Source organism: Triticum urartu, chromosome 2A, assembly GCF_056163025.1.
Source record: "Triticum urartu cultivar PI428250 chromosome 2A, HENAU_Tu73, whole genome shotgun sequence".
NCBI lineage: Eukaryota > Viridiplantae > Streptophyta > Magnoliopsida > Poales > Poaceae > Triticum > Triticum urartu.
This window is the reverse complement of record NC_141874.1, coordinates 537627915-537700003: the sequence shown is the minus strand read 5'-3', so window position 1 is coordinate 537700003 and position 72089 is coordinate 537627915. Positions and strand designations below refer to the sequence as shown.

Genomic DNA, 72089 nt, shown 5'->3' with positions numbered 1-72089 from the left:
TATCGAGTGTTTGTGCATGTCGAAGAAGTGGTCAATCCATCAATCGAAGTCCTGCCGCCGCCGCTGGTGCCAGGGTCTGTCGATGACGTCCATTACAGGAGTCAACGTCAGACTTTCCCCGTGTTGCTCGGAATGATGGATGGCACAGGGCCTACTCCATCGCACGGTGGAAGCCATTGCTTCTTTGGGAGAAGAGGCAGGGCTGGCTGCCTGGATGTGCTCTAATTTGAGGTAACAACTGAATCTTGTCAGATACTAGTTAAATCCGAGCTATGGGTGTGAAGAAATGATATGCCAGTACATTTGATTGTGACCTATTCTAATTTTGTACCTGAACTTTTTTTAGAAAGGGTTGTACGTCAACTTAATGTGCTAGCAGAACTTATTGTGTTGTCTGTCTGCTTTCTTTGCACAACATTCAAGATATTTCCCCGTCATTGATAAAGACGATGAACTGTTATGTACGACTTTGTTGGTTTCAACATAGCCCTTCCCGTGGCGATCCACTGCTTCCATCCTGATTGTGCCGCCTATGTGAAATTTTTGTATGCAAGTTCAGTGTGCTATGATGCTCTATATGATTGTGTCAACTATATAAGTTTTTACTGAGCATCAGCAATGCATATGGCTGAAAGATGTATTTACGAGCACCCACTGATGGGTCTCTCTCTCTCACACACACGCGCGCGCGCACGCACAAGTGGGACCCGTTGAATTATTTATTTGCTCGTGACAGCTTTTAATTAGGTTCCACTGTAATCTAACTTTTTTCTTAAGTTATCAATTGAGCTCAGTGACTTCAAAAAGTTGTACAGAAGCCTTGTTTGGGCCTTTCCGGCGTCACTGAATGTGGGCTGAGTAACCATGTTAGGTTGTATTGTACTACACAAGCCTTTTTTTCAACATCAGCAATGCAACTGGGCCGACAGTTGTACACAATACCCGGGTCAACTTGTTATTCTCCGCCCCGCTAGGCTGCGAACTTTCCTAGGAGGTATGCATTAGGCTGAACAAGAAAATGGACTTTAAGAAATAATAAATGGGATGTAATTATAATAACTGGACAGTTACTATACATCAAACACGTAATTAGTTTGAAAAATGTATTATTTTTGGAATTTGAAAATTTTAATTTCATTACTTGTTGCGCGCGCAATATTTCGTTGGATTTTAACGTAATACAACTTTATTTTGAAATTATATTTAACCTGACTAGAAATTTCGGATAAAAATATTTCAGATCCCATCAAAATGTGGGAATTTTTTTGAATTCTGTTTTGAGCGGTTGTTTGAAATTATTAATCGTTGTCCTAGCTAGAAGTTGGGCTATACTTTTAACAAACTATAAATGGGCTCTAGTAAATTCCATTAGAATTAAAAAATGGGCTGTACATTCTTACAAATCGCAAATGGGCTATATGTTCTCTGCCAAATCCGAGCTGTGAGCCTACTAAGTTGACGCGTACCAAGGGCTTTGTCAACTTCGTCAATATAAACGATTCCAGCTGCAGTGATCGTACGATGTCCATCCAACGGCCGTAGTGCTTCTTCAACCTCTGGTCTTCTTGCTCTAGCCGCCCAAAGCAGCGCCGGTCGTGTCGCATGCTCCTGCCTCCCGTGGCCGGCTGTGATGCCGCGGAGGCCTCACCGCCCCGTACTACTCCCTCCGCTGGCCAAGCCATCCCTCTACTCACCCACACCCCCTGTTATTCTGTGGCGACGGCAGCCTCACACCGCAGCCGAACCAGTGAACCCTCGTACTCCTCTCCACGCGGGCTTCCACTGCTGCGTCTTCCCCGGCTCCACGTCGTCCCCTTCCTAGGCCTCGCCGTCGTCCAGACCACCGCCCTGGTGCTCTCGGCGCGGCGTGGTCAACGTGGTCAATGACCGACTTCGATCGGAAGAGTACTGTAATGGAGAGGCTGGCAGCTGGGTCCAGGCGGCCGCAAGGAAGTGCCTCCTTATTACGCGCAAAATAATTATTCCTCCACCTGACGGCAGGGACCCACCGGACGGTCCACCTTATTTCGTGAAAAAACGTTCCCCCTGACTACTGGGACCCACCAGACGGGCCAGCGTATTTCACGAAAAAAAACATTCCCCCTGCTGTCAGCTCGGACCCACCGGAAGTGCCTCCTTATTACGCACAAAAAATGAATACCCCCTGCTAGCTGGGACCCACCATGGTGGGAGGCTGACTTATGGGCCTACTAAGTTGATTGGGACGGGGGCCTTTGTCAACTTTAGTCAATATGAACGATTCTAGCTCCAGTGACCGTACGATATCCATCCAACGGCCGTAGTGCTTCTTCAACCTCTGGTCTTCTTGCTCCAGCCGCCCATAGCAGCGCCGGTCGTGCCGCAAGCTCCTGCCTCCCGTGGCCGGCTGTGCTACCGCGAAGGCCTCACCGCCCCTAATATTCCCACCGCTGGCCAGGCCCTGTGGCGACGGCAGCCTCACACCGCAGCCGAACCAGTGAACCCTCGTACTCCTCTCCGCGCGGGCTTCCACTGCCGCGTCTTCCCCGGCTCCCCGTCGTCCCGTTCCTAGGCCTCACCGTCGTCCACCGCCCTGGTGCTCTCGGCGCGGCGTGGTCAACGTGGTCAAGGTACGACTTCCATCAGACGTGGACTGTACGTGGAGAGGCTGACAGCTGGGTCCACGGCCGCAGCAAGGAAGTGCCTCCTTATTACACGGAAAATAATGATTCCTCCACCTGACAGCTGGGACCCAACGGACGGGCCACTGTATTTCGCGAAAAAAACGTTTCCCCCTGACTGCTGGGACCCACCAGCTACATCTTCGCACGCAAGGAAGTGTGTCCGGGCAAAAAAAACGATTTGCCCCCTGATTGCTGGGACCCACCAGCTACATCTTCGCAGGCAAGGAAGTGCCTGACAGTCGGGACCCACCTGGTCGAAGCGTGCGTAGCGTTGTCATTCTGGTCGCGAACGTGTACGTACATATATGTTGGTGGATGTAGAGGCGCGCACGTGTTGTAGTAGAGGCGCGTGCGTGTCGTAGTAGAGGCACGCACGTAGCATGTACACGTACATACAATGGCTAGGGTGCAAGAAAGAAAATACGGCCACGTATGTGTACATACGGGCGGGGTCTCGAATGCCTACCCGCGCATACGTACGGCCAGGGCTCGTGTACATGGCTGGGTCAGAACGGAGAAACAGCTTCGTCGTCGTGTTCATGGGGAGGCAACGGAATGCGTCGTGTTCATAGGGAGGCAACGGAATGCATCGTGTTCATCGGGAGGCAACAGAACGCGTGGGAGCCAACCGATTGGGTCGGAACGGAATGCGTGGTCGTGTTCATCGGGAGGGCTTGGATGGAACAGGCGATGGAAACGAGGCCCGGCGTACCGCACAACGGAGGAAACAGACCTCCTACGTTCGGAACGGGGTCCTGTTGATCGGGAGCGGTCTGGCGTGTCGCAAAACGGAGGAAACGGACCTCCTATGGTCGAAACGGGGGTCCTGTTGATCGGGAGGGGTGTGGCATACCACAAAATGGACGAAATGGACCTCCTACGGTCGAAACGGGGTCCTGTTGATCGGGAGGGGTGTGACGTACAGCAAAACGGACGAAACAGACTTGTGTTGGAGCGCTACGGTCGAAACGGGGGTCCTGTTCATTGGGAGGGGTGTGGCGTACCGCAAAATGAGACTCCACGGGATACTGTTCATCTCCACCGTCGACCTCCTCCAGCCTCCATGGGCTGCCGTCGACCTCCTCCAGCCTCCACGGGCTCCTGTTCATCCAGCCTCCACCGCACGCTACTCCACCGGCTACTGTTCAACCACCCCTCCACAGGCACCCCTCCACCGTCTACTATTCATCCAGCCCTCCACGCCACGGGGTCCTGTTCAACCACCCCTCCATGGGCACCCCTCCACCGTCTACTGTTCATCCAACCCTCCACCACACCACGGGGTCCTGTTCATCCAGAGGCAACGCCACCGCTCACTGTTCATCCAACCCCCCCCCCCCCCCGCAACGCTCATAGTTCATCCAATTGATCGGCTTCAGTTAGCAGCAGTAGCGAAGGAATCGCTCGACCGGGTTCAGTTAACAGCCATCGATCGATCGCTCGGGTTCAGTAACGCGTAGCCTGCAGTGCAATCGCTCGGGTTCAGTTAGAGCCCAACGCCTCGCTCGGGTTCAGTTAGAGCCAACGCCTCGCACCCATGCGCGTACATGTACGAGAGAAACGCGCATCGCTTGGCCCCCGACCTCCCACCGTAACCGGGAACTCCACGAAATTTTCCTCCCCCTCGCTTCTACCACGGGTTTTTCCGTCATGGGCGGCCCAAAGAATGTCATGCAGCTGCGTCTCTGGCCCGGCCAGGACAAAAAGCCCATTTTCTATCATGATTTTTTGTCATAGAAGTAGGAGCCCACCACGTCTATGATGATACCGGGTTTTTTCACAATTATCGTCATAGAAGTGTCATATGTATGACAAATTTTTTTTTCGTTCGGCCCAAAATGTCACGGATGTGTCTTTTTTTGTAGTGATAGCAACAACAATCTTAGAACATAGTGGATACTAGGGATCAAGCCCTAACAAAACTGACTCGATTACATGATGAATCTTATTCAACTCCTCACCGACTAGCGAGCCTACGAAGGAATTACTCACTCCCAGTGGGGAGCATCATGGAATTGGCGATGGAGAAGGGTTGGTGATGACGAAGAACGAAGTCCCCCCTCTCCAGAGCCCCAAACAGACTCCAGATCTGGTCTCCCGATGAAGAACAGGAGGTGACGGTGGCTCCGTATTGTGGATCGCGATAATTCTTTCTTCCTGATTTTTTTCTCTGGAAAAATAGGATTTTATAGCATCGGTTTCAGGGTCTACGGGGCCACTAGGTGGGGACAACCCACCTAGGCGTGCCAGGAGAGGGGGGAGCGCCCTGGTGGTTTGTGCCCACCCAGGTGCCCCTCTCCGGTAGGTCTTGGCTCCAAAAATTCTTATTTATTATATAAAAATTCCTTGCAAAGTTTCGTTCCTTTCCGAGAACTTTTATTTCCGCACAAAACAACACCATGGTAGTTCTGCTAAAAACAGCGTCAGTCCGGGGTTAGTTTCATTCAAATCATGCAAATTAGAGTCCAAAACAAGAGGAAAAGCGTTAGGAAAAGTAGATATGTTGGAGACGTATCAACTCCCCCAAGCTTAAACCTTTGCTTGTCCTCAAGCAATTCAGTTGATAAACTGAAAGTGAAAAAGAAAAACTTTTACGAACTCTTTTGCTCTTGTTTGCATAAATAAGCTTAAACAACAGCCAGGTTTTTAGCCAACATAATAACTAACCATGCCGACAAGAACTCCTAAAGATTATATTAACTCATATCAATGACATAATCAGCTAGCGAGCAATAATAAGATATCTCAAACGGCAACACGTTGTCAAAACAACCATGATATAACATGATAATAGTGGTATCTCGCTAGCCCTTTCTGAGACCGCAAAACATAAATGCAGAGCACCTCCAAAGTGCAAGCAGCGAGTAAACATTGTAATTCATGGTAGAAAAGATCCAGTCATGATGCACCCAACATTAGCTACACACAATGCATAAGTCATGACAGTTGTGCTCTCAGGTTCTAGCGCTTGTTTTAGAAGGTGATGACACAACATAAAAGTAAATAGATAGTACCTTCGTAGAGGGAAGCAGTGATCTGCAGTGGTGCCAGAGCTCATGTTTTTAAAACAGAGGTAAATGATATTTTGTAGCGACCCAATCCCAATAGATCGAAGTCTCTGTGCTTAAGTGTTATCCCTGGATCGGTATGCTAACACACACAGTACTCGAGGAATTATAACAGAGTTCGATCACACACTTATTACATCGAGGTCCTCATAAAGAGTACTTATTACAACAATATGGATAAAGGCCATCTAATAAATATAACTGCGGAAGCTTCGGAGATAAATGAGTCCATCCAACTCCAAGGCAAAACCGAGTGCAAGACAACGACCTATCACACCTTAATCCCCGTCTGAAAATTCTACAACATGAGACGTTGCAGCCGTGTAGGTCAGCACATGGAATATGCTGGCAAGATCACATTATAGAGCAATGATGAACAATAGCTATCACTACATGCATATTTAGCTGGTGGAGGCTCTAAGTTTAACATTTGCATAAAGCTAATTTTTCCCTACAACAAAGGAATAAATTTTATTTACTACCAAGTTTATGCCATTATTGAGAAGGTTCCCCCAACTCTGTCCCAAAATTACCAAGTAATATTAAAAATAACCCAACAATTTCATTAAGTAAAGTGATGAGATCAACCAATAATTCAAATACCAGATACTCAAAATGTCCATAACCGGGGACACGACAAATCATGATTTGTTTGTACACTCTGTAGAGGTTGCGCACTTTTCCCCACAAGACTCGACCGCATCCATGATCGGAAGATCGAGACATAGCCTTTTTGAAGAGGTCCCCTTAACCGATAGATAGGCCGGTACACCTACAATTCCCCTACATCTAGTAGCCCATCATGGAAAGGTTTCCCACAACTTACTTAACTATGCCAGAGCCCATAATGGCTTATGGCTGCACACGGAAATTTCTAGGCATGAATAATCTTATGATCCCTTTGATCCTGGGTGGCATTCCATAGGATGAACACACGGGTACCCCGGGATCTCCTAGGACAACACTGGATACCCCAGGTGCCCGCAACCAATTCACCCAGATGTGTATTAAAGTAGCCACCTTAAGTTTCCCTTAGCTATTATCTCTCTCAACTTGCATGATTCTCACACACCAATCCCCCGTCTACGAGCATGGCTAAGAAATATGAGCATAACGTATATTCCCGGGGTGATCAAAGGTATTAGGTTCCTACCTCATCAACTACACAGCAATAACCACATGTTCCCAATCCTACTCCTGCAATATTTAAGGGTGTAACTAATGCATAAAAACTGGGTAATAAAGGGTATGATCAAAGTGTAACTTGCCTAGCTGATGATCGGTAAACCCTAGAGATTCGTAGTAACAAGCTTTCATAGACAAACAATAGCATACATAAGCACTCAAGCATAAAATTCAAAGAAAAGATCTCGGAAAACTTCAAATACCAGAAAATAACTCTTGCGAGTAGAAATTTTTTTCAATAGTATTATAATTATGTGGATTAGTTCTTAACATAAAGTTTAGATCAAGAGCTTCAATTTGCAAAAATAATCAACTAAATCGGAGTTACAAAACTCAAGTTATGAACATAAGAAGTTCAAATTCAAATCTATTTGAAACCAAATTTTAAACTTTCAAAAATATGTTTAAGTTGGTTATCTGGACAGAGGGGATCATAATGAATAAATCGGCGTTGGTTTCGTTGGATTTGGATAAGCGAGCAAAAAGTTGTGATCATTTGAAAACCAGGGGCTAAACTGTGAAGAAAATATTTATGGATGGGTCCCTGGCCGGAAATAAACAGAAAAAGAAATTATCGAACGAACTTCCACTATGGAAAACTAACGAACGAAATCATTCGCTACAGAAGCTTAACAAACAAACGTTCACTAGGTAACTAAACCAAAACAATAAACTGGGTTTAAACGAAAACCGAACCCTAAAAAGAAAACCGGACTGGACCGGGTGGCGGTTTTACCGGTTTGGGCGACGGTTCGGGTCGATGGTGGCGAGCCGGACGATGGACGGCGGCCACGGCTCCGGCGTCGGGCGGCGGTGGCTACGTGAGACGAGGCGACGACGGCGACGACTAGCAGCGGCGGCGGCGGCTGCTGCTGCTGTTTGAGGGAGAGAGGGGGTCTGGGGCAGGGTATTTAAAGGCGGGGAGGGGACAATGTGGCTTGCGGGAGGGGCAAGGCAAGGCAAGGCGGCGGAGGCGGAGTCCAGCGCGGACGCGGGCGGGCGGCGGTGTCGCTCGTGACTCCATCCAGAGCTCGGAGGCGAGCGCGTGGCGGATTGGGCCGGCTGGACTGGGCACGGCCCAGTTCGGTCGGCCCGAGCTAATTTTTTTAAAAATATATTTTTCCAGAGAGACGAAAAAATACAAAAAAGATAATAAAAATATTTTTAAAATTTTCAGAAAAATTCACATAATTCCCTCCTAATATTTGGACTAATGTGAACATTTTTGTGGACCTAAATGCCTAAAATAAAAACAAACATTTTAGTACTAATAACAGATAAATGAACTTGCAAATAAAAATCAAATAAAATATATTTTTATTTAAAATTATTTTCTCAATATTTCTTTGCTGTTTTTTAAGAAGTCATATTATCTTCTCTCATTATTTTATTTATTTGAAATTATTGGAAACAATTATTTTGAATAAATCACTTTGATCCAATTTGCGAATTTTGAAAATTCAAAAATGGGGTTTTTGAGAAAACCTCCAACTCTCTCAATTGGTCCTGTTGCTTAAGGTTTCTAGGATCAAAATTCAAATAAAACAAATACCAAAATGCACAAATGATGAATGCATGTGAATGATCTAAATAACAACCAAATTGAAAATTGGGATGTTACAAACCTACCCCCCTTAAGATGAATTTTTCCCTCGAGATTCGGGTTGGCTAGCAAAAAGGTGTGGGTGGTCCTTTCGGAGGTCTTCTTCTCGTTCCCAGGTGGCTTCCTCCTCGGCATGGTGACTCCACTGAACTTTCCAAAACTTGATGACCTTGCTGCGAGTAACTCGGTTGGCGAACTCGAGAATCTTAACAGGTTTCTCCTCATAGGTCAGGTCACTCTCCAACTGAATTGCTCCCAGGGGCACTGTATCTCCCAGAGGAATATCGGCCATCCCTGCATGGCACTTCTTCAAATGGGAAACGTGAAACACATCATGAACTCCTGACAAACCTTTGGGTAATTCCAACTTGTAGGCAACTTCACCCATACATTCCAAGACTCTGTATGGTCCCACGAATCATGGCGCTAACTTTCCTTTGACTCCAAACCGTTTAACTCCTTGAAGTGGTGACACACGAAGATATGCTATGTCTTAACTCTCTGACATACGTCGCACACTGCCACATACTTGACGATATCCTTCTTCATACCTGTCCACCATAAACGTTCCTTCGAATCCAAATACATCTTGGTGTTGCGTGGGTCAATCAAGTAAGGAAAATCATGAGCCTCCTGAAGAATTAACTTCCTGATCTCTGGGTCATTGGGCACATAGATGCGATCCTCAAACCATAAAATTTCGTGTTCATCCTCACGAAAACCTTTGGCCTTTCCTTTACTCATTTTTTCATTTATCTCTGCAATTTCCTTATCAATCTTTTGGGCTTCTCAGATCTTTCCCAACAAAGTGGACTGAATTTCCCATGCTGCAACAAAACCTCTCAGAATTATCTCCAAGCGAAGTTCTCTGAGATCGTCGGCTAACTCCTGAGGCAATCCTCCGGTTACGAGAGTATTGACATAGCTCTTGCAGCTCAAAGCATCTGCCACAACATTAGCCTTTCCTAGGTGATAATGCAGTTTCATGTCATAATCCTTTATGAGCTCCAACCATCTCCTCTGCCTGAGGTTCAACTCCTTCTGCATGAAAATGTACTTCAAACTCTTATGCTTCGTGTAAACATCACAACGATTTCTGATAAGAAAATGTCTCCAGGTCTTGAGCGCATGCACTATGGCTGCTAACTCCAAATCATGTGTGGCATAATTCAACTCTTGAGGTCAAAGCTGCCGTGAGGCATATGAAAGAACTCTTCCTTCTTGCACAAGAACGCCTCCAAGCCCCTGTCGAGAAGCGTCGCAATATACTTGGAAATCCTTGCGTATATTCAGAAGAATTAGCACCGGGGCTGTAACCAAACGTTTCTTCAACTCCTGAAAACTGGCCTCACAATCCTCGGTCCATTTAAACTTGGTATCCTTCTTCAATAACTCTGTCATGGGCTTTGCAATCTTGGAAAAGTTCTCAATAAATCTCTGGTAATATCATGCGAGTACAAGGACACTGCGTATCTCTTATCTCTCCCACTGAGGTGGGTGCCATCCATTCAGTGACGGATTGAACCTTGGAGGGGTCTACTCCTATACCTTCTCCTGATATAACATGTCCGAGGAATCCGACTTCCTTCAAACAAAACTCACATTTGCTGAACTTGGCATATGGCTGATGTTCCCTAAGCTTCTCGAGAACCAAGCGCAAATGTTCCTTGTGTTCCTCTTCATTCTTTGAGTACACCAATATATCATCAATGAACACCACAACAAACTTATCCAAGAACTCCATGAACACCTTATTCATCATACTCATAAAGTAGGCTGGGGCGTTAGTCAAACCAAAAGACATGACCGTGTACTCATATAGCCCATACCTTGTGGTAAACACTGTCTTAGGTATATCCTGTTCTCGAATCTTCAGCTGGTGATATCCTGATCAAATATCGATCTTGGAAAAAACTATAGCTCCCTGCAGCTGGTCAAACAAATCATTGATCATCGGTAGAGGATATTTGTTCTTGATCGTCACCTCATTCAATGCATGATAATCAACAACCATTCTCAAGGATCCATCCTTCTTCTCAACTAGAAGCACTGGGGTCCCCCATGGTGATGAACTTGTTCGAATATAACCTTTCTCCAATAACTCCTTAATCTGGTTCTTAATTTCCTCCAGATCATTTGCGGGCATCCGATACGGTCTCTTGGATATTGGTCCGGTTCCTGGCAACAACTCAATCAAAATTCCATGTCTTGTTCTGGTGGCATGCCTAGTAATTCCTTCGGGAATACATCGGAATAATCCATCACAACTGGCACTTCCTCCTGAACAGCTCCCGAGAGTGAATTTACTTGAGTCCTCCTTGGCGCATGCCTAGACACATACTTGATCCGTTTTCCCTCTAGGGTGGTGAGAAGAATTGACTTACTAGCACAATCGATGTTTCCCCCATACTTTGATAGCCAATCCATGCCTAGTATTACATCCAATCCTTGTGATTCCAGAGTAATGAGATCCGTGGGAATAACATGCCTACCTATGGTCAATGGTAATTGAAAACACCCTCGGCTAGCCAAATACTCCGCTCCTGACGAGCTTACTAACATAGGTGTCACTACTGCAGGATGCTGCTAACGCGACACTACGGTCAGAGACCCTTCGAGAAACTGTGCGCAATGCAATAATCACAAATAGTGGTGTATGAAAGTTGTCAAAAAAGGTGCAAAACGTTTGCGATGGAGGATGCATCAAACACGGTTTAGATTTTAGTTGCGTGTGAGATGAAGGGCATACAGTTCAGTTCAATTAACTGTTTGCGATGAGGAGGAACAAAAGAAACAGGCAGCCAGATGAAGGCGTGTGTGATACACATCATACGGTTCACTCGGATGAACTGTTTGTGATTAGGCAACACAAAAGAAACGGGCAGCCAGATGAAGGTGTGTGCGATATACATCATACAGTTCACTCGACCGAACTATTTGTGATTAGGAAACACAAAAGAAACGGTCAACCAGATCAAGGTGTGTGCGATATACGGCATGTGGTTCACTAGGATGAACTGTTTGTGTTGACACAAGAGAACAGAAACGGTTCAACTTAACAAGACGTGTGTGTTGTGGGATGGGATTGCATGCGGTTCACTCGGCCCTTGTCGTTAGTGTGTCACCTCTGTGGCAACCATTCGCTCCCCAGGCGCCTCTTCGTGTACCGTGGAAACTGTCCACCAACTCTTTGCCTTTCCCTCTCGATTTGGAACTACTGTCGCACGCTAGCTCTTCATCCCTCCTCCATTTGCCTTCACCATTCCTTCTGCCATTGTTTGATCGTCTTCTCCATGGAGGGAACAAGCCGGAAACGACCCCGTTATTCTTGCCCCGATCTGAATGATGACGTGGTGGAGGAACTCATTGATCGGTGCGACGTCATCACCTCGACTAGCATGGCAAGTTCATTCAAGACCATTCTCTACTCAACTAATAACATCATTACAAGGAACCCAAGGGTCCAGGAGTGGTTTGATCTCCCCTATCTTCTTCACCGTGACCGTACTGAATGGCGCGGGGACAAGGGAAGCCTCGCCTTGTGTAAGTTGATGCCGCTTGATAATGATACGTATGATGTTAAGATGCCATCGCTTGAGGGAAAGGCTTGGGCGGGCGCAAATGGAGATTGGGTTGTTTATATTGGGTACAACTGCGAGTGGGAACTTGTGAATGTGTACACTCGTCACCGGGTTCCACTTCGAAAAATCTCAGACGATTGCCCAGAGGTTGAGTACACCGATATTCTACGTGAGTTCAAATACGATCATGCTGACTGTCGTCTAAGGAAGATAGCAATTTGTCGAGTTCCCAACCGCTCTTGGGGTTATAGGTGTTGCTATCTTCGACAAGCTTGTTGTCATCCTTCATGGTTCGACTCGATGGATATTGCTCAAAAATCAGTTTCTATACACAGATGAGTACTGTGATGCAATTCAATACGAGGGTCTTGTGTTTGCTGCCACCACTCGTGGCACTATTTTTGCATGGAATCCTTATAATTTTGATACATTTGTCTTCCACTATAATTATAATTGTTTCATCCACATGCATGCGGGTTAGCTAGTTTCCCTTTACTAATTAACCTTCTTGTGTTTCCAAGGTCCTGTGAACATTCCACCACCTATAATTGAAAATTTTATTCATGAGCATGAGGACGAGCAGGACCCATATACTCAGTGGCACCTGGCAACTTATTTCGATGGTCACCTCTTCTTGTCTGTATACAGGGCACTACTGATGTTACTAAGGAAGCATGTGTTGTCTCGTATGGTTGCACGCTCCAGACCTATTCCAACATCCATTGCAGGGTATTCGGGATGGATACTAGTGTACTAGCGCCAACACCTTTTCCCTGGTTCAGTATTGAAAGTCTTGGAGGAAACTCGGTCTTCCTTGGACAAAACTATCCAATGATGGTGGAAGGCGATCCAGCTACTGTTGACACAATGTTACTACCATTTATGAGAAGCAACTGTATCTATACCTCGGACATTACTATGCTTCCCTACCGTCCCAATATGGGTCCTGACATAGGCCGCTTCAGCCTCGACGATCAGTCTTGCGTTGGTCTCGAGATTGACAGTAGCTGGCCCTTCCCAGAGAATCACTTCTGGTTCAAAGCAAGTGTTTCCAACGCCGATGAGTGGTTGAGATGAAGTTCATTTCATCGCTTTGTTATTTGTTCTGTGAGAAAAACTTTACTAGAATGTTTTGTTGGAAATGATCTATAATCCAATGTGTATCCTCGTTGTCGTTGTGGGTTGATGACTTGTTGTATGTAATCAATGGTACATTTGCATATGCGTCCATGAACTCACGCCTGCTAGTGGTGTCCATATGAACAGTGCTAGTGATTTTAGTTGCAAAAATTAGATAGTGCTAGTGATTTGTAGCTGCATATTTTGACAAATCACAGCGTTACAAGGTTGACAAATGGCATTGTTACTAGATAAACAAATGTCAATCTTTCCAGTTTGACAAATGGCAACATACCCAAATTACAGATATGCAAATCTTACCCAATTGTTTGTACGTGGTTGCACACGGGTCATGCAAAACAACCGTTTGCGTTGAAGGGATGCAGAAATCCTGCTCGTCACATTTTCCCTTGGCTTCTTGGGGAAGCTGTCGGTTTGCATATGGGTGTTCTAACTAAAACTTTTGCGATGAGTGTTTTATATTTAAAAACCATTGACGTTTTTTCAAAAGAAAATTGTTTGATAAGTCTGTACATTAAGAGAGAAAAACGCAAGTTCGTTCAAACCATATCTTTCATTCAGTCACACTGCGAATTTATATTCATATGATCGAGAATTCGAGATACAGTATTAAACCCCAAAAAAACTATTTCCGGCGGCGGCAGAGGCAGCGTGCCGCGCCGTCATTGTCGGTGTCGTCCTCCGGGACACCGTTGTTGAAGTCTTCAAGGCAGCACAAAATGTTCTTCACTTGTAAATCAAACATCATGTCATCGCGCGATCGACGGGCGGGGCGCAGGAGGACGGCAACTGGCGCCGCTGAGAGGTAGCGGTCGACGGTAGCGTCCCATGCCGCTGAGGGGGGCACGGGTACGGGCACGGACGCGGTGGGTGCAGCCAAACGCACGGGGACCAATGCCACGGTGGGTGGAGGGGCGCGCACGGGCACAGCGGGTGCAGCCAAACGCACGGGGGACATCGCCACAGTGGTGGAGGGGCGCGCACGGGCACGGGCGCTGGCGCTCGCATGTACATGAGCTCGCGCGGGTCCGCGGAGACCTCGCTGACGCCCGCGGCTTTCAGCTCTGCAATAGTGCTCGGCAACCAGGCCGTCAATGCTACGGGGATGGTCGCTGGCGCAGGCGCGGGGATGGGAGCTGGGACGGGAGCGGGGGCAGCAACCGCCGCGGCCAGCTTGTTCTGGGCCATGTCCATGAGGCCCCATTCCTCCTTATTTTCTATCTCCTCCGGCTCGGAGTCGAATTCACCAAACTTGAAGACTAGTGGCAGATGATCATTCTGCGCCGTGGCGTTGGTGGAGGTCTGCGGGGAGGGGGTGGAGGGGAATGGGAGGCGAAAAGTAAGGCCGCCCGTATTAAACAGCGGCTCGGGCTCCATTAATGGAGAGGAAGGCGGGCGACCATGGAAGTCAAAGGGCTCGCTTCCCAGTGAGCCTGCGCAGCGTACATCTCGCACGCTTCCTGGTGAGCCTGCACATTGGAGGATAGCTTGCACGCCTCTCGGTCAGCCTGCGGACCGGACTGCGCTCGCACGCATCCCGTTCTGTCAAGGTCAAGCAGCCGTCCGCACGGCACCTCCTACAGCCACGTTTGAGATATTAAAGTGGCAGCTATTTTTTTTAAATGCCTTTGTTGGATGTCATTATTCAAGTGCGCCTTTTGTCAGAGATATACCCCGCGGCGTAACCCGGCCGGAAGTATAACCCGGCCGGACTTGGCACTTCATCGGTAACCCGCCCGATCTTGGCGACTTATTAGTAACCCGGCGGACGGGTCAGACGGATGACAAGGCCCAAGGCCCAGAAGGCCGGTTCATGTTATGGTGGGCCGGCTTAAGAGGAAAGACATAAGGAATATTCTCCTACAAAGGAAGTAAGACTAGGACTCCACTTGTAAAAGATTAATCCTAATCCTACTAGGACTAGTCATGTAACCCGCCCCTTCAACATATATAAGGAGGAGCAGGGCACTCCAAGAGGGACGAGAAACAATCTCTAGGGCTAGACACAAAGGGGAGCCGGCTTATGCGGCGACTCTCTCATGAGCATAATGAGATCTAGCCACAAACAACATGTAGGGCTATTGCCGGATGATGTTTCTCGAGGCCCGAAGCTGTCTAAATCCTTGTTTTGTGTTGCGTCTCTCGATTCCGCTCAACCCCTCTCAAGCTACTACAAAGATGCGTTGGCCTCACGACTAAGTCCTCATACTAGGACATCTGCCGTGACAATTCTACGATAGTTGGCGTCCAACGTGGGGCCTGCGCACGGTGGTGATGAGTTCTTAAAGGAATCTCTCCTAGGGTTTTTAGAAGATCGCGACCCGTCAGATCAACAAGAGCCAATGTGGAAGAATTCACGTCAACTACGAAGTTCATCAGTCAAGATTGAAGTACTTTTCAGCGGCGGCCTATATAAGATTGAGCATGAAAATTTAGGGTAGCGTCTGTGTTGCACCGCGCCCCCAAGCCGCCGAGACAGACAACAAATCGGTCTCGCCAAGATAAACCGCCGCCTCATGCGGTCCGTTAAAAACTGGCAGGTTCCGTCTATGGAAGTGGATGCGTCAAATCGATCCTCGTCCAAGCCTCTTTAAACCGGTACAATCGGCAAGTCACCATCGTTGTTCCATGTACAATCATTCAAATCCAAGTTGTTCAGAGACAGTCAACAGGGGTCACCTGCGGCATCTGCCAGTACAAACGGCAATCAGGACAACTGCTATGGCCTCATGAGAGCTCCAGATCGATTATATTATGTCAAAAGCCACTAGCGAATCATCCTCCCATGAAAAAAAGCGAGTACTACGTTGCTCAAGCCAGGAAAATATCTCCTTTACGTGGACGTTTCCATCGATCACGTGGAGTCAACGATGGGAAGGGATGAGGTCACGGACTCCGGGCGATGATGGCTCATCTCGCCTCCGCCTCGAGCGGAGTTGCTATGTTGGTTTTCACCCGCGGCCGCTCCCCTCTGCTTCGGCCGACTTCGCGCCAGGCCGGCTTGCCGCCGCCGCATCGCGTGCGCCCCAGCGGTTTCCGAGCCATCATCGTCTTCACACCGCGACCCGCCGGCCCTGCTCTCCGCCTTTACCATGCGTGGCTGCGGTCTTGAGCTGTCAGGTCCCCGTCCTCCGCGGTGTTCCTCCATTTAAACCGCCACTACTGAACCGCCGATTCGCCCTGCTCGTCAAGCCGGCCACGCCCCGTCGGGAATCGCCGTTGAGCGCCACAAACCGCCCGCCTCACCTGACCCGGCCTCAACCTCACTCCGCCGCGGACGAGTCGTCACACCTTGCCCGGAGCCGGGTCGCTCACCTCCGAGATGTCGTGGTTTCAGCCGCTCCTCCGGCCTATTTGCTGTATCCGTGGCCTCCGTCGAGTCGCCACTTCCGCCACCTCCGTGGCTTCGGCGGGCTGCCTCCACTTCTACTGTGATATCTTCCGGTTCACTTCGCGCTTGGCCCGGCCGCCCGCCGGTTTGCTTGCTCCGCCGTTGGGCCGTCCGCTGGCTGTGACCCAACCTCGTCACCGCGAACCGCTGTTTCCGCTGCTGCGCCCCGTCAATCCACCTAGCTGCGGCCGCTGCACAAAGTCGGCGGCCTCCGCGCCAGGCCGCCCCGGCCTCAGTTCGGCCTGGTCTCCGCCTTGACCCGCCTCTGCCAGGCCATCAAGGACCGCCCCAGTTTCCGACCGCCTCGCGTGCGCCTCAGCGGCTTCCAGTTCATCGCTGTCCTCTGCACCACAACCCACGGCTCAGCCTCTGCTGCCCTTTTGAGCCGTAGTTGCTGCGTTTCACCGGCCCTGCCTCCGAGCCGGTTCACCTCTGCCGAGCCACCTCGATGGCCGCACTTGGATTCGCGTCACCGAGCTGCAATGGGTTTGACCCCGAGCCATGGCCACGACCCGCCTACAAGCCGCTAGAATTACTGCTCAGATCCAAATCGTCGTCTGCTGAGCCGCTCCGGATTTGAGTCGCTTTGCCTCTGGATCACTACACCTCGGGCCGCAAATCGCCGCGATCAGTAAGCCGTTGTTTCTGCTCTGAGTTATCTCCACAGGAGAGCCGCTGCGCTGGCCGTACCTGAACCCGCCGCCGCCCACTCGCCGGGACGCCGCCCCGGCTGTCCAGCGCGGGCCTGACGGCCCTGTCCGTTTCTACTCTGAGCCGCCTCCACTGGTGTGTTGGTTTTGAGCCGCGATGGCCTCCTCCAGCTTCGCTATTGCTGAACCGACCGTCGCCTCCGCCCAGCAAACATATGGCCGCGACCTAGAAAACAGGAACAACCCGGAACTGATGTGGTCAATAACTCGGATTGGTCAAACCGCCAAGTTAACTCGCCGCTACTACTGAGACTCGCCGTGGCCCGCGCCTTTAAGTCGCCGCCGCGTTGAGGCGGCCTTGCCATGACTTGTTCTGGCTCCTGCCGTTGCAGCTGTGCCTCGAGTCGCCGATCGATTCCCGGGCACCCGAGCTACTCCCGCTGGGTTGGCTTCCGGTTCACCGCGTCAGCGCCGCCTCTACTATTGGCTTCTGTGTTGAAATTGCTACTATTCATCGCTGTTTAACCTGCATCTGTCGTCGACCCACCGGAGCCCGATCGGCATGCTTGGAGTTTTGTCGATCTGTCACTGTTGGCAAGGCCGCCTGCTATTGACCCGCCCCTGGTTTTTCAGCCGCCTTGGGCTCATCCCGCCACTGCCAGGCTCTCTGAAGCCTGTATGCACGAGCCGGTTTGTTGAGTGATCCTACTACAACGATTTGCTAAGGCAGAGCGATAGAAGCAGGAGCACATAGCATCAATCCAACAATTAGTACGTGAAGATAACAGAGCAGGCCGTGGGAGTTGAGCCGGCGACCTGAGAGTCCAATCCTAGTGCTAACAGTCACCAGGCCACAGCATGTGTACTGGCCGGTTTACCGTGGGAGCTGGTCCGGCCGGTTTTAACTCAAGCTACGGAAGTTATTACGCACTACATCAAAATATCAAACCAGACCAGTATTAAGTGCTGGTACGTACTAAGTACTAGTGGCCGTTTTACAGCTCACGTGAAGGGTGATATTTGACAATTGAGAAACAGGTGGTATGTGCAGACAAAAAAAGCATGGTGCTGCCCACGACCAATTAAATTTCCAGGTGCTATCTTTTCTATCTGTTTTTTGTACATGTTTTTTTCTTCTGAAAACCATTACTCTGTTTTGCAATATATTTTATGCAGGACAATGATTCATTATAAAGGTGGTGTCATGCTCGTGGAACGTGCACGCCCACTTGATGTTCAACGGGTGTGCGAGCTGCCGCTTCGACATTCCAACACCACGGCCGACTCATCCACCGTGCACTGGCGATTGATTTACCCGTCTGCACCGGCTTATAACGCTGCGGCCGGTTCATCCGTTCGCGCACCAGTGATTAACTCACCCGGCTGCACTAGATTATAACGTCGCTACCGGTTTATCTGTCTACTATTGCGGCCGACTTGGTTATGATTGATTTCAGCTTTACCGTGCCGATCATCAACTCCGCGGCAGATGACTATTGGCTTCACGTATCAGGTGAAATCCATTCAGTATATTCTTTATTATTATATATTGCTTTCTTTAAAAGAGCAATTACTCCGACTTGCAACTTTTCTAAGGCAGGACAAGTTATCTACTGCAAAAGGAAATATTATATCACTGAGTTGTTGAAAGACTTATACCGGTTTATATCATGGTCAAATATAGAGAGTCTCAAACCAACTCCTCGAGTAATCTTAAGACTCGGGGGATACAATCATATGACTCAGCAAAGTCTTAAACACCCAGTTCAATAAGAATTTATCTCTTGCAAAAAAATAAAGGTTGCTGAAGAGGACCTGTTGCCATCATGCGCGGTTCAAACATGGGTATCCTTCCTTATTGTCTTATCATATTATTGATCACTTGGGGGCTTATTCGAACCATTGCTACACCTCTTGTTCGGCGCAATGCCACAAAATCACTTGGGGGCTTGGTCGTATTCGAACCATCGCTACACCTCTTGATCGGCGCAATGCCACAAAATCACTTGAGGGCTTAGTCGTATTCGAACCATAGCTACACCTTTTGATCGGCGCCATGCCACAATATCACTTGGGGGCTTGGTCGTATTGGAGCGATAGCTACACCTCTTGATCGGCGCAATGCCACAATATCACTTGGGGGCTTGCTCGTATTCGAACCATAGCTACACCTCTTGATCGGCGTAAGGCCACCAAAGAAAATCACTTAGGGGCCAAAGAGAGTGTTGCAAAAGCACAATTCAAACATGGACACCCACTGAGCACAGCTCAAAATATTGCTTGGGGGATTCTTTGCTATCGCAATGAACAAAGAATCCACACTTGGAAGCCTGGTGTATACACCTAAAACCCCGGGTTAGCCTGTGATGTCGACTACACAACCTTTTTCTTGTAGACGTTGTTGGGCCTCCAAGTGCAGAGGTTTGTAGGACAGTAGCAAATTTCCCTCAAGTGGATGACCTAAGGTTTATTAATCCGTAGGAGGTGTAGGATGAAGATGGTCTCTCTCAAGCAACCCTGCAACCAAATAACAAAGAGTCTCTTGTGTCCCCAACACACCCAATACAATGGTAAATTGTATAGGTGCACTAGTTCGGCGAAGAGATGGTGATACAAGTGGTATATGGATGGTAGATATAGGTTTTTGTAATCTGAAAATATAAAAACAGCAAGGTAACTAATGATAAAAGTGAGCACAAATGGTATTGCAATGCTAGGAAACAAGGCCTAGGGTTCATACTTTCACTAGTGCAAGTCCTTTCAACAATAATAACATAATTGGACCACATAACTATCCCTCAACATGCAACAAAGAGTCACTCCAAAGTCACTAATAGCGGAGAACGAACGAAGAGATTATGGTAGGGTACGAAACCACCTCAAAGTTATTCTTTCTAATCAATCCGTTGGGCTATTCCTATAAGTGTCACAAACAGCCCTAGAGTTCGTACTAGAATAACACCTTAAGACACAAATCAACCAAAACCCTAATGTCACCTAGATACTCCAATGTCACCTCAAGTATCCGTGGGTATGATTATACGATATGCATCACACAATCTCAGATTCATCTATTCAACCAACACATAGAACCTCAAAGAGTGCCCCAAAGTTCCTACCGGAGAATCACGACAAAAACGGGTGCCAACCCCTATGCATAGGTTCATGGGCGGAACCCGCAACTTGATCACCAAAACATACATCAAGTGAATCACGTGATATCCCAGTGTCACCACAGATACGCATGGCAAGACATACATCAAGTGTTCTCAAATCTTTAAAGACTCAATCCGATAATATAACTTCAAAGGGGAAACTCAATCCATTACAAGAGAGTAGAGGGGGAAGAAAACATCATAAGATCGAACTATAATAGCAAAGCTCGCGATACATCAAGATCGTACCACCTCAAGAACACGAGAGAGAGAGAGATCAAACACATAGCTACTGGTACATACCCTCAGCCCCGAGGGAGAACTACTCCCTCCTCATCTTGGAGAGCACCGTGATGATGAAGATGGCCACCGGAGAGGGATTCCCCCTTCGGAAGGGTGCCGGAACGGGTCTAGATTGGCTTTCGATGGCTATGGAGGCTTCTGGCGGTGGAACTCCCAATCTATTGTGCTCCCCGATCGTTCTAGGGTATATGGAGATATATAGGCGGAAGAAATGCATCAGGGGAGTCACGAGGGGACCACGAGGGTGGAGGGCGCGCCCAGGGGGGTGGGCGCGCCCCCTACCTCATGGCTTCCTCGAAGCTTCCTTGACGTGGACTCCAAGTCTCCAGGGTTGCTTTCCTTCCAAAAATAAGTTCCGTGAAGTTTCAGGTCAATTGGACTCCGTTTGATTTTCCTTTTCTGCGATACTCTAAAATAAGGAAAAAATAGAAACTGGCACTGGGCTCTGGGTTAATAGGTTAGTCCCATAAATAATATAAAAGTGTATAATAAAGCCCATAAACATCCAAAACACATAATATAATAGCATGGAACAATCAAAAATTATAGATACATTGGAGACGTATCAGCATCCCCAAGCTTAATTCCTGCTCGTCCTCGTGTAGGTAAATGATAAAAACATAATTTTTGATGTGGAATGCTACTTGGCATAATTTCAATGTAATTTTTCTTAATTGTGGTATGAATATTCAGATCCGAAAGATTCAAGATAAAAGTTCATATTGACATAAAAATAATAATACTTCAAGCATACTAACTAAGCAATTATGTCCTCTCAAAATAACATGGCCAAAGAAAGTTCATCCCTACAAAATCATATAGTTTAGTCATGCTCCATTTTCGTCACACAAGAATGCTCTCATCATGCACAACCCCGATGACAAGCCAAGCAATTGTTTCATACTTTAGTAATCTCAAACCTATAAACTTTCACGCAATATATGAGCGCGAGCCATGGACATAGCACTATGGGTGGAATAGAATATGATGATGGGGGTTACGTGGAGAAGACAAAAAAGGGAGAAAGTCTCACATCAACGAGGCTAATCAATGGGCTATGGAGGTGCCCATCGATTGATGTTAATGCAAGGACTAGGGATTGCCATGCAACGGATGCACTAGAGCTATAAATGCATGAAAGCTCAACTAAAGGAACTAAGTGGGTGTGCATCCAACTTTCTTGCTCACGAAGACCTAGGGCACTTGAGGAGGTCCATTGTTGAAATATACAAGCCAAGTTCTATAATGAAAATTCCCACTAGTATATGAAAGTGACAAAACAAAAGACTCTCTATCATGAAGATTATGGTGCTACTTTGAAGCACAAGCGTGGAAAAAGGATAGTAGCATTGTCCCTTTTTTATTTTTTTATTTGGCCTTTCCCTTTTCTTTTTTATTTGGCCTTTCTTTTTTTTATTTGGCCTTTTTTGGCCTTTCCCTTTTTTTGGGACAATGCTCTATGAATGATGATCATCACACTTCTATTTATTTACAACTCAAGAATTACAACTCGATACTTAGAACAAGATATGACTCTATATGAATGCCTCCGGCGGTGTACCGGGATTGCGATGAATCAAGAGTGACATGTATGAAAAATTATGAATGGTGGCTTTGCCACAAATATGATGTCAACTACATGATCATGCAAAGCAATATGACAACGATGAATGTGCCATGATAAAAGGAATGGTGGAAAGTTGCATGGCAATATATCTCGGAATGGCTATGGAAATGCCATAATAGGTAGGTATGGTGGTTGTTTTGAGGAAGATATAAGGAGGTTTATGTGTGAAAGAGTGTATCATATCACGGGGTTTGGATGCACCTGCGAAGTTTGCACCAACTCTCAATGTGAGAAAGGGCAATGCACGGTACCGAAGAGGCTAGCAATGATGGAAGGGTGAGAGTGCGTATAATCCATGGACTCAACATTAGTCATAAAGAACTCACATACTTATTGCAAAAATCTACAAGTCATCAAAAACTAAGCACTACACGCATGATCCTAGGGGGATAGATTGGTAGGAAAAGACCATCGCTCGTCCCCGACCGCCATCATAAGGAGGACAATCAAAGAACACCTCATGTTTCAAATTTGTTACACAACGTTTACCAGACGTGCATGCTACAGGACTTGCAAACTTCAACACAAGTATTACTAAAATTCACAACTACTCAACCAGCACGACTTTGATATTATTACCTCCATATCTCAAAACAATCATCAAGCATCAAACTTCTCTTAGTATTCAACACACTCATAAGAAAGTTTTTACTATTCTTGGATGCCTGGCATATTAGGATTATTTAAGAAAATTACCATGCTATTTAAGAATCCCAAAATAATATAAGTGAAGCATGAGAGTTCATTTATTTCTATAAAATAAAACCACCACCGTGCTCTAAAAGGATATGAGTGAAGCACTAGAGCAAATGACAAACTACTCCGAAAGATATAAGTGAAGATCAATGAGTAGTCGAATAATTATGCAACTATGTGAAGACTCTCTAAAATTTAATAATTTCAGATCTTAGTATTTTATTCAAACATCAAGAAAAACAAAAGAAAATAAAATGACGCTCCAAGCAAAACACATATCATGTGGCGAATAAAAATATAGCTCCAAGTAAAGTTACCAATGAACGAAGACGAAAGAGGGGATGCCATCCGGGGCATCCCCAAAATAAGGCTTTTGTTTGTCCTTGAATTTTACCTTGGGGTTCCTTGGGAATCCCCAAGCTTAGGCTCTTGCCACTCCTTATTCCATAGTCCATCGAATCTTCACCCAAAACTTGAAAACTTCACGACACAAAACTTAACGGAAAACTCGTAAGCTCCATTAGTATAAGAAAGCAAATCACCATCATAAGATACTGTAATGAACTCATTCTAAATTCATATTGTTGTAATATCTACTGTATTCCAACTTATCTATGGTTCATACCCTCCGATACTACTATTAGATTCATCAAAATAAGCAAACAACATGATGAAAACAGAATCTGTCAAAAACAGAACAGTCTGTAGTAATCTGGATCAAACATATACTTCTGGAACCCCAAAAATTATAAAATAAATTGCTGGACCTGAGGAATTTATATATTAATCATATGCAAAAATAATTAACTAAATATCACGTTCCAAATAAAAATGTCATCAATTCTCGTGAGCGCTAAAGTTTCTGTTTTTTACAGCAAGATTAAAAAGACTTTCCCCAAGTCTTCCCAAAGGTTCTACTTGGCACAAACACTAATTAAAAGCATAAAACCACATATAAAAATAGTCTAGATTAATTATTTATTACTAAACAGGAACAAAAATCAAGTAACAAAAATAAAGTTGGGTTGCCTCCCAACAAGCGCTATCGTTTAATGCCCCTAGCTAGGCATGATGATTTCAATGATGCTCACATAAAGGATAAGAATTGAAACATAAAGAGAGCATCATGAAGAATATGACTAGAACATTTAAGCCTAACCCTCTTCCTATGCATAGGGATTTTGTGAGCAAACAACTTATGGGAACAATAATCAACTAGTATAGGAGCGCAAAACAAGCATAACTTCAAAACTTTAAGCACATAGAGAGGAAACTTGATATTATTGCAATTCCTACAAGCATATGTTCCTCCCTCATAATAATTTTTAGTAGAATCATGAATGAATTCAACAATATAACCAGCACCTAAAGCATTCTTTTCGTGATCTACAAGCATAAAAATTTTATTACTCTCCACATAAGCAAATTTCTTCTCATTCGGAATAGTGGGAGTATCATAAGAGACTCGAATACTATAAATTGTTTCCACATTAAAAGAGTAATATTCAGAAAAGGGGTAATCATAATCATGACAAGTTTTATAAATATAATTACTTTTTATAGCATAAGTATCATCACAATAATCATCATAGGTAGGAGGCACGCTATCATCATTATAAATTTGCATATCAAAATTTGGGAGACTAAAAATATCATCTTCATTAAGCGTAGCATCCCCAAGCTTGGGACAAACATTAATTGCAGCAAATATATTCTCAAAAACACCATCTTCATCAAACATAGCATCCCCAAGCTTGGGCCTTTTCATATCATAAGCATAATCACTCTCATCATTAATAGTATGGATAGCACCAATAGTATAGCAATTATCATATTCTTCCAAGCAAGTGCCAAAAAGATTTTCAAGATCATAAGAAGTATCATTATCTTCCACAATTATATTTTCATGAGTCACAATAGTAATAGGAGCAGCATTATTTGGGGGAGATATATTTTTACCTCTCTTCCTTTTTCTTTTCTTCTTCTTCACCACATCATGTGTGGGTTCAATCCTCCTTTTGGAGCTCCTTATTAATGAGATTGGTTGAATAGGAGACTCCTCCTCGTTACCTGATTCATCATAAGAAATAATAGGAGGGTATTGGGAGGTCTCTTCCCTTTCATTAGTATTCTCTTCATCTTCTATTTGTTTTGTTTTCTTTATGTAATTGGCAATATAAGGATTTTCAATACAATTCACCGCACAATATATATAAATTTCCTCTAGATCAAAACCAAGAAGTTTATAACGGGCAAATTCTGGAAGATGCTTAGTTATACGTTTCATTTCTTCGTAGCCCATAAGCAAACTAAGTTCATTATAATGTGCAAGGGAAATCAAGTCATCACAACTTTTGGACACGATTAGATCATGTAACAATTTGCATCGGATAGCTAAATGACCCTGTTCATTGCAAAGTCCACAAGTATGACCAAGAAAATTTAAATTTTTAGCACAATCATCTAGCCTTTCTTGCAACAATTTAGTTTCTAAGTACTCATGCCTCATGCAATATCTATCTTCCCTATTTGGTGTGTACTTACAAACCCAATGCACTCCACAAAAATTGACATGTTTATAGGAGACATTTTCATCATAACAAGTGCAATCATCATTAGTACCATGGGTATTCAAGGAGTTAATACTAACAACATTGCAATCATGCTCATCATACAAGGATTTAGTGCCAAACATTCTAATGCATTCTTCTTCTAACACTTTGGCACAATTTTCCTTTCCATCATACTCACGAAAGATATTAAAAAGATGAAGCGTATGAGGCAAACTCAATTCCATATTTTTTTGTAGTTTTCTTTTATAAACTAAACTAGTGCTAAAATAAGAAACAAAAAGATTCGATTGCAAGATCTAAATATATACCTTCAAGCGCTAACCTCCCCGGCAACGGCGCCAGAAAAGAGCTTGATGTCTACTACACAACCTTCTTCTTGTAGACGTTGTTGGGCCTCCAAGTGAAGAGGTTTGTAGGACAGTAGCAAATTTCCCTCAAGTGGATGACCTAAGGTTTATCAATCTGTAGGAGGCGTAGGATGAAGATGGTCTCTCTCAAGCAACCCTGCAACCAAATAACAAAGAGTTTCTTGTGTCCCCAACACACCCAATACAATGGTAAATTGTATAGGTGCACTAGTTCAGCGAAGAGATGGTGATACAAGTGGTATATGGATGGTAGATATAGGTTTTTGTAATATGAAAATATAAAAACAGCAAGGTAACTAATGATAAAGTGAGCACAAACGGTATTGCAATGCTAGGAAACAAGGCATAGGGTTCATACTTTCACTAGTGTAAGTCCTCTCAACAATAATAACAAAATTGGATCACATAACTATCCCTCAACATGCAACAAAGAGTCACTCCAAAGTCACTAATAGCGGAGAACGAACGAAGAGATTATGGTAGGGTATGAAACCACCTCAAAGTTATTCTTTCCAATCAATCCGTTGGGCTATTCCTATAAGTGTCACAAACAGCCCTAGAGTTCGTACTAGAATAACACCTTAAGACACAAATCAACCAAAACCCTGATGTCACCTAGATAATCCAATGTCACCTCAAGTATCCGTGGGTATGATTATACGATATGCATCACACAATCTCAGATTCATCTATTCAACCAACACATAGAACCTCAAAGAGTGCCCCAAAGCTCCTACCGGAGAATCATGACGAAAACGGGTGCCAACCCCTATGCATAGGTTCATGGGCGGAACCCGCAAGTTGATCACCAAAACGTACATCAAGGGAATCACGTGATATCCCATTGTCACCACAGATACGCACGGCAAGACATACATCAAGTGTTCTCAAATCTTTAAAGACTCAATCCGATAATATAACTTCAAAGGGGAAACTCAATCCATTACAAGAGAGTAGAGGGGGAAGAAAACATCATAACACTACAAAAAAATACACTTCCGTGATGATACGTGTTTGTCACGGTAGGTCGCTTTTTTTGTCATGCATGTACATCCATGACAAATTTATGACAGAATCAAGATAGTCATGCCTGTGTTGTCATAGAAGTGTTCCATGACATTACCAAAATTATCATCACGGAAGTGTCCACTTCCATGACGATAAATCGCGCGTCACAGAAGTGCTTTCGTCAAGGGTGACCGACACGTGGCATCCACCGTAACGGAACGCCATTAAGCTATTAGGTCGGGATTTGGATCCGATAACCCGTTAACAGCCCCGGCCAATGGGGATTTTCCACGTGTAAAATGATCATTGGCTGGAAGAAACACGTGTCGGCTCATCGTCGGGACAGATGTCATCCACTCATTGGACAGAAGGCGCCTATGATACGTTGACACGTGGCACGGCCCAACAGAGGCCCATTCCTGTGAAAAGGCCGGCCCATTTGACTTGGTCAAAAGGTGGCGGGCCAGCCCATGGAAAGCCTGTTAACGGCCTGTTCGCATATAGCCCATTTACAGCCCGCTAACCCAAGGCCCTTCATGCCCTCTCTGAATTAGGCCCAGTAGCGTCATCTGGGCCATCCAATATGATTCCACCCCGTTTTCACTTCAGGCCCATGTATGGCCCATGACGTCTTTCGGCCCATATGAGGCCCTATGTAACTCTTGGCCTATTAACGACTCATGGTGAAACTGGCCCGTAATGAACAGTGTATCACTTTACACCCATTAACGGCCCGTGGTGAAACTGGCCCGTAATGAACAGTGTATCACTTTATACCCATTAACGGCCCGTTATTCCATTGGGCCGTCTCCAGCCCATGTTATCTTTCGGCCTTCTCAGAGCCCATTTATTCTTGGGCTCATTTCCAGCATTCGTTTACTTACGGCCCGTTACTGTCATTTTCTACTTGTGGGCCAAATTCAGCCCGTGGTTACAGTCGGCCCGTTTGTGGTCCGTTAATACATTGGTCCGTTTTCATAGCGTCATCAAATACGGCTTATTAACGATGGCCAGTTATGGTCGGCCCATGAATGGACGATTCCAACTCTAGCCCGTTTACGGACAGAATGCGGTCTGTTTGGCCCATGTTTGGCCAATCGATCATACGGCCCGTATAAGGCCCATTGATGATACGACCCGTAGAAGGCCCATTGATGATACGGCCTATAGAAGGCCCATTGTTTCTACGGCCCGTGGAAGGCCCACTGTTTCTATGGCCCGTAGAAGGCCCACTGTTTATACGGCCCGTAGAAGGCCCACTGTTTCTACGGCCCGTAGAAGGCCCAGTGTCACTACAGTAAATATTAGCCCATGGTTATTGTGGCCTAGTTTTAAAAAATAGGTTATTGCAGCCACTAGCAAACCGCAGAAAAAGAACTGCACTGACTACAAGCAAACAAATAAACAAGACAACAAGGAAATAAATAAGCAAGCAACTTACACTAGGCTATCACGGCTATTACACATATTACATCCACTGGGCATCAAAGTTCGCCACCAGTGCAAATATAGGGAACACAGCAGCATATAAACGCCACAGCAAAACAAGTCCAGAACTGAAACCACTACAGAAGAGCTCAAGAAACAATATCCTGGGTACCCATAATGCTGGCAAGATGCTTAGCAAGCTTATTAAGTTTCTCTTGTTTGGCGCTTAAGTCCTCCAGCGCTTGCTGTTGCACCAGAAAGTATGCATCTGAATTCTGCAGGGACTTCCTCAGTCCTTCGGCTTCCTGTCGCATAACATCTGATCGATGTCTTTCAACTTGAATTTGAGACTCAAGAAGCCGAACTGATTCAGGCAATGAGTTCGAAGAGCTGGTGCCAGCAGTGGTAGCCAGTAACTCGAACACTACATCAAGACTGGACTTTGGGGTTGTCTCAGTGTCTTCAATATAGTTTTTATCACCTTTCTTGGAGACCAACAGGGATGTCTCACTATCTTGAACCTTATCTGCATTACTTACTTTACCATTGCATAACAGGGTACTCTTCTCCAATATTTTATCCGCGTTCTAAAAGAGAAACAAACAAACACATCTCAGGTTATAATGTAGTATATGAAACTCATTTTGGTAAACCAGTTCAGTAGTAAGGTGGACATGATAACAACATGAAACAAACATATATCTATGTAGTATGGTCACTGTATGGTCTATATCATTCTAGTTTATGTTGCCAAATCAAGATAGATACATTTCAAATCATATCTATTTAAGACAAAGCAGCATATACAGAATATAAGTGTGGGAAACTACACAGCAATAACAACACTTGTAATGTGCATGGCATGAGAACATAACTGTTTATTCAATTGAAACTGAAATCAACATAGAGCAAGTTACAACAGCAAACAGCCAAACACGTTGAAGAAACAAGTTTAAAACATACCTGTTGCGCCATTGGAGTTTCAATTGCATCCTTCAAATTTGAAATTAGTTGGTATCAGTAAATACAGTGATGCAAGAGCAAGGTAGTATGAACCATAGCTACGGAACCTGACCTGAGAACAATTCTTCTTCTGCTTTAAGCGTTGACTTCGGGTTCGGAGTGGTGGTCCTCGTGATTTGGGCACTGCAGTTGCCTTACTAACTGCTCGTGTTTGGGTGCTCTGTGGTGGAGACGGTGCTGTGTCAACGGGAACTGGGTGTCTATCTGCTGGGGTTGGGGTTAGAAAGGGTGTAGCTGGTTCTCTGTCCAACTGGGTAGGGGTACAATCTGCATGAGTGTGGTTATGTCTGGTGGGGATGGTTCTTGGGCAAGTACAACCATGGTTCTATCTGCATCAACAGGTAGCACGATCTTTTCTGAAGACCGTGTTTTTACTCCCACTGATACTACCATCACTCCCTCCAATTGAAATGGCTGATAAACAAGAAAAGTAATTTAATGTACAGACATTGTAAGATAGACAGGTGCAATGGATAGTAGGGAAGAAAATAGGGCATGAAATAATTCACATTTATGTTGTCTAAGCAAACAGAATAGCAGGACATAATTTCACATATAAGATGGCTAATTAAACAGGATAGCATGACACAATTTCACATGTATGATGGCTAACTAAACAGGATAGAATGACATACTTCAAAATATGATGACTATGTAAACAGGATGACATGATATAACTATACGATGTGTCTATTAAAGTGGTTGGCATGCCATAAATCACAAACATGCCGTCGATGGAAACATGATGGCATGATATAATTCACGGATAGAATGACATAGTTTAAATATGATGACTATGTAAACAGGATGAGATGATATAACTATATTATGTCTTTAGAAAATGGGTTGGCATGCCATAATTCAGATACATGTTGTCTATGTAAACATCATGGCATGACATAATTCAAATATATGATTTATATACTAAGGAAGTGAGCAGAGGGCAATCGCATATATGATGTGTCAACTAAGGAGATGGCATTCAATATTGTGTATATGATGTAAAAACTAAGCATTGCAATACAACATATGCATTATATGAGTAATATAACCCTGCCAAGTTTGAGCATACACCTCAGGGGGATAATAGGACTGGTCATCTGCCTCTGAATCCTCCTCTGAAGAGCTATCTGTAACCAGCAAGATATCTGCTTCAGCAGGTAGCATTGTCTACTCTGAAGACCTTGTTTTCACTCCAGATTTCTCCATCACCAATTCAAATGGCTGATGCACAGGAAGATCTGTTGAATATACAAACATTGTCGACAAAAGCAATGAGAAATACAAAAAAAGGACGGCATGATATAATTCACATATATGACGCTTGCCTAAACAACATGGCATTGCATAATTCACATACATAATGCCTTGCAACAAGATAACATTGCATAATTCACATATATAATGTCTTGCAATAAGATGACATTGCATAATTCACATATATGGTAATTAGACACTAAACAGGTGGCATTCACACAAAGCATGTCTAAACTAAGCAAATGACATAGCAATGCAAGATACCATAAACACGATATGAGCAACATAACCCTGCCAAGTTAGGGCATGCACCTCGGGGGGGGGGAATATGACTGGTCATCTGTCTCTGAATCCTCCTCTGAGGAGCTATCGGTAACCAGCAAGACATGCGCTTCGTTAGATAGCATTGTCTGCTCTGAAGACCTTGTTTCCACTCCAGATTTTTCCATGACCGTGCCAAATGGCTGATGCACAGGAAGAGTAATTGAATGTACTATGAATCCTCCTCTGAGGAGCTATCGATAACCAGCAAGACATGCGCTTCGTCAGATAGCATTGTCTGCTCTGAAGACCTTGTTTCCACTCCAGATTTTTCCATGACCGTGCCAAATGGCTGATGCATAGGAAGAGTAATTGAATGTACTAACATTGTTGACAAATTTAACACGTAATAAAAAAATGATGGCATGATATAATTCACATATAAGATGACTGGCTAACCAGGGTGGCATTGCAAAATTCACATATATGATGCCTGGCTAGACAAGATGGCACTGCATGATTCACATATACGATAAAGAAACTAAACAGATGGCATTGACACAAAGCATGTCTAAACTAAGCAGATGACATCTTTAATGTATACAGTAAGCAATGCAAGGCACCATATGCATGATATTACCAACATCAGCATGCCAAGTTAGAGCGAAGACCTCATGGGATAAATAGGAGTGGTCTTCTCCTTCTGAATCCCCCTCATAACAGTTATCTTCCTCTTGATTATGATCCAAAATGGGTGGAGGGGGGCTGCCTTTGCGCCCACCATGGAACAACGTCTGCATGAAATTTTATTGCCACGCAAGGCTCGTCTCTTTTGCTCTATATGATCAGTTCCATTGTGTGCAATAACTGGCATGCGTAGGAATAAAACATAGTGAGATTATGTAAGGAGTGCATGCACAAATCCAGAGTGATGGTAGCAAACTGTGGATAGACCCAAAACCATTGATAGCAGGCAGATAATAGCTTTAGTTAAAAAATACAGATAATGGCTCCTTTAATGTTTGTTTGCACCCAACATGAAACTCATAGTAGACACCGGAGATTAACCAGATAGTAGACAGATAGTACTGATTGCTGCCCCAATATGTACCCCACAACCATTTAAAAACTCAAGTTTCAGCATTAGTTTGGACCTGACTCAGAGTCTAATAGGTGAACACGACAATAATGTAGCATGTCATCATATTAAGTGACGCATAACGTAAGCAGACACGGAAGAGTGCAACCTCTCTTGCGGACCCGTGTAGTCATCAAGGTCATATGCTCAGTTGATGATGGTAATGCAGTTGCCGTGGCTTCCGGCGGCGGGGAAGAATATCTGAGGCGGCGAAAGACAGTCTGGAGAGCGGATCCCTGCTGTGGTGAACCCTTCCGTCATTGGAGCAGCTGAGCTGGGGTGGAACACAGCGCCGCAGGAGCAGGACAAACCACACAAGGTTTTCTTTGACACATATCTGTAACATAAGTAATTGAGTAAGGGCTTGTTTGAATTTGAGGATTCTAACAATGCAGGGATAGGAAATAGACAGGAATAGGATAGGAATGCACGTGCAAAATAGAGAATTTAAAAACACAGGATTTCTGCCAATCTGGGTGTTTGATTCACAACAATTGGAAGATCACAGGATGCAAAAAAGCATGGTGAGATTAAGTCAAACCACAAGAAAATGTACGGTTATAATGCTATTATGCTACTATCTCTTAGTCTTGTGCTTGATGAATAGGAATATGAAAAGGAGGAGAAGTGGAAATTAGAATTCCTACGGTTTTTCTTTCAAGGAGACACTAAAGGAACAAATCCTACAGTTTTCCTTTGCTCCATTCCTTTGCACCAAATTCATGAAAAGTAGTACCATAGGAAACTTTCCAATTCCGATGTTTTTCATTCACTTTTCCTTTCAAGCACTGGCGATTCTAGTAGGCAGGCTTGAGCAAGGAAAATCCTACACTAAAAAAATGTTTTTGTGCTACTTCTATTACTTTGGACCCAGGCCACTGCCATACTAGCTCAACTCCCAGGCCCATCGACAAATGCACAGCTCAAACACGCGGAGATAAATAATGATGGCGTTCAAGAGAGTCCATCACGGATATCTAAGTTGCCTGGTACCTCACTGCTTGTCATATAGTAGGATAAAATAATCGTATTTCCCGTTACTACGAGTGCTTAATGGACAATATATATAACATGTAGAGTAAAAAAGAGATGCACAAGTGTACAACCACTTTGGCGAAGCCATGTCGATCTCAGCGTGATTGGGTTGGCCGGTGAGGATGCTCCGGCTGACTTGGCTGTCAGAGGAGGGGAAGAAGATCTTAGGCGTCTTGAGATGGAGCCCGAGGTACTGCTCCGCTGTGATGGAGGGTTTCGTCGTTGGAGCAGCTCCGGTGAGTTGTACGACGCCGAGGCTGAAGCAGGACAAGAGAGACAACAAACAACGGTAACCTGAGTGGAATTCTAATAGCATCTCCAATACATGACGTAAAATACATATCCACAAAGTGCTAGATGTAAAATACACCAGCCTCTCATCTCTGAACTTAACTGTCGAAACTGAATTTAACTGTCGAACCTGAACTTAACTGTCGAAACTGAACTTAACTGTCAAAACTGAATTTTGCTGTCGAAACTGAACGCACTAGCAAGGTGAGGCTACACGTCGGTTGACTGACTTTTTCATCTCTGGTCAGTCGATTTTGCAGCTGTTGGATACGAAATCAAGGGCCTGCGGTTCATCTTCAACCTCCACCCCCCTGAGCCAGCCAAACAGCAGCCCCCCGCCGCCCCGCCCGCCCTGAAAACACTCCCCACCGCCGGTCCGCCGCCGCCCCGACCATCCCTCTAGGCCCCCCCCTTGTGCCGAGCTTTTTCTCCGGCGATCCCCACGCCACCGCCCCGCCAACGCCCCGCCAACGCCAGCGACCACCGCCCCCATCCTGAACCCTAAGATATATAGTGGGGTACCTCTCCGGCGAGCCCCCCTTCCCGCTGCGGCTGGTTCTTTCTTCACCCCGGCGACATCGGAGTGAAGTGTAGCTAAATCGGAGCAGCATCGCAAGCAAGAGCAAGAGTGAGAGCAGCAGTGCGAGCAAGAGCAATAGCAAGAGCAGACCAGGCAGGGGACTGAGAGCAAGAGCAGAGCAGCAGCGCGAGCGAGAGCTAAAGCAGCAGCAGGTCCTACTGATGTGGACGTCGCCGCCGAGGGAGCGACGCCGTGGAGGAAGTGGCCGGCGACGCTGCCGTGGATGGAGCCGCGCCGTGTCGGCTCGGGACCGAGCGTCGGCAGCATCGTGACATCGAATCAAGAAGAAAATGCGGCGATTAGTGTACAACCTCTTTGGTGGCGCCGATTAGGCCGCAGCTTCATCCGAGGAAATGGTGATGATGATGCTCTTCCGGTGGTGCAGGTGAAGACGGCAGTGTGGGAATGGAGGTGGCGTGATAGACGAGGGGAACGTCGGGGCAGCTCCTTGGAGGTGGAGGACGGGGTGTCTGAACCGGCAGGACGATGAGATCGACGACGGATCCTCATCCGGTACGGTGGATGAGGGACGTCAAGGTGTTGATGTGGACGACGTCGTCGGGAAAGAGGCACCGGCTGGGTGGCGGACGGAGCAGGGTGTGGGGTTTCGGCGCGGGTTTTCGCGGCCTCGGTGTACGAATGGGTGGGTGGATGGGATGGCAGTGGGGAACCATGGCTTAGAGACGTGCTTGTCCGAAATGTGGGGTAAGTTACGAAAGTACCCCCACCGATTTGAGGCGGTTCTTTCGGTTCAGGGGTACCACGGGCATTTCACGTGTCGGGATTTCACAGGAGGTGGGAGTTTTCGCGCGTGTTGTAATTTTTGAATAGCAAGGCACGGTTTGAGATGGAGGGAGTTGTCGGAGCACAATGAGACAAAGATATATCTTAAATATTTCGGGCTAACAAGGCGCGGGTTGAAGAGGCGAGAGTTTCGCAGCACGATAGACAGAGATGCTAGCTTGAATTTTCAACATAACAAGGCGCGGCTTGAAAATTTGGAAGAACAAGCTTAACGTGTACCCAAAAAAAGACAATTTTCACCTAAACACACACAACACACACACAAACACCATTTAGACTAGAGTAAGGTACACGTGAATTGCACGCATGAGATTTGGCAACCAAATTATGAATAAATACCACATTATAGCATGCAAGCTTTGAGTCATATATGCATGTTGTAGATGTTCGTTTAATTCCTATAGTTCATTTCATTCAAAATCATCTAGTTTTTATAAGAAAGCTAATCTACTTTAAGATTTATGGAATTGTGCGTCGTAAGACATAAAGTGAAAAACAAATAATGGCAAATCACGTAGAAAAACATTTGGGCAATTCTGATACGGAAGATTCTAGAACAAATAAGAAGTGCTTTTGTTTTGATGTTTGTGCATTATGCTTAAGTTCAACCATGGAGTCTTCTAGATTATACATGTGGCAAAATCTGGTGGAATCTAGATGATATCCAACGGCCAGTAGTACTCAAATTTGCCATCTTTGGACCATCGGATTCGCCTCATCCAATGACCATCTTTCAAAGTTAAAGTTACCCGCACACAATATAAAAAATATATAAATATAATATATATAGGGGTATAGATATAGATATGTGATGCAAAAGCCGCCCACCATCTCCAATTAGAATAGTGTGTCCATGCACGGATGCGACGTAGCCAAATGATGTCTGCCATCAGTATCTCAAATTCAAATCAGTCTGACCTTGTTCAATGTGTATACATTACAACATGCTCGTTTCCAAACCACACTGCGCAGATCTTCGTTATATTCATGCATGCATGGGTTTCAAACATCAGGATCTCTTATTCAAATATTTGAATTCAACTTTACATTGATTGTGACCTCACCTATTTAGCTATTCTTTTACACCCACACAGTAGTCTTCTCTTTATAATTGTACCACTAACTTTCTCTCGTGCATGCATGCACACACAATACCAATTGGCATTATCCATCGCACGCATGCAATCTTTTTCTTCAGGTCGGTCTCCCATGAAGGCACACACCAACACACATCCCCCTCTCCATCATATCGGGCTTTCTTTATCTCTCACGTGTGCATGTGCAACGATCGATGTTCCTCTATGTATGTGTGTATATAGCTAGGTCTTTCATAGTTTTCCACACAAACCGATCAATCGATATATCCAATGAGGTCTCACCCTCTTTCCCATGTCCATATCGATCAATCTATACCTCTCTATATAGGATTAACATATATAGCTAATACACCCACATTAATTATGTATCCAACGTCCCCCTCTCATCATCCATGCCTTCCGCTTCATCTCTGAGACGCGTGCACAATGGCGAAGACAGGGGGCAGTAAGGGCCCTGCCCCCTCCCCCCTAACATCACCATATATCAAGGCTAATATGAATGTGATCATTAGACAATTGCTGCTAAAATGGTTTAAGTTCATGAATTGACCCTCCTCGTAAAGGATTAGCAATGCTTGGCCCCCTAGCTCATTTATTTTCATGGCTCCGCCACTGCGCGCATTAGCGCACGTGTTCGCCCCCTCTCTCTAAATATCGATCTCGCACTTATGCATTCCTTCATAGTCTCCCTCCACTCGGCCCCTCGCACCATCTTCTAGCCCCCACCGGATTTTGCCACATGTACAATCTAGCAGACTCCATGGTTGAACTTAAGCATAATGCACAAACCTCAAAACAACAGTGGTTCTCTTTTGTTCTAGAATCTTCCGTATCATAACTGCCCAAACTTTTTTCTAGTTGAATTGCCATTATTTGTTTTTACTTTATGCTTTACAACGCACAATTCCATGAATCATTAAATAGATTAAGGGCTTCTTTGATTCAAAAGGATTCTCAAAGGAATTTTGGAGGATTCTAATCATTAGGAATTTTTCCTATCTTGGTTGTTTGATTCGTAGGATTGTAAACCATATGAATTTTTCCATATGATTCATTTGCACTAGATTTCATAGGAAACATCCCATCCACTCAAACCTCTTTGAAAGAATTCTGCATTTTTTCTATGCACAATCAAACACTCGTACAATCCTATAGGATTCAAGACGACATTCCACTATAATCCCATGTTTTTCCTATTCCCGCGTTCTTAGCTTTTTTATAAAAACTAATTGATTTTGAATGAGATGAACTATAAGAATTACATGAAGGGCTACATCAGGCATATATGACTCAGAGCTTACATGCTATAGTGTGGTATCTATTCATAATTTGGTTGCAAAATCTGATGCGTGCAATGCACGTGTACCTTACTAGTACTTCGAGTATGTGCAAAACACGTAAATTAGAATACCAATGGCACGCTACACAGTGTCTCTCTTACAGTTCATGAAGCCACTGGCACATGTGTAGGCGTTGTCGCGACCTCCTTGCGTGGATTGATCACAGTGATGTGCTGTTGGTTCCAGAAAAATGTACTCGTCCTCCCTGAGCCATACTGGCGGTACATGCACGAAGCGAAGATGTGCACGCATGCCATGCACGCACTCATTCCTCGCACGCACACGCGGGTACACGGGCGGACGCAATTTTGTACCAAGATCCACCCATGTGATAATTTGACGCGTGTAAAGTCGTTCACTTCATTGATGGTCAATTAATACAGCGCATGCAAATTGAGTGGGCGTGAGGGCGGAAGAAAGACATTATTACTCCACTGCGCGCATATGAGTAGTTAAATCGTGGGTTGCTAGTAGTACTTCCATTGGTATCCTTCGTATTTTGTGCCAATTTTTGACAGTAACATAATATTTACGCATTTGAGCAGTGTAGTACTTGAAATCTATGTTCCGCTACTCATTGGGAGCCGTTTCGGGCCTCAAAACCAAAACCATCAATTAATCTTTACCTTGTTCCCATCACATTCGAAAGCCTGCTCACACCTACTAGTAGTACGTACCAAACCTGAACGTGTTCCCACTATGTAGGTATTAGTACTAGTGCTAGTACTTAGGTTATAAAAAGGGGAACTACCTAACCGAAAATCACTCTACCTTTCCTCCTCATAAGTGCTTCTTCTTCGTTCGTCGTTGCCATGGCCGGTGAGCAGAGCTCTAGGTCAAGAACTACTCATAACAAGGGAGCGGCAACCAAGGCTGCGGAAAAAAAGAGAGGGCTCGCCGCCATGCAGAGACCTCGAAAGATCTCTCATGGGCAGGTGATGGCTCCCAAGAGCGCCCTAGCCGCGGAGGCAAACATGCCAAGCCGGCGGAGCTAGAGTCGTTATCCCTCGACGGCATGCCCGATCAGCTCAATAAGTAGAAGGATTTCATCCATGGCTTGATGGAGCTGCTGAAGGAGAGCCTCGACGACATGCCTGCTAATCTCAATCAGCAGGGGGAGTTGACCGCCGGCTTGGTGATGCTGCTGAAGAAGAGCATTGCCTCGGAGAAGAAGGCGACCAGCGAAATCCTGCGACTTCGGGAGGACAATGCGAACCTCTGCCACAAGATCGACCTGTTGAAGGAGAAGAACGCCGGCTAGAAGAAGCTGCATGAGAATAGTAGTTCCTCGATGAAGATGCTGTGGGCCCTCGCCTTGGAACAGAAGGAAGAGCTGGCGAAGCTCCGCATCGAGCACCCGGCTGCTGTCAAGGTACGTAATATGGCCGTGGAACAGATGATGAAGGCTCGCGTCGAGAAATGCCGCGTCATGGACACAATGATGAAGATGGCGGAGGAGACGCGCAAGGAGATGGAGGTCGTGGAGGCGATGAAGAAGCAGTTATGACTCCGCGGCGAATTAGATCATTTGGTGTGATAATCTTCCTTCTTCTTTTGCTCCTGTGTTTCATATTTTGCTTCGGGTGTTTCGCCGCACGTGTCACGTTGTCTGCGAGGCATGAATAGAACAATGTTTTTTTGAGGGAATGAATAGAAAATGCTAACAATGAGATGACTAGCAAATTAGATCATTTTTTATCGCCATGTGGCACTGGGCTGCCGTGTTTTGTGCTCCTCCGTCGCAGTACTACTCCAGTGGAAAACTTGAGTATACCGCACGGTTCTTTGCTCCTCCTCGATCAGGTCGTCGGTGCATTTATACAAGCAGTCAAATCACAAGGCCCCGCCTTCCAGCAGTAATGAGCCATCAAATCACAAAGGCCCTCGCCTCTCGTGAAACCGACCAAGCTAGACTGCCTAATGTGACGGCGGCCCGATCTTTCGATGAGAGTGGGGATAATTATCGATTTGGTGGATTTTGACCTTGACGATCCGGCTATACCGTACCCGACGATACGCCTCGACAATCGCTAAACCAATCTCCGATGGTTATTGACCTTGCCGTAGGCACGATCAACCTGAACAACGAGGTTCAAGTTCCTGCAAGCAACCGAAGAACCGGCAAGAACAAAGGTGAATTGCAACTGAAATTGCGGATAATAAACTGAGCACACGAACTAGATGAAAAGTTGGGGTTCCACTGTGGATCTGACAAGGTGGTAGTCCTACACGTCTCGTAGATGCGAATTGTAGCGATGGCTAGACAATACAATAAAACCCGAGTCTAAACCCTAACTTAACCTAGCTATTTATTAAAGCAGATGCCGCCTGGGGCTGATCGGACACCGGTCCGTACGGCGACCGAGTGCTGCACGTAGGAAGTAGTCAAATCGTGTTGGCCCACCATGGCCCAAAACGTGGTGTCTCTTGGTCCATGCAACAAAAATCAATTGGCTTGGGTCTTGTGGCGTCTGCTTCCTGTACCATGGCATGCACGATGGATGGGATGGATGGTGCGGTGTGTGCATGCATGCAAGGACGGTTGAGAGCATGCACGCAAAGAGTGTTATTCCATTTGGTTTAAAGGCTCCTCTTCAATTGATTGTTTGATCCCTTGGTTTCTGAGTACAATTAAATCAGAACATGAGTGTAATATCATATTCTCGTTAGCTAAATCATATGTACAAAGGAGCGATAGTACCTGGCCATTTATTTGTCTCGCTCACGCTCTAGTAATAGGACCAGGTGGAATAACTGATGTAGGAGTCGCGGCGGGTGTAACGATAGAAGAGATGTCCTCATCATCCCCCCCTTCTTGAATCGAAGTCGTCCTCGACGGCATCTCATCGTCATCACCCAAATAAGTCTTTAAATCTGCAACGTTAAATGTGGGACTAACCCGAAATTCTGCAGGCAAATCAAGCTTATATGCATTCTCGTTAATTTTTTTCAAGCACTTTAAAAGGTCCATCCGCACGAGGCATTAATTTTGACTTTCGTAAATCAGGGAAGCGGTCTTTTCGCAAATGTAACCATACTAAATCACCTGGTTCAAACACAATACTTTTCCTACCCTGACTACCAGCAAGTTTATACTTGGCATTCATGCGTTCAATATTTTTCTTAGTCATCTCATGCATTTTCAATACTAACTCAGCACGTTCTTTAGCATCAAGGTTTACCTTCTCCGAAGATGGAATAGGTAATAAATCAATTGGCGCACGAGGTATAAATCCATAAACAATCTCAAAAGGGCATAATTTTGTGGTGGAATGAACGGAACGATTATAAGCAAACTCTACATGAGGCAGACAATCTTCCCACATTTTTAAGTTCTTTTTCAAAACAGCCCTAAGCATAGTAGACAATGTTTGATTAACCACTTCAGTTTGACCATCTGTTTGAGGATGACATGTAGTACTAAATAAAAGCTTAGTCCCCAATTTTGTCCACAACACCCTCCAAAAGTGGCTAAGAAATTTTGTGTCACGATCAGAAACAATTGTATTTGGCACACCATGTAAACGAACTACTTCTCTGAAGAACAAATCAGCAATGTAAGTAGCATCGTCACTTTTATGACAAGGTATAAAATGTGCCATCTTAGAGAATCTATCGACAACAACAAATATACTATCCCTCCCCCGTCGTGTTCTAGGCAGTCCTAATACAAAGTCCATAGATATATCTTCCCAAGGAGTGCTAGGAACAGGAAGAGGCATATATAAACCATGTGGGTTCAAGTGTGACTTAGCTTTTTGGCATGTCGTGCAGCGTGCAACATATCTCTCCACATCCCTTCTCATTTTTGGCCAAAAGAAATGACTAGCAAGGATGTCTTCTGTCTTCTTGACGCCAAAATGTCCCATAAGTCCTCCTCCATGCGACTCCTGTAACAACAAAAGACGAATAGAGCTATCTGGGATGCATAGCTTGTTAGCGCGAAAAACAAATCCGTCATTAATGACGAACTTGTTCCAAGTTCTACCCTCTCTGCAATTGAGCAATATATCTTTAAAGTTAACATCATTAGCGTATTGCTCTTTTATAGTTTCAAGTCCAAAAATTTTGAAGTCAAGTTGTGATAACATAGTATAGCGTCTAGACAAGGCATCGGCAATAACATTCTCCTTCCCTTTCTTGTGTTTAATAACATAAGGAAAGGATTCAATAAATTCAACCCATTTTGCGTGTCTACGATTCAGCTTGCTTTGACTTCTAATATGCTTGAGGGATTCATGATCAGAATGTATGACAAACTCCTTAGGCCATAAATAATGTTGCCATGTCTCCAAAGTCCGAACTAGTGCATAAAGTTCTTTATCATATGTTGAATAATTCAGACTAGGCCCACTGAGCTTTTCACTAAAGTATGCTACTGGTTTTCCTTCTTGCAATAAAACACCACCTAAACCAATGCCGCTAGCATCACATTCTAATTCAAACATCTTATTAAAATCAGGTAATTGCAGCAAAGGGGCGTGTGTAAGCTTATCTTTAAGAATAGTGAAGGCTTCCTCTTGTGCGTCGCTCCAAACAAATGGCACATTTTTCTTTGTGAGCTCGTTGAGCAGCGCTGAGATGGTACTAAAATCTTTCATGAACCACCGGTAGAACCCAGCAAGTCTGAGAAAACTTCGTACATGTGTGACCGAGTTAGGGGTCGGCCAACTCTGGATCGCTTCAACCTTGGCTTTATCAACTTCAATTCCCTGCGCTGTCACAACATAGCCAAGAAAAGCGACTCGATCCGTGCAAAAAGTGCACTTCTCGATATTACCAAATAAACGTGCATCACGCAGAGCAGAAAAAATAGCACGCAAATGGTCTAAGTGTTCCTCTAGTGACTTGCCATAAATCAAAATATCATCGAAATATACTACCACAAATCGTCCAATAAAAGCTCGCAAAACTTCATTCATTAGTCTCATGAAAGTACTAGGTGCATTAGTCAATCCAAAAGGCATAACTAACCACTCATATCAACCAAATTTAGTTTTGAAAGCAGTTTTCCATTCATCACCTAGTTTCATACGAATTTGATGGTACCATTCATCACCTAGTTTTCCACTCACTTCATATTCATCTCTATGATCATATCATAGATATTTTATCCTCTTGTCACGACGATCTTTCGACTTCACCCTGAAATTACTTGAACCTTTCAATAATTCAGACTCGTGATTCATCAAGTAAATATACTCAACGTCTACTCAAATCATCTGTGAAGTAAGAATATAACGATATCCACTACACGCCTCAGCACTCATTGGACTGCACACATCAAAATGTATTGCTTCCAACAAGTTGCTTTCTAGTTCCATTTTACTGAAAAACGAGGCTTTCAGTCATCTTGCCCATGTGGTATGATTTGCATGTCTCAAGTGATTCAAAATCAAGTGAGTCCAAACGGTCCATTTGCATGGAGTTTCTTCATGCATATACACCAATAGACATGGTTCGCATGCCTCAAACTTTTCAAAAACGAGTGAGTCCAAAGATCCATCAACATGGAGCTTCTTCATGCGTTTTATACCGATATGACTTATGTGGCAGTGCCACAAGTAGGTGGTACTATCATTACTATCTTATATCTTTTGGCATGAACATGCGTATCACTACGATCGAGATTCAATAAACCATTCATTTTAGGTGCAAGACCATTGAAGGTATTATTCAAATAAACAGAGTAACCATTATTCTCCTTAAATGAATAACCGTATTGCGATAGACATAATCCAATCATGTCTATGCTCAACGCAAACACCAATCTCGATGGTAGAGGGAGCGTGCGATGCTTGATCATATCAACATTGGAAACACTTCCAACACTTATCGTCAGCTCACCTTTAGCTAGTCTCCGTTTATTCCGTAGCCTTTTGTTTCGAGTTACTAACACTTAGCAACCGAACCGGTATCTAATACCCTGGTGCTACTAGGAGTACTAGTAAAGTACACATCAACACAATGTAAATCCAATATACTTCTATCGACCTTGCCAGCCTTCTCATCTACCAAGTATCTAGGGTAATTCTGCTCCAGTGGCTGTTCCCCTTATTACAGAAGCACTCAGTCTCGGGTTTGAGTTCAACCTTGGGTTTCTTCACTAGAGCAGCAGCTGAATTGCCGTTTCATGAAGTATCCCTTTGTTCCCTTGCCCTTCTTGAAACTAGTGGTTTCACCAACCATCAACAATTGATGCTCCTTCTTGATTTCTACTTTCGCGGTGTCAAACATCGCGAATATCTCAAGGATCATCATATATGTCCCTGATATATCATAGTTCATCATGAAGCTCTAGCAGCTTGGTGGTAATGACTTCGGAGAACCATCACTATTTCATCTGGAAGATCAACTCCCACTCGATTCAAGCGATTGTTGTACTCAGACAATCTGAGCACAAGCACAACAATTGAGCTTTTCTCCTTAGTTTGCAGGCTAAGAAAATCGTCGGAGGTCTCATACCTCTTGACGTGGGCACGAGCCTGAAATCCCAATTTCAGCCCTCGAAACATCTCATATGTTTCGCGACGTTTCAAAAACGTCTTCGGTGCCTCAATTCTAAACCGTTTAACTGAACTATCACGCAGTTATCAAAATGTGTATGTCAGATGTTCGCAACATCCACAGACGACGTTCGAGGTTCAGCACACTGAGCGGTGCATTAAGTACATAAGCCTTCTAAGAAGCAATGAGGACAATCCTCAGTTTATGGACCTAGTCCGCATAATTGCTACTATCAACTTTCAACTAAATTTTCTCTAGGAACATATCTAAACAGTAGAACTGAAGCGCGAGCTACGACATAATTTGCGAAGACCTTTTGACTATGTTCAGGATAATTAAGTTCATCTTATGAACTCCCACTCAGATAGACATCCCTCTAGTCATCTAAGTGATTACATGATCCGAGTCAACTAGGCCGTGTCCGATCATCACGTGAGACGGACTAGTCATCATCGGTGAACATCTTCATGTTGATCGTATCTACCATACGACTCATGCTCGACCTTTCGGTCTTCTGTGTTCCGAGGCCATGTCTGTACACATGCTAGGCTCGTCAAGTCAACCTAAGTGTTTCGCGTGTGCAAATCTGTCTTACACCCGTTGTATGTGAACGTTAGAATCTATCACACCCGATCATCACGTGGTGCTTCGAAACAACGAACTGTCGCAACGGTGCACAGTTAGGGGGAACACTTTCTTGAAATTTTTAATGAGGGATCATCTTATTTACTACCGTCGTTCTAAGTAAACAAGATGTATAAACATGATAAACATCACATGCAATCAAATAGTGGTGACATGATATGGCCAATATCATATAGCTCCTTTGATCTCCATCTTGGGGCTCCATGATCATCTTTTCACCGGCATGACACCATGATCTCCATCATCATGATCTCCATCATCGTGTCTCCATGAAGTTGTCACGTCGTCTATTACTTCTACTACTACAGCTAACGGTTAGAAATAAAGTAAAGTAATTACATGACGTTTATGTTGACACGCAGGTCATAAATAAATTAAGACAACTCCTATGGCTCCTGCCGGTTGTCATACTCATCGACATGCAAGTCGTGATTCCTATTACAAGAACATGATCAATCTCATACATCACATATATCATTCATCACATCCTTTTGGCCATATCACATCACATAGCATACCCTGCAAAAACAAGTTAGACGTCCTCTAATTGTTGTTTGCATGTTTTACGTGGCTGCTATGGGTTTCTAGCAAGAACGTTTCTTACCTACGCAAAGACCACAACGTGATATGCCAATTGCTATTTACCCTTCATAAGGACCCTTTTCATCGAATCCGATCCGGCTAAAGTGGGAGAGACAGACACCCGCTAGCCACCTTATGCAACTAGTGCATGTCTGTCGGTGGAACCAGTCTCACGTAAGATTACGTGTAAGGTCGGTCCGGGCCACTTCATCCCACGATGCCGCCGAATCAAGATAAGACTAGTAACGGCAAGCATATTAAACAAAATCAACGCCCACAACTACTTTGTGTTCTACTCGTGCATAGAAACTACGCATAGACCTAGCTCATGATACCACTGTTGGGGAACGTAGCATAAATTCAAAATTTTCCTACGTGTCACCAAGATCTATCTATGGAGTCATCTAGCAACGAGGGAGGAGTGGATCTACATACCCTTGTAGATCGCGCGCGGAAGCGTTCAAGATAACGGGGTTGATGGAGTCGTACTCGTCGTGATCCAAATCACCGATGATCCTAGCGCCGAACAGACGGCACCTCCGCGTTCAACACACGTACGGAGCAGCGACGTCTCCTCCTTATTGATCCATCAAGGGGGGAGGAGAGGTTGATGGAGATCCAGCAACACGACGGCGTGGTGGTGGAAGTAGCGGGATTCCAACAGGGCTTCGCTAAGCGCTGCGGGAGGAGGGAGATGTGTCACGGGAGGGAGAGGGAGGCGCCAGGCCTTAGATTGGATTGCCCTCCCTTTCCCCCACTATATATAGGGCCAAGGGAGAGGGGGAGGGCGCAGCCTTGCCCCTTCCTCCAAGGAAGGGTGCGGCCAAGGGGGGAAGGAGTCCATCCTCCCCAAGGCACCTCGGAGGTGCCTTCCCCCTTTAGGACTCTCCCTTTTCCTCTACGCTTGGCGCATGGGCCTCTTGGGGCTGGTGCCCTTGGCCCATATAGGCCAAGGCACACCCCCTACAGCCCATGTGCCCCCCCGGGGCAGGTGGCCCCACCCGGTGGACCCCCGGGACCCTTCCGGTGGTCCCGGTACAATACCGGTGACCCCGAAACTTGTCCCGATGGCCGAAATAGCACTTCCTATATATAATTCTTTACCTCCGGACCATTCCGGAACTCCTCGTGACATCCGGGATCTCATCCGGGACTCCGAACAACTTTCGGGTTACCGCATACTAATATCTCTATAACCCTAGCGTCACCGAACCTTAAGTGTGTAGACCCTACGGGTTCGGGAGACATGCAGACATGACCGAGATGACTCTCCGGTCAATAACCAACAGCGGGATCTGGATACCCATGTTGGCTCCCACATGTTCCACGATGATCTCATCGGATGAACCACGATGTCAAGGACTTAATCAATCCCGTATACAATTCCCTTTGTCTATCGGTACGACACTTGCCCGAGATTCGATCGTCGGTATCCCGATACCTTGTTCAACCTCGTTACTGGCAAGTCTCTTTACTCGTTCCGTAACACATCATCCCGTGATCAACTCCTTGATCACATTGTGCACATTATGATGATGTCCTACCGAGTGGGCCCAGAGATACCTCTCCGTTTACATGGAGTGACAAATCCCAGTCTCGATTCGTGCCAACCCAACAGACACTTTCGGAGATACCTGTAGTGTACCTTTATAGCCACCCAGTTATGTTGTGACGTTTGGCACACCCAAAGCATTCCTACGGTATCCGGGAGTTGCACAATCTCATGGTCTAAGGAAATGATACTTGACATTAGAAAAGCTTTAGCATACGAACTACACGATCTAGTGCTATGCTTAGGATTGGGTCTTGTCCATCACATCATTCTCCTAATGATGTGATCCCGTTATCAACGACATCCAATGTCCATGGTCAGGAAACCGTAACCATCTATTGATCAACGAGCTAGTCAACTAGAGGCTTACTAGGGACATGGTGTTCTCTATGTATCCACACATGTATCTGAGTTTCCTATCAATACAATTATAGCATGGATAATAAACGATTATCATGAACAAGGAAATATAATAATAACTAATTTATTATTGCCTCTAGGGAATATTTCCAACAATTAGTTCTACCATCATGTAAACATTGTTTATCATATTGCCATGGCCTTCCTAGTAACATAGAACAAGCTTGCATAGGCACAATATCGCAATCAATAGTGTCATGGTATGAACCTAAAGAAAAAGGAACTCTCACCATGCGTGTTACCTTTACCTTTCCACCATCATTAAACCATTGAATGCAGTATGGTTGTGGATGTTGTCGCGAAGGTAGGGAGAGCTTCTCCACCATGTCAATGCTTGCTAAATTGTTACAACTCCCTCCATCAATGATTATGCGAACGGAACGCTCCTTGACGACTCCTTTGATGTGGAAGAGGTTGTGACGTTGATCCTTCTTTGCTTTGACAATCTGAGCACTAAGTACACGATGTGATATAAGACTCATGTACTTATCGGCGTCGTCAGCGGTCACATGTTCTTCCTCTTGCTCCGGTCTTGTGTCATCGTCTTCATGTGTAGCAAGCAAGGCATATGTGTCTTCATCAAAATCACTAGCAGAGTCGTACTCGCCGTCTTCACGAATGATCAATACACGCTTATTAGGACACTCCTTCATGACATGGCCAAATCCCTTGCAAGTGTGGCATTGGATATCCTTTGTTCTTTTGGAGGAAGCGTACGATGACAATGAACTTTTTGTTGGAATTTGTGTAGTACTTTTCAGTGGTGCCGAAGTGTGTGATGCTGAAGTTGATGAAGAAGGCCCCAGTCGAGAGGTTGCAGGTGCTGTTGTAGAGGTGCGAGTGGACGGGGCAGCAGGAGTGCGCGACGCCCATGTGGAAGTACGACCTGCAGAAAAATTAGGACGCAGTCTGGAACGACCCTGCACTTCATGTTCAGCATGTATAGCAAGATGGAATAAACGGGTCATTCAATGATAATCTTTATAAGCAAGTATGTCATAAATTTCTCTATTCAATCCACCCAAGAACCTAGCCATAGAGGCTTCCTCAGTCTCAACTAAACCACAACGTAACATGCCCATTTGCAATTCTTGATAATAGTCTTCCACAGATTTAGATCCTTGGTTCAAGCGTTGTAGTTTATTTAGCAAGTCACGTTCATAATATCCAGGAACAAAACGGTGACGCATTACTAATTTCAAAGCTTCCCAAGTGGCAGGAATATTATTAGGATGTTTACGACAATGTGCTCTCCACCAAACAGAAGCAAAATCACCAAACTCACTAGTTGCAGCCCTAACTCTTTTATCATCAGGAAAATCATGGCAAGCAAATTTTTGATCAACTAGTAATTCCCAGTCAAGATAAACATCTGGATCATATTTCCCATCAAAAGGAGGCATGACAAATTTAATTCTACCCAAAGAATCGTCATGGCCACGTACCTGAGGACGCTGGTGTCGTCCCATACCTTGTAGATTATTGCATAGTCGACGATGATCACGATCATTGTTATCATTAACTGCATCAGGATCCTCAGAATCACCATCATAGTTGTCATCTTGGATGTCGTCGGCTATCGAGTTGGCGTTGCGAGGACGGGGCTGGTCGACGACATCGGTGTATGAAAGAGGGTGCCCCGGATCTCCTGGGAGTACCCGACGAGCTCGTTGCAGACCTGTGTTGGTGGCTGGAAGATGCGGAGCGGAAGTGGAGGCGGCACCTAGACGGGCATCCTGGGCATCAAGACGTTTCATAATAGATGCAAGTGTTTGGGTGAACATCTCATTGCTATCCTCGATCGACTTGAGACGCTTATCAAGTGCGCCCTCGAACGATGTGAACCGCTTGGTGTATGCATGCACATCCTCCTCAAGGCGTGCCACCGTGGCTTTCATGTTGTCTTCGTCACCTGCCATGGTTAGGACGGAACAAGAAAAAAATCACAAGTATATTGCTCCTACAGTAACTATAGTGAGGCGGTGGAAAATGTCTCTCAACTCTCGAGCAATTACCAAGCTCTTACCAGTTCTTACCGTGCTGCAGTGGTTGTCGGCCGTTGGCGATGTCAAAAGTGATCAAAAGATTGATATAGCGATTACCAAGGGACCGAACAAGATACGATATAGGAAGTGGAGCTTGGTGAAGGTTTCCTCAACTCACAATATGTGGCACAATTAAGCAAAAAGTAGTGCAAGCTGAATAATTGCTCAAACTCCTAACTAGTGCTGGAGGTCGACTAGTAAGAGAGAAAACAATCTAAGCCTAGATACTGAGTCACGTGAGTGGGAACCGATGAAAAATTTGAGACAACTCTAATTAGCTAGATATAAGTGAAGTACAAGTAAGTGTACAGCAACGGAGAAAAGACAAATGTCCAGACAGTGTCACTGGGATGATAAAGAATAAGTCCTGGACAGAAGGAAAATAATGCCCAAAAGATGCTAGCCGGCCTGATGTTTTGCAACTTTTTCTTTTAACTTTTTTTTCTTTTTCTTATTTTTCTCTTTTTTTCCACTTTTTTTTCTTCTTTTTTTCAAGCCAGTTACTAGCGAGTATACCCAAGATGGCACGTACACAAATTGGCCAAAAGAAGAAACAAAAGTGCCTTGGCCGAGTGCTACAGCAAGGAAAGAAGACTATAAAAGCTAGCTAGATGTGATTTGGAGTTGAGATTACCCACTACTAGTCAGCCGGCGGAGATTTTTGGGGTGGCGCGTGGTGGCAGACAAAACATGTGAGATGTCTGGTGCCTCGCGTAACACAAAACCTGGTAGATGGCAAGCACGCACAGCGTCAGACAGAGATAACTGTGCGTCTGGTCATTCGCGTAACGCTGAGTGCGGTAATGTGGAGAGCGATCGTAATCAACACCTGCCTATTTTTTTTTTGGAATTTTCTTCAGATTGGAAAGTAGCGTTGTGGCAAGGATTATGTGGGTGGACAAAAACAGATTGATCTAGTAGATGATTTGCTCTCCGACTAATCTAAACCAGCACTAATTCTAGGATGAATGCAACCAACAATTCAACTACACAAATACTAGATACAAAAATTGCTAAAGGCGGAAAAGGTAGGTGTAAAGGATGAACTAATCTATTTTTTGGCTTTTTTTGTGGGTTTATAGGACAGAAAATAACTAATCTAATAAAGCTGTAAATCTCTCACCGATCAACCTGAAAACTGATACCACTTGATGTGACGGCGGCCCGATCTTTCGATGAGAGTGGGGATAATTATCGATTTGGTGGATTTTGACCTTGACGATCTGGCTATACCGTACCCGACGATACGCCTCGACAATCGCTAAACCAATCTCCGATGGTTATTGACCTTGCCGTAGGCACGATCAACCTGAACAACGAGGTTCAAGTTCCTGCAAGCAACCGAAGAACCGGCAAGAACAAAGGTGAATTGCAACTGAAATTGCGGATAATAAACTGAGCACACGAACTAGATGAAAAGTTGGGGTTCCACTGTGGATCTGACAAGGCGGTAGTCCTACACGTCTCGTAGATGCGAATTGTAGCGATGGCTAGACAATACAATAAAACCTGAGTCTAAACCCTAACTTAACCTAGCTATTTATTAAAGCAGATGCCGCCTGGGGCTGATCGGACACTGGTCCGTACGGCGACCGAGTGCTGCACGTAGGAAGTAGTCAAATAGTGTTGGCCCACCATGGCCCAAAACGTGGTGTCTCTTGGTCCATGCAACAAAAATCAATTGGCTTGGGTCTTGTGGCGTCTGCTTCCTGTACCATGGCATGCACGATGGATGGGATGGATGGTGCGGTGTGTGCATGCATGCAAGGACGGTTGAGAGCATGCACGCAAAGAGTGTTATTCCATTTGGTTTAAAGGCTCCTCTTCAATTGATTGTTTGATCCCTTGGTTTCTGAGTACAATTAAATCAGAACATGAGTGTAATATCATATTCTCGTTAGCTAAATCATATGTACAAAGGAGCGATAGTACCTGGCCATTTATTTGTCTCGCTCGCGCTCTAGTAATAGGACCAGGTGGAATAACTGATGTAGGAGTCGCGGCGGGTGTAACGATAGAAGAGATGTCCTCATCACTGCCCCGCCCTCTAGCCTTTTAAAAAATGTATACTTCTGTACAACAGTAGTATCGATGGATTGCGCCATGGAGCAAAACTTGAAATTAAAAAAAGGTGGTACATATAGAGAGCGCTCGTCGCCAAATTATGCATATAGTACTATTAAAAAGGCTAGTCACAATAATGGTGTCCAGCACAACCCACCCCTCAAATAAAACTAAGAGGGTGCTTGGATACGTTTTAGTCCCATGACTAAAAGTAGTGGGACTAAAACATGCTAGCCTCACCCATGCTTGGATCCAAATACTAAAAAGGCTAAAATCAAGTTAATGAGCATTTATTATCCTCCAAACCCTCCAATCCAGAACTCGCCTGTGTTAAAGGAGAGGAGTTAAATGAGTAGAGAGAGGACTAATCCACATTTTAGTAGGGGTACCCCTGACTAAAAAAATTTAGTCTCAAGACTAGTTTTAGCCCCTCTTTAGTCAGGGGTGCTTGGAACTTTAGCCTCTTAAAGAGATTATTTTTAGTCAGACTAAAATAAGTCCCTTGGATCCAAGCACCCTCTAAGCATCCTGAAATTCTTTGACAAAACTAAGCACCCTGAAATTCTTTGACAACTAAACTGTTGGCTATATGATGTTGGCCATATATATATTGTACGTATATAATGTGAAGAAATGAGTGGTAGTACTATACCAACTAAAAGATGAAATGTAAGAAATACTAGTATGTACATACTGAAGAGTTAAAGTAACAAGAAGAAACATAACATAGTTCTGCTGGGGGCTCAGCACAACACACCCCTCAAATTAAATTAAGCACACCTGAAATTAAACTTTGCAACTATTCCGGCAGACACTGCATTAGAACCACCATGAGCAACGACACTTCCACCTTACTCGGAGTCCTCGTCCACGTCCTCGACTTCGTCATTGTCCCTCTTCCTCTTGGCCGATACTTCTTTGCTTGAACCGCACACTTGGTTGTTGCTCTTCATCCAACCCTTGTAGATATTGAAGCAAAGGTAGCCATCCATTGCAGTGTAGTGGATGTGGTCTATATCTAGTAAATTCCGCTGCCATGCATGACGATGAAACGTGTAATGAGGTTTCTCCAGTTTACCGTACGAAGGATGAACCATGGCTCCTGCCAGGGTCAGCATTGAAGGCTGACGAGAGGACACCAGCCGATTCTTCTGGAGGTCGAAGGTGTTGCCTACAATGAGGCCTATCCGATGCAGGACTTCTTTGTCGTTACCAAAGTCTACATTAATGAATTTGACTAGGTTGCTCTCGAGGAAGTCCTTAAAATCCTGGCACTCAATGTTGGCATGGCATATGTGGTAGACCAAGCATAAGTCATGCACGCAAACCTGGATCATGGCAGGCTTCTTCCTCTCTTCGTCCTTTAGATCCTTCTCTCGTCCCAGGACTGTGGTGTACTCAAAATCTAGCCGAGCGACCCACTCATCATCTGAGTCTTCGAACATGCGTCTGAAGCGAGAAAGGCATCCTTTCACCATCGCGGAAGAACGGGTGTAGATGACGTCGAACTCATCGTCGGTGATGGTTCTAACCTTGTACTCACCGCCAATCGTGGAGATTTGGGATGCCATGGATTTGGGAGGAGGGTTAGGATTAGTGGAACTGCCGTAATATGAATGGACGGGATGACTAGGAGCAAACTGCCATAGTATTGAAGGACGTGCGGGGACGAGTAGGAGCGAACTGCTAGCGTGCGAACGGCGGGGTAGTGGCTTTCCATTCTCCCATGATACGGGCTTCCGAGAGCCCTTGGATCTGAGATCGAATGGTTGCATGGCGTGATTCTAGACCTGTGGGTGAATATCCTATCCTGGAGGGTTATTCTGCAAATTTTCAGCAACTTAGCATGCGACCGTTTGATCTCAGATCCAAGGGCTGCCAGCAGCCCGTATCATGGTCGCGCCTACCACGAACGTCGCGTCTCTCACGCGGTCGCGCCCTTGGAGATTTAACACAGTGCGTTAGGCTATCTGATGTTGGCATGTCATACATAGTCATCACTTAGTCACTCATACTACAACAAGGTTGGCTATAAGTGTATTTTTTTACTCATCTCTATCTCTTCCTTCGTACTCAAGGAAGAAACGGTGCTAAGCGCGTGTATTTATTGCATTTGCCAAGGAGTGACCTCTTCCAATGAAATGGTGTTGCTAAGTTTGCTTCATTTAATTAGCTATAGACTCAAAATTGTCTTTTCACCTAGGTACATGCGCTTAGCACTGTTTCTTCCTTGGGTCACCAAACTAGTCTCTCTCTTCTTGATTAACTTGCCACATCAGACTTTATGCTTATGTGGCAAGCTTAAGCACCTGTAGGAGCAAGTAAAGTAAGTACAATAGTGCGCTTTACATGTCATTTTTGCATATGTGGAGGAAAGAGAGGCAAGGAAAAAGTGGAGAAGTGGGCTCTCATGCAAGAGCTAGCCTCTACTACATGGTGGAGCATTGGGAGAGGCACATGTATGGAGGTGGTCAGGAATCTGGGAGACTCACGCCGGTCGTAGCGCCGCAGTTAAAATGATAATGGCAAGTCAAATCATGGGGCCCCACCTGTCTAGCAGTAACTCGCTGTTAAATCACACAACTCTACGTTTGTAGCAGCCTACTCCCTCGTCTTCTCACGTCTCTGTTGAACCGACTAGGCGGAACTGCCCCGCCGCCTACCGTGCAGGAAAAGCCCTGCCCTCGACTTTTAAATAGTATACAGTATACTAATTTTGTATCCATGGATTGTGCCCGCGCCATGGAGCAAAGCATCTAGAAAACGGAGGAGAGACGGTGGTCTTGCAATAGAGAAGAGGGAGAGGCGAGACGGTGGTTTTGGAATGGAGATGATGGAGAGGAGAGGAGGTGGTTTTGCAATGGAGAAGAGGGAGAGGAGCGTGCGGCAGCGATTTAGGATTGGACGAGAGGGCCGGCGCGCTCTGACTGGATCAAAATCAAAATCAATTTACCCTTCAATTAAGAAAGCGACCCCACATTAACTAGTCTCCCTTTTATTCTGGGTCATAATTGACCATGATTTTCGCACATAAAATATATGTTATACGTTGTATACAAGGCCACTATCAAAATTACAATTTGCAACTATACAAGGCCACTAACATTAATCGAGGCATAATTGATTGCATTTGCCTCATACTAGCACCCGAGGACATTAATAACCCTTGTGGGCATGCAGGAGTGAGAAGGTTAGCTTGCATTCCCAACATTAATCAACCAATGACGAGTAAGAGGGTTGGCTTGTTGTGCTTGGGAGAGAAAAACCACATTAATTAACACAACAATCAAGGTGACAAGCTAGCTTGCAACATTGACTTAAACATAGCATTGATTTTTACCTTGGTACATGTAATATGAGTTTGTGGCCTTGTATACAAAAATGGAGGGAGTATAATTTGAAAGTACATTCAGATACGAACCAAACGATAAAATTTGTGGTGACTTGCATTCACATTTTGCTTGTCAAATACAATACGTGGTCAAACTTTGACCCAAAATACGCAAACCAACAAAAAAAATACTTCCAAGACCAGGCCGCTCTTCCGCTCTTCTCCTCTTAAACCACCGCCGCTCCTCTCCTGTTCCAATCTAAATGCAGCACCGCTCCTCTCCTCTTCCATTTCAAAACCACCGCCCCTCCTCTCCTGTTCCAATCCAAAACCAGCGTCACTCCTCTCCTGTTCTAATCCAAAACCAACGCTCCTCCTCTCCTCTTCCATTCAAAAACCACCGTCGGCAAGTGAAGGTGCTGTGGAGAAGTTGATCGATGAAGGAGTACAACCGATACGTGAGGATCGCAGACGGCGACCCTGTGAAGCTAGCTAGGATGTTGGAGATACAGTCTTGGTTTGACAACAAGGACCAACTAGCGGCGACGGCGACATCCATGGCCAAATATCTGCAACAGAGCAAAAAGGCGGCGATACTCCCGGAGGGAGTCGCGCCAGAGTACATAGAGCTGCTCCTCTGGGCCATGGAGCAAACAGATTCACTGAATCCGATCGTGAGGGAGCGGTGGCGGGAGTATCGATCCCAGATGGAGCATCCACCAGAGATTGAAGGATCGAGCATCTACAGGGTGCCGTTTGTGAGGGTGTCCTGCCAGAGCGAGCCGGTGGAGTCTTCGTCGACCGAACCCAACTGCAAGAGGAGAAAAGCAGTTGGCCCGACGACGCTTCCCCGCCATTGTCTCCCTCGCCGTTCACATCGTCTCACGGGGCGGCCGTCTGCCGCCGAGGAATAGGAGGGGGCTGCTCCCCTAGCCCAATAGTCGGGCAGGTTGTGAATTGTCAGGAGGAGCTTAGGATTGTCAGTATTTGCAGGTTGTGAATTGTGTTTTGTGTTGTGTATTTTGAGAGTACTTTCAGATATGAATGTCTTTTGAATTTCAGATTTGCAGTATTGAGCATATGGAGTATTTTATGAATTCTAGATATCTATTTTTAGCACTTAAAAAATGTAGTTTCATAGGAGTATAAAAGTGCAGACAATGTGATTCTCAGAGAAGAAACTGCAAGTTTCAGTTTCAGATAAGAAACTGCAAGTTCAGTTTCAGATAAGAAACTGCAACTTTTAGAGGCAGAGCATTTATATTAACACGGCCTTTTCAAACAGGGTTAACATCATGTTGGAAGTTTTGTTCATGGTCGAAAATGGAACTACCAGCCAGTTAACATCATGTTGATCAACATTCATGCATAGCACATCTTCATATGATGCACAGTCAAAATGCCCACACAATGTCGAGTGTGCGAAACACAGAGAAAACGAGGGACGAAGTTTTGGCAAGTGTTGGACGTGGTTTTGGGCTGCCCCGTCTAGGCTTTCATTTTTAACATTCGCAGCCCACGTCCTCGGATGGGAGGTCCATAGGCCTGTTTGTATTTTCTTAGGGCCGTCATGTATCGACCGGCCTATGGACCTCCCATCCGAGGTTTTATTTTTGGCAGCCCAATTTATGTATTTTTTTTGAAGAAAACACAGAGGTCTGTTCTATTTTTGTATATAAGAATAGGAACGCCAGGTCCAACTTATGTTTCCCTTCTAACTATATTATATATATTTAAATTATTTTATATGTTGACTGTTTAGTTCACATAATTGGCAAATAGATGACCGCTCTCGCGATCCCCTTCGCCCCCGCCACCACCTCCACCCTCGCCGCCGCCCCCGCCACTACCTCCACCCTCGCCGCTGCCATAGATCTCGCCGCCACCCCCCGCCTCCTGACTTCGGGCGCGCCTGCCCCCCTCAGCAAGTCCGCTCGCGCGCCCCATGGAGTCGCCGGCCATATCCAGGGGGGAATGGCTGGAAGACAGGCAGATGTACAAGATGCATCTCCCACATGTCTACAAAGCCTTCCCGCGGATGCTCCAGCCGCTCGACTCCGTCGCGCCGGCGGTGCTGCGGGACACTCGAGGGAGGAGATGGAGGGAGCGAGCGATGCGGATCCGCGACGACACTCTCTCCTGGACCCAGTGCACGCGCGAATGGAGGGAAGCAGAGGAGGAAGCTGCAAGGGAGGAAGCCGAGGAGGGACCGAATCCATTCTCTCACTCGCGCAGGTATGCTCGGATGTGCAAGGATCATGTGGATTGGGAGCTTCTGAATCTAGCCCTGCGGATCTACTTCGAAGGAGATTTCTCGGAGAAGCACAGGATGCCCCACCCCAGTGAGCCGCCAATTGCGTTCGTTCGATGGGCGAAAGGAGAAGTGAATTCAGGAGATCCACGCCGTGCTACGAGATGGGAATGCTTGACTGGACTCCTACCCACCAGCACGCCACCGGAGCCGGAGCAAGTGGATCCCCTACCTTACCTCTCCCCCAAACCTGCAGAAGATTGAAATTAGGCTTGGAATCTGCTTCAATTGAGCTGTCTGGTGGTTATTTCTGCTTCCTGAGAGACAACATCTGGCTGGAGGATGAGAAGGAACCAGGAACTCCGATGAATTTCCCCTATCACAATTGGGGGAGCGCCGGTTGGGCAGTGGTACGGCCCAACTCCGCCCCAAATGGGGGCACAATCTGGGCAGGCTCCTGTAATTGCCCAAGATCAATCTGCTGGTGGTTCTGAATCTCAGATCAGTGTGAAATCTCAAGGCAAGAATCAGCAAAAGAAGAGATAAGACATCCAGAAAACTGCTCCTACCCCTGCTTCGGGCCTTATGGCATACTCTGAGGTGATCTGCTACAACTGTGGGGAACCAGGGCATCATTTGGATAAATGTGTCAAGCCCAAGAGTTGTTTTATCTGCAAAATGGTTACCCATAAAGTTGAGAATTTCCCTGTCAGAAGGAAAACCCACAGTTCTGCTAGATATGTTGGAAGTGCTGCTCGAGGATTATGTCCACCATTGACAGAATTTTCTGTGACACAGAATTAGATAGTTTCTTTCCCCTTTCTAGTTGTAGAGCTCTGCCCAGATGTGGTAGTGACCACACTCCTTTACTCTGGGACTCTGGTCTTAACCAAACTCCAAAGAGCAATAGTTTTAAATTTGAAAAGTGGTGGTTGCTTAGAGAAGATTTTACTGAGCTAGTCAGGAAAATCTGGAATGAGCCTACTGGGAGCAGCTGCCCCCTAGAAAATTGGCAGATCAAAATCAGGAGATTTAGAAGAACTACCAAAGGGTGGAACTCCAATGAGGAAGCTAATCTTAGAAGATACAAAAAGCTTCTCCTCCTTGAGTTTGATTCTCTAGAAATTAAGGCAGAAACCACTGACCTCTCTGAGGCTGAGACTAATAGATTAAACTTTGTCCATGGAGAGCTCAAGAAAATTTGGCTTCAAGAAGAAATCAAAGCCAAACAAAGGTCTAGACATAGGAACATTAAGGAGGGTGATAGAAATACTGCTTACTTCCATGCAGTAGCTAACCAGGGGAGGAGAAAATCCCCCATCCACTCCCTTGATGGCCCTAATGGCCTTGTTACTGAGGTAGATGAGATGCTGAAAGTGGCTAGTGACTTCTACAAAGACCTGTTTACGAAACAAAACCTTTCTGGGTTCACTCTACAAAACAATTTTTTCTCTGCTTCCGAAAAAGTCTCTCCTGCTGAAAATGAGCTGCTAGAAGCCCCTTTTTCAGAGACAGAGGTGAAGGAAGCCATTTTTAGCTCTTATCCTGATGGGGCTCCTGGTCCTGATGGGATTCCCTTCTTGTTTTACTAGCATTTTTGGGACTTGGTGAAAAATGATATCTTAGATCTTTTCCAAGCCTTTCATAGAGGAGAGTTGGATCCAGCAACTTACTCATGGGGGTCTATTGGGGTCAAGTTAAATAACTGTGAAAGTGATTTTTTTCCTTGCTGGTAAAGGCCTTAGGCAAGGTGACCCCATCTCCCCGCTTTTGTTTAATTTAGTAGTGGACGTTCTTACTAAAATGCTAAGAAAAGCTGCTGATCATAGTCTGATTGCGGGGCTCTGTCCTGAGGTCTGCCCTGGTGGCATCATCTGCCTTCAGTATGCAGATGATACCATCCTTTTCTTAGACAATGACTCAACACATGCTAGCAATCTGAAAATTGTTCTAACCTGGTTTGAACAAGTCTCAGGCATGAGAAATCAACTACTCTAAAAGTGAACTCATCCCTATCAACATGGATGATCAGGAGTTAGCTGACTTCCTCTCTATTCTAGTCTGTAATAAAGGTAACTTCCCCATTAAGTACCTAGGTATCCCTCTCCACTATGATAAAGTGAGGAGAGAGGATATCCAACCCCTTCTGGATAAAATCATTACAAGTATTGCTGGGTGGAGGGGCAAACTTCTCTCTTACAGAGGTAGATTGATCCTCATACAAGCTTGTTTGGCTAGCATTCCAGTGTATCTCCTCTCCTTCTTCAAGTTCCCTAAATGGGCAGTGAACCTCATCAATTCTCAGATGTCTCATTGCTTGTGGAATGATTTTGAGGGAAATAGGAAGCTACACCTTGCAAATTGGGCCCTAGTCTCTATGAAAATGGATTTTGGAGGCCTAGGCATACCTAACCTCCAAGAAATTAACATCTGCCTTCTAGGGTCTTGGATTAAAACATTCTATGAGGAAGACCTGAAACCCTGGAAGCTTCTTATTGCCCATAAATACCTAGGAAATAAACCTAATATTTTTGTCCCTTCCTCCAACCCTAAGACCTCTAGATTCTGGAAAGGATTAAAATCTATTATGCATGCTATGGAATTTGGCTACAGATGGAACATAGGGGATGGGAGCAGAACCAGGTTCTGGGAAGATACTTGGTTTGGCACATCCCTCCTAGCAGTCCAATTTTGGCCTATTTACTCTGTCCGCAATGAGCTTAACAAAAGTGTCAATGAAGTTTGGGACGGTCAATGCCTAAAACTCTCTTTTAGAAGGAACTTTAGTGATAGTCTCATGGAACAATGGTTCCAGTTGGAGGAAATTGTCAAAAGCATTACCTTTACTGCCGAGCCGGATGCCCTGATTTGGCAGCTGGACAATAAGGGGAAGTATTCCTCCAGCTCCCTCTATCATGTTATCAACTTTAGAGGGGTTCAACCCATGTTTATCCCTGCTGTCTGGAAATTGAGAGTTCCCCCTAAAATTCATGTATTTCTCTGGCTTCTCTCCAAAAACAAATTGATGACTAGGGATAACCTTAGGAAGAGACACATCATCAAACCCCTTGATTGTGTTTACTGCTTGGAACAAGAGTCTTGTTCTCACCTATTTTTTAAATGTATAGTTGCTAAACATCTCTAGGCCCACATTAAGGAATATTTCTCTAGTCAGATTGGCTCATCCTTCGAATCTGTCGCCAGATTCTGGATTGCTACCAAAAAGTGCTCAGTTTTAAACACTGTTAGCTCAGCTGTCCTTTGGTGCCTCTGGAAATATAGAAATGCTATGATTTTCAGTAACACCTCCTAGATTTCCATTCCGCAGGTCTTGAGGTTGATCAGGAACATGGTGAGGAACTGGGTGATTCTCTCCTCCGAATCGGACAAGGACAAGTTGATGAGCTTCGTGGAAACCCTAACAAGATGCCTCCAGAAACCGTTGGCGATCACTTGTGGCTGAACAAGGCTCGACCTGCTCTGGGGCTGGACCCGTGGGCTCGTCTCAAGATCTCTGATGAAGATGATGGGCACCTGGCACCGAAAAAGAGGGACATCCACCATGCTACGCCTTCCAGCCCGGTGTCTCCGCTTGCTTACTGGTCGCCGCAGGCTGTCACGGCCCCTCGACTGAAGACCATGAAGGCTTCGCTGGACCCTCCTTGAGTCATTTGAGTGCTCTATCTGCTCTGCCTTTGGCACCGCTCGGGTGATTTGTGTTATTCAGAGAACTTGTTCATCCACCCCCCTAGTTTGTAGCTTTTCTACCTTTGCTTTCGAACTGCTCTTTGAGCTGTTGTATCAGAATATGTTGTGGTTTCGTTCTCAGCAATGGAGCCGGGGAGATGCTCCCTGTTTTTCTAAAAAAAATTATATGTTATTATATATTATTTTTATTGTCATCATATATTTAACAGATACTTACATATGTAAGAAAACAATATCCCACATCTTATTAACTTATAAAAATAATTTCTTAACAAATAAAATCCTGGATTGGCACGAAAATCCTAGTGATTGTGTACAAAAGCTTGGTAAGATTTAAGGACGAATGTAATAATATCACTTATTATTTAAATATATTTATAACAAAATGTTCAGCCCCTTTTTATTTTTTGATAACATTGCTGGCCCAACCCAACATTATAATTAGAATCAGCCCAGCAAAATCGTGTATTTCGAGAAAGTGCAAATGGGCTGTAATTTTTTAGGAAATAAAATAAACGGGCCGCATGGACGCTACATTATTTGTTCACCCAGCCCAGCTAATGGCTGTAATTCAAAACAAAGATCAAATTGACTGTAAATTCTACCGCGCAAAAAAAGACTATAAATTCTGAAAAATGGGTTGAATACGTGCCACATTTTTGGAGGCTGAAATGTGGGCCAATAGGTCGAAGCCAATGCAAGTCGTTGTCAATTTAGTCAACAAATGATTCTGACATGTTAGCCGTTGGATTTACATCCAACGACCGGTATCCATCTTCAATCTCTCGTCTTCTTCCTCCAGCGCCGCCAGGACCACCCCCCGCCTCCTGCTGCTAGCAGCTCTGCTTAGCACGCTTCGCTATGAAGCGCTACTCCACCGTTGGCCAGGCCATCCTTCCACCCCTCCACACCTCCTGTTCTTCTCCATCGACTGCCGAACCACACCGCACTAGAACCAGTTAACCCTCGTACACCTCTCTGTCTGCGACTCTACTCCCGCGTCTTCCCATCTCCGACTCGTTGCTGTCCGGGGCCTCGCCGTCGTCCACCACCTTGGATGCGCTTGGCGCGACGTGGTCAACGTGGTCAACAAACGACACCATCGGAAGTAGACTGTGCATGGAGAGGCTGACAGCTGGGTCCATGGCCGCACACAAGGAAATGCCTCCTTATTACGCGCAAAATAATGATTCCTCCACCTGACATCTGGGACCCACCGGAAGGGCCTCTGTATTTCGCGAAATAAAGTGCCCCCCGCTGACATGTCGGACCCACCAGCTACCTTCGCACGCAAGGAAGTGCCTCCTTATTACGCACAAAAAAATGAACATTCCCCCTGCCAGCTGGAACCCAGCATAGTGGGAGGCTAACTTGTGGGCCTACCAAGTTGACGGGGACGGAGGGCTTTGTCAACTTAGTCAATATGAGCGATTCTAGCTCCTGTTACCGTACGATGTTCATCCAACGGCCGCAGTGCTTCTTCAACCTCTGGTCTTCTTGCTCCAGCCGCCCAAACCAGCGCCGGTCGTGCCGCGTGCTCCTGCCTCCCGTGGCCGGCTGTGATGTCGCGGAGGCCTCACCGCCCCCTACTACTCCCACCGCTGGCCAGGCCATCCCTCTACACACCCACACCCCCTGTTATTCTGCGGCGACAGCAGCCTCACACCGCAGCCGAACTAGTGAACCCTCGTACTCCTCTTCGCGGGGGCATCCACTGTTGCGTCTTCCCCGGCTCCGAGTCGTCCCCTTCCTAGTCCTCGCCATCGTCCACCGCCCTGGTGCTCTCGGCGCGGCGTGGTCAACGACCGACTTCCATGGGAAGAGTACTGTACGTGGAGAGGCTGACAGCTGGGTCCACGGCAGCCGCAAGGAAGTGCCTCCTTATTACGCGGAAAATAATTACTCCTCCACCTGACAGCGGGGACCCATCGGACGCGCCACCTATATTTTGCGAAAAAAATTGTTTCCCCCTAACTGATGGGACCCATCGGACGGGCCATCGTATTTCGCGAAAAAAACGTTTCCCCCGCTGTCAGCTCGGACCCACCGGAAGTGCCTCCTTATTACGCACAAAAAAATGAATACTCCCGCGGCTAGCTGGGACCCACCTTGCTGGGAGGCTGACTTGTGGGCCTACTAAGTTGACGGGGACGAAGGGCTTTGTCAACTTAGTCAATATGAATGATTCTAGCTCCATTGACCATACGATGTCCATCCAATGGCCGTAGTGCTTCTTCAACCTCTGGTCTTGTTGCTCCAGCCGCCCAAAGCAGCGCCGGTCGTGCCGCATGCTCCTGCCTCCCGTGGCCGGCTGTTCTGCCGTAGAGGCCTCACCGCCCCTACTATTCCCACCGCTGGCCAGGCCCTGCGGCGACGGCAGCCTCACACCGCAGCTGAACCAGTGAACCCTCGTAGTCCTCTCCGCGCGGACTTCCACTGCCGTGTCATCCCCTTCCTAGGCCTCGCCATCGTCCACCACCGTGGTGCTCTCCGCGCGGTGTGGTCAACATGTTCAAGGAACGACTTCCATCGGAAGAGTACTGTACGTGGAGAGGCTGACAGCTGGGTCCACGGCCACAGCCCAGTTTTTTTGTGATTTGCCAAGTAGGTCGCTTTGTCAGGCCGGTTGGGCTGCAAATCTTTCAAGACGAGGAGAGCTTTCATTCGGCTGGCCGAGAAAATGGCCCATCAGTAATGAGAAATGGATTGTACATATTTAAAACACATCAAACCGGCAATTAGTTTCAAATATCTTTTTTTCATTTCAAGATTTTAAATTACATTAATTTTTATGCGTGGAGAATTTGTTGGATTTTATATTGATATACATTTATTTTTAAAATCAGTTTGAATGTGATTCGAAATTTCGGGATTAAAAATAGTTCAGACCGCACCGAAATATGCAAAATTTCATATAATTATTTAACCGTTGCCACAATATGGGCTGTAATGCTAACAAAAAGAATATGGGCTCCAAAAAACCTTAAGAATTAGCAAATGGGCCGTAAATTATTAGAAATAATGGCAGATGGGATGTATGTTGTTTTCCACATATTTGAGGCTTTCCTAAAAAAAGGTTGACACACAAGCACTGACTGTTGGATGTCCATCCAACGGCTATCGTGCTTCTTCAATCTCTGCTCTTCCTGCTCTAGCCGCTCAAACAAGCGCCGGTGGGACTGCCTGCTCCCTCCTCCTCGCGGCCGGCTGTGCTGCCGCGTAGGCCTCACCGCCCGACCGTACTCCATCGCTGGCCTAGCCATCCCTCTACTCACCCACACCTGCTATTATTCTCCGGCGACGGTAGACGAACCAGTAAACCCTCGTACAGTCGTACTCCCCTCCGCGTGGGAAACAACTGCCGAGTCTTCCCTGCCTCCGTGTCGTCCCCTTCCTAGGCCTCGCCTCGTCCACCGCCCTGGTGCTCTCGGCACGGCGTGGTCAACGTGGTCAAGGAACGACTTCCATCGGACGTGGACTGTACGTGGAGAGGCTGACAGCTGGGTCCACGGCCGCAGCAAGGAAGTGCCTCCTTATTACGCGGAAAATAATGATTCCTCCACCTGACAGCTGGGACCCACCGGACGGGCCACTGTATTTCGCAAAAAAAATGTTTCCCCCTGACTGCTGGGACCCACTAGCTACATCTTCGCACGCAAGGAAGTGCGTCCGAGCAAAAAAAAATGATTCGCCCCCTGACTGCTGGGACCGACCAGCTACATCTTCGCAGGGAAGGAAGTGCCTGACAGTCGGGACCCACCTGGTCGAAGCGTACGTAGCGTTGTCATTCTGGTCGCGAACGTGTACGTACATATTGGTCGATGTAGAGGCGTGCACGTGTCGTAGTAGAGTCGCGCACGTGTCGTAGTAGAGGCGCGCATGTAGCATTTACACGTACGTACAGCGGCCAGGGTGCAAGAAAGAAAATACGGCCACATATGTGTACATACGGGGGCGGTCTCGAACGCCTACCCGCGCATACGTACGACCAGGGCTCGTGTACATAGATGGGTCGGAACGGAGAAACAGCGTCGTCGTCGTGTTCATGGGGAGGCAACAAAATGCGTCGTATTCAAGGGGAGGCAATGGAATGCGTCGTGTTCATCGGCAGGGCTTGGACGGAACATGCGATGGAAACGAGGCCTGGCGTACCGCAAAACGGAGGAAACGGCCTTGTGTTCGACCGGCCACGTTCGAAACTGGATCCTATTCATCGGGAGGGGTCTGGCGTACCGCAAAATGGAGGAAACGGACCTCGTACGGTCGAAACAGGGGTCCTGTTGATCGGGAGGGGTGTGGCGTACCGCAAAACGGAGGAAACGGACTTGTGTTGGAGCGCTACGGTCGAAACGGGGGTCCTGTTCATCGGGAGGGGTGTGGCATACCACAAAATGGGACTCCACGGGATACTGTTCATCTCCATCGTCGACCTCCTCCAGCCTCCACGGGCTCCTGTTCATCCAGCCTCCACGGGCTCCTGTTCATCCAGCGTCCACCGCGCGCTACTCCACCGGCTACTGTTCAACCACCCCTCCACCGTCTACTGTTCATCCAGCCCTCCACACCACGGGGTCCTGTTCAACCACCCCTCCACCGTCTACTGTTCATCCAGCCCACCACACCACGGGGTCCTGTTCAACCACCCCTCCACCGTCTACTGTTCATCCAGCCCTCCACAGCACGGGGTCCTGTTCATCCACCCCTCCACAGGCACCCCTCCACCGTCTACTGTTTATCCATCCCTCCACCACACCACGGGGTCCTGTTCATCCAGAGGCAACGCCACCGCTCACTATTCATCCAACCCCCCCCCCCCCCCCCCCCGCAACGCTCGCTGTTCATCCCATCGGTCGGCTTCAGTTAGCGGTAGTAGCGAAGGAATCGCTCGATCGGGTTCAGTTAACAGCCATCGATCGATCGCTCGGGTTCAGTAACGCGTAGCCTGCAGTGCAATCGCTCGGGTTCAGTTAGAGCCCAACGCCTCGCTTGGGTTCAGTTAGAGCCAACGCCTCGCACACACGCACGTATGTGTACGAGAGAAACGCGCATCGCTCGGCCCCCGACCTCCCACCGTAACCGGGAACTCCCCGAAATTTTCCTCCCCCTCGCTTCTACCACGGTTTTTTCCGTCATGGACGGCCCAAAGAATGTCATGCAGCTACGTCTCCGGCCCGCCCAGGACGAAAAGCCCATTTTCTGTCATGATTTTTTGTCATAGAAGTAGGAGCCCACCACATCTATGATGATACCGGGTTTTGTCAAATTATCGTCATAGAAGTGTCATATGTATGACAGAAAAAAATTCGTTCGACCCAAAATGTCATGGATGTGTCTTTTTTTGTAGTGCAAGATCCAACTATAATAGCAAAGCTCGCGATACATCAAGATCGTACCACCTCAAGAACACGAGAGAGAGAGAGATCAAACACATAGCTACTGGTACATACCCTCGGCCCCGAGGGAGAACTACTCCCTCCTCATCATGGAGAGCACCGGGATGATGAAGATGGCCACCGAAGAGGGATTCCCCCTCCGGCAGGGTGCCGGAACAGGTCTAGATTGGCTTTCGGTAGCTACGGAGGCTTCTGGCGACGGAACTCCCGATCTATTGTGCTCCCCGATCGTTTTAGGGTATATGGAGATATATAGGCGGAAGAAATACATTAGGGGAGCCATGAGAGGCCCACGAGGGTGGAGGGCGCGCCCAGGGGGGTGGGCGCGCCCCCTACCTTGTGGCTTCCTCGAAGCTTCCTTGATGTGGTCTCCAAGTCTCTCGGGTTGCTTTCCTTCCAAAAATAAGTTCCGTGAAGTTTCAGGTCAATTGGACTCCGTTTGATTTTCCTTTTCTGCGATACTCTAAAACAAGGAAAAAACAGAAATTGACACTGGGCTCTGGGTTAATAGGTTAGTCCCCAAAATAATATAAAAGTGTATAATAAAGCCCATAAACATCCAAAACAGATAATATAATAGCATGGAACAATAAAAAAATATAGATACGTTGGAGACGTATGAGCCTGCCTTTTTTAAGTAAGTCACTCCGTCCAGGTAAACCTTGTATGACCCGCCGATTGGTTAAAGATTGAGGTTCATCTTAAAAGGCTTTGTAAAATGGTTTAACTCAGCGGCCTGGCAGCCCATGAAAAGCCTTGAATTTGGGGCCTGGCAGCCCGTGAAAAGCCTCGACTACAAGTTTTCATATGCTTTTATTTGCCAAGTTTTTTCTCTTTTGATGAGATTTATGATGGTTTTGATAAACCGGCGTTCATTAACCCGGCTCGGCTTTCAACTACAAGTTGTCAATATATGATCAGTTATAATCCGGCGCTTATTGACACCGCCTGGTTTCGACTACAAGTCGCCAGTACTATATGGATAATCTGGTGTTTATTACAACCCGGTACGGTTTTATCATGAACCGGCAAAATATGGGAGGAGTTATCAATACGCAAGATTTGGGTTATCACCTTTACTACAAAATGTTAAACCAACGATGTGATTTAATATCACAAGTATCATCTACTTCATATTTTATTATTTTCAAATACAGCCTTGGTTATAAACCTTGGCTATATGTCTGGGCATCATGACCCGCCCCGCGGTAAACCGTTAGGGCACATATGATCTGTTTGTGTGTAGGAACTGGTTTTCAAACTGGGTTATTCAAATCTTTAATAGCCAACATGGCTGGTTTTGTATTATGGTTATAAATAACCAATATTATGATTGAGGTTTTCAAAGTCGCTTCAGCGCAATGGCTATTATTTTATCAATGGATATGATTCATTCTACAATGGAAGGAATAGTCCCGAGTCGCTGCAGGCTTACAACCCGGCACTTGGGGCTACATTTATTCAAATTGAGATTGCATCAAATATTACAAGTCCCAGGTTGTTGCAAGCATGACAACCCGGCACTTGGGGGCTACATAATATGGAGTATTCAGTTTTTACTAAGTGACTGGGATGAATAACATGGATTTCTTAAGTGGCAGTATTTATATTGAAGCAAGTCTTAAGCCATCACTTAGTTCTGTTCAAGACTTGGGGGCTACAGATAATATGGATATAAGGGAGAAAAATCTTCAAATTCTCAGTTTTGAATAAACCAGATTGACCCGGCGTCATCAATAATCATGACCCGGTGTTACCAACAATCATGAACCGGCGTTGGCAACAATCACGACCCAGAGTCTATAATAGTCATGACCCTCAATCATCAGTTTTTATAACTTGGCAATTTTGGATAAACTAGCAAGTTTTATATCTTCAAGCCGGCTGAATTTCAGTTGAATATTTGAAGACCAGTATTTTTGTCAAGTCAGAGCATTGAAGGCCGATTCAAATGGATTCTTTATTTACAATGTTTCTTCTGGAATCAAATTGATTATGAAGCTGGTTTATTGACCTGGATTTTCTAGAAGAAGGAAATGACAAGGACTTAAGGATGTTCATGTGTCGATTTACAAGAATTCTTAACCCGGAGCACAACCTGTCAAATTTGTTCTTGTATTTATTTTGCAGCATAAGTTTACCATGGATAAATCCAAGCTAAACTTGGGGGCTAATGTCAGGGATATACCCCGCCGCGTAACCCGGCCGGAAGTATAACCCGGCCGGAGTTGGCACTTCATCGGTAACCCGCCCGATCTTGGCGACTTATTAGTAACCCGGCGGACGGGTCAGACGGATGACAAGGCCCAAGGCCCAGAAGGCCGGTTCATGTTATGGTGGGCCGGCTTAAGAGGAAAGACATAAGGAATATTCTCCTACAAAGGAAGTAAGACTAGGACTCCACTTGTAATAGATTAATCCTAATCCTACTAGGAACCCGCCCCTTCAACATATATAAGGAGGAGCAGGGCACCCCAAGAGGGACGAGAAACAATCTCTAGGGCTAGACACAAAGGGGAGCCGGCTTATGCGGCGACTCTCTCATGAGCATAATGAGATCTAGCCACAAACAACATGTAGGGCTATTACCGGATGATGTTTCCCGGGGCCCGAAGCTGTCTAAATCCTTGTTTTGTGTTGCGTCTCTCGATTCCGCTAAACCCCTCTCAAGCTACTACAAATATGAATTGGCCTCATGACTAAGTCCTCACACTAGGACATTTGTTGTGACAATTCTACGACACCTTCTCTCAAAATGGACACGAACAATACCACATCATGTTGGGTGCCATTCCATGATAGCATGCCAAGTTTCATGAATTTCAGACGAGTTTTGGATTTACTAGAATTTAAAAACCAGGCATCTCAATGTTTTGCCGGCAATCAACGGTGGCCTGGTGTTTGAAATTCATTCCCATTTCTTGCATGGGACCTAGGTATGCACCCAAGGACACATATTTGATTTTTCAACCAATTTATATGCACTGGAGCATGTGCATGTAGTTCAAATTTGAATTATGCACATAAATGCATTGAAAACTCAGTTAATGCATAAAAATTTCCAAAAGAACCCTGAAAATCACAAAAATTGACACAACACTCGTGTTGTTCTATGTTGACACGAGAAATTTTTTGGAAGCAATAAGAGGTAGTGGATATCATTTCGTCCCCAAAGGTGGGACATTCCCTACCGAAACCATGATGCTTGTTGTGAGAAGCTCTGGTTTGTGAGAAGCATATACCCAAACCTGCCCCAACCGGGACAAATTTTTTACCATGGCATGTTGATGCCACTCCATGAAAGCATGCCAAGTTTCATAAATTTCAGACGAGTTTTGGATTTACTAGAATTTAAAAACGAGGCATCTCAATGTTTTGTCGGCAATCAACGGTGACCTGGTGTTTGAAATTCATTCCCATTTCGTGCATGGGACCTAAGCATGCACCCAAGGACACAAATTTGATTTTTCAACCAATTTATATGCACTGGAGCATGTACATGTAGTTCAAATTTGAATTATGCACGTAAATGCATTGAAAACTCAGTTAATGCATAAAAATGTCCAAACGAACCCCGAAAAATCCCAAAAATTGATACAACACTCCTGTTGTTCTATGTTGACACGAGAATTTTTTTGAAAGCAATAAGAGGCAATGGATATCTCCCCAAAGGTGGGACGTTCCCTACCGAAACCATCATGCTTGTTGTGAGAAGCTATGGTTTGTGAGAAGCATATACCCGAACCTGCCCCAAATGGGAAAAAAAATTTAACACGACATGTTGATGTCGCTCCATCATAGCATGCGAAGTTTCATGAATTTCAGATGAGTTTTGGATTTACTAAAATTTAAAAACCAGGCATCTCAACGTTTTGCCGGCAATCAACAGTGCCCTGGTGTTTGAATTTTATTCCCATCTCTTGCATGGGACCTAGAAATTCACCCAAGGACACACATGTGATTTTTCAACCAACTTTAGTGCATTGGAGCATGTGCTTGTAGTTCAAATTTGAATTATGCACATAAAATGCCTAGAAAACCCAGTTAATGTTTAAAAAGGCCAAACGAACCCCGAAAAATTCCAAGATTGAACACAGCACTCCTGTTGTTCTATGTTGACACTATATTATTTTAAAAGCAATAAGAGGCAACGGATATCGTCCCGTCACCAAAGGTGGTACGTTCCCTATCGAAACCATCATGCTTGTTGTGAGAAGCTCTTGTTTGTGAGAAGCTTATACCCGAACCTGCCCCAAATGGGACAAAATTTTCACCACAACATGTCGATGCCGCTCCATGATAGCATGCCAAGTTTCATGAATTTCAGATGAGTTTTGGATTTACTAGAATTTAAAAACCAGGCATCTCAACATCTTGTCGGCAATCAACAGTGCCATGGTGTTTGAATTTCATTCTCATCTCTTGCATGGGACCTAGAAATTCACCCAAGGACACACATGTGATTTTTCAACCAACTTTGGTGCATTGAAGCATGTGCTTGTAGTTCAAATTTGAATTATGCACATAAAATGCCTAGCAAACCCAGTTAATGTATAAAAAAGGCCAAACGAACCCCGAAAAATTCCAAGATTGAACATAACACTCCTGTTGTTCTATGTTGACACTAGAAATTTTTTGAAAGCAATAAGAGGAAACGGACATCGTCCCGTCCCCAAAGGTGGTACTTTCCCTATCGAAACCATCATGCTTGTTGTGAGAAGCTCTGGTTTGTGAGAAGCTTATACCCAAACCTGCCCCCAATGGGACAAAATTTTCACCACGGCATGTTGATGCCGCTCCATGATAGCATGCCAAGTTTCATGAATTTCAGACGAGTTTTGGATTTACTAGAATTTAAAAACCAGGTATCTCAACGTTTTGCCGGCAATCAACAGTTCCCTGGTGTTTGAAATCCATTCCCATCTCTTGCATGGGACCTAGAAATTCACCCAAGGACACACATGTGATTTTTCAACCAACTTTAGTGCATTGGAGCATGTGCTTGTAGTTCAAATTTGAATTATGCACATAAAATGCCTAGAAAATCCAGTTAATGTATAAAAAAGGCCAAACGAACCCCGAAAAAATCATTCCCATTTCTTGCATGGGACCTAAGCATGCACAGGACACAGATTTGATTTTTCAACCAATTTGTATGCACCGGAGCATGTGCATGTAGTTTAATTTTGAATTGTGCACCTGAAATGGCTAGAAAACCAGTTTAATGTATGAAGTGTCCAAACGAACCCTGAATAATTCCAATTCTTTTACGACACACATATAGTTGCATGTTCACTGTAGATCAAAGGTGTAGCAATTCCAACAACGTCCATTGCCGCTATGACCTCATTTTGTAATTCAAATCAAGTAGATCCCACACAGTTTATTATCACCAACCGTGTGAGATGTAGTACAAAGTATCTTGGAGCACCGTCGTATAGTACGCCTATGGCTTACGCGAGAAGGTGAGTTGGCTACAGTCCACAGCCGGCGTGTCAAGCACACTAGCTCGCTCCCCCAAAACTCTTGCCTCTGCATCCCTCGCAATCTCGAAAATATCTACCGACTGGATGGTTTTAATGTTTGATAGCACATGATACGTCCATTTTGCATCATGCTTTTATATCGATGTTTATTGCATTATGGACAATTATTTCACTTTATGTCACAATACTTATGGCTATTCTCTCTTATTTTACAAGGTTTACATAAGGAGGGAGAATGCCGGCAGCTAGAATTCTGGGCTGGAAAAGGAGCAAATATTAGAGACCTATTCTGCACAACTCCAAAAGTCCTGAAACTCCACGGAACATCTTAAAATAAATAAAGAAAAATCCTCGCCAAAGATGAAGGCCAGGGGGCCCACACCCTGCTCATGAGGGTGGGGGGCGCCCCCCCTAGGGCGCGCCCCCCTACCTCGTGGGCCCCCTGGTGGCTCTCCGACGTCCATCTTCTCCTATATGAGGTCTTTCGATGAGAAAAAAATAAAAGGGAACTTTTCGGGACGAGACTCCGCCACCACGAGGCGGAACCTTGGCGGATCCAATCTAGAGCTCCGGCAGAGCTGTTCTGCCGAGGAAACTTCCCTTCGGGAGGGGGAAATCATCACCATCGTCATCACCAACGCTCCTCTCATTGGGAGAGGGCAATCTCCATCAACATCTTCACCAGCACCATCTCATCTCCAAACCCTAGTTCATCTCTTGTATCCAATTCTTGTCTCAAAGTCCGGGATTGGTGCTAGTAGGTTGCTAGTAGTGTTGATTACTCCTTTTAGTTGATGCTAGTTGGTTTATTTGGTGGAAGATCATATGTTCAGATCCTAT

At 45.5% G+C, this 72089-nt stretch overlaps 1 protein-coding gene across 1 annotated transcript; it reads right to left on the bottom strand.

Annotated features, from left to right (window-relative positions):
- Positions 1 to 17395: 17395 nt before the first annotated feature.
- LOC147985792 (uncharacterized) lies at positions 17396 to 48890 on the bottom strand. Its single transcript, XM_087541740.1, has 3 exons — positions 48417 to 48890; positions 47107 to 47891; positions 17396 to 17507 (listed from the first exon to the last, which is right to left on the bottom strand). The coding sequence occupies exons 1-3, from the start codon at positions 48888 to 48890 to the stop codon at positions 17396 to 17398; spliced, it is 1371 nt and encodes a 456-aa protein (XP_087397866.1).
- Between the last annotated feature and the right edge of the window lie 23199 nt (positions 48891 to 72089).

What these genes read in the sequence shown, in the direction of transcription:
- LOC147985792 (XM_087541740.1), bottom strand. Translation starts at nt 48,890, where the DNA reads ATGGCAGGTGACGAAGACAACATGAAAGCCACGGTGGCACGCCTTGAG. An exon ending in GACGACACCAGCGTCCTCAG is followed by an intron (nt 47,892 to 48,416) that starts GTACGTGGCCAT and finishes CATGAAGTGCAG; the next exon opens with GGTCGTTCCAGACTGCGTCC. An exon ending in ATGTTACTAGGAAGGCCATG is followed by an intron (nt 17,508 to 47,106) that starts GCAATATGATAA and finishes CCTGTTTTCTAG; the next exon opens with GTCGCGGCCATATGTTTGCT.